We start from the raw sequence: 51,812 nt of genomic DNA, 5'->3' as shown, positions 1-51,812 counted from the left end.
CCGCATTCCCTTGTTGTGTTCTACAGGGCGCCACCATATTTACCGCCGCGGCCCAACTGCGCATGTGCCACGCGTCATCACTCCTCCACGGCCAACACTCACCAGGCCCGCCCCTTCCCGTGCGTAACCCGCGTTGTGTCCGGAACGCCGACCTCGACACCACACGTGCGATACACACCCGGTCCGACTGGAAGAGGACGCCAGCTCCGCTGCAGAGTCCCGGAAGACAGGGCCTCCCATATTATACACACCTGTACCTGCGGCGATGGGACACCCAAAGTCAGCACTCCCCCTGAAGGCTGCTTTTTCCTGCTGCTGCCTACCCCCACAGCCCTCTGTGGGGTTGCACCTCCAGGACTCCGAACAACACCGAGGAAGGGGAGCTCCCACCTCCTGAATCGGTCTGCCGGGTCCGGGCACAGTCTTCTATCTTCACCTTTCTTCTTAAGGTATGTCTGCAGGGTCCCCTGTCAGGGACAGGAAACCAACTGATGCGGGAGAGAGGTGCCGCCCTTTTATCTCTGTAGGTTTCCTGTCCCTGAAGGGCAGATCCCCTCTCTCGTTAGTGCCGTCATGGCGACTGAATAAATATACAGTATATATCTATTCTTAAGATTATGAACCACTGTGCTAGACCGCAGGTGAGCCTGTACTTTGCATTCAATTAAACCAGTTTTCTCTCAGGGTGTAATAAGGTAACGGTGGCCGGTTCAGGCTGGCACGGCAACAGGTAAATTCCCATAGAGAAAATAGCAGAAACAGTTCACTTGGGTGCCGAGCTGTCCAGGACAGTGGATATAGCCTACTGGCAAAATGTTTAATGTCTTTTCTTTGTGAGTTTATCAAAATCGTGTAGGAATATCTTTGTTCCTAAGTAAAATAGTTACTGTTACACCCGGTCCATTTCCTATACCTCCAAGGGGTCTCCATCGGGACTCCCGCTCTGTGCCGCCTCTACGCTGTCTGGAGGCAGCCTCTGCCCCTCCTTCCTCTCCTGCTTCCTGTCGTGTGGCCAGCAGGTTCCCAGGCAGGGTTCTTAGGTCGCACGCGCGCTCACTCCCGGTCTCTTAAAGAGACAGTGTGAATTTTCCAAACGTTGCCTCTAACCAATAGCATGTTGTTGGATACTATTTCTAGTCCCTCCACCATAGGGAGGGCGCCGGAGCAACAAGTATCCACTGTTGCTAACTTCCGGTTCCTGTTTACATGCGCTTCTGTTTCTGAAGAATCTGCCTAGTACTCCGCTTACACTGTCTGTCTCCACAGAGCCTCTGCTACCTGTTACCCGGTTATTCTGGACTGCATCCGCACTATCTACGCTGGACCCGTCTAGTCCCGCCAGTTTGCCTGCCACTCTTCTGGACTATGCCAGTACTCCCGGTACCAGCTTCTACTCGAACACCCAGTATCTTCCGGTCAGCTCTGCAGCATCCGCTAACCCTGCTGGTCCATCTGTTCCGCTGGGACAGCCGCCACGAGTAGGGTTGAGCGACTTTCATTTTTTTAAGATCGAGTCGGGTTTTGTGAAACCCGACTTTGTCCAGAGTCGAGTCGAGTGCAGTCGGCCGATTATCGCTAAAAGTCGGGGATCGACCGAAACACGAAACCCAATGCAAGTCAATGGGGAAGCATAGTCGGCAGTGAGTGGAGGCCAGGAAAACACCTACAGTGCCCATTTTAATGCCAAAAACATCCATTCTTGTTTCTGAAGCTTGTCAATCTTAATTAACTTTATAATAATAGTTGGGCATAGGAAATTGGGGGTCATTTGGCAAAAGTTGTGGGGGGTAGAGCTGGTTCAAGGCTTTAGTGGGCCCAGGAAACGTGGACTACGTCACGGTGGTGGAGCAGGGAGAGGTAAGTATTTCAACGTTGCAAGTGCTGTGATCCTGAGCAAGCAGGGGGGCACACTTGTTCGCATTGGCACTGGCACAGGGCCCCTCAAAGTACAGCGGTGTGTTTGCACGGCGGGGGCGCCTCCCACCAGCAGCGACACTTTTGCGTACTCTGAGGGGCCCTGTGCCAGTGACGTCGCCAACGAGTATGCCCCCCCACCTGATGAAGGAACCTGCACTTTCATCTGCACCTTCCTCTTTGTCCCTGTGTAAGTTGGTATAACATGCGGGAAGGGGAACCTTACTTTCAGCAGGGTCAGATTCTGGCTGTGTAGAGTGCAAGGGGAATGTAGTGGTCTAGGTCAATGTACCAGCAGACTCATCTAGCAGTGGCTGGGCAATGGGCAGGATGAGGAGGAAACAGATATAGGGCCAAAGAATAAAGTAGGCTAAATGCAGTTCAAAATTGGTAACAGGACAGGACTAAACAGGCGGCATTGCTTTGTTCAGTGGAGTAGCAAACCCAGGAGCAGCAGACACTGTTTTAAGGGCCCAACCACACTAGTAGGCCAAATGCAGTTTAATATCTGATACTATAGGCCCAAAGCCAGAAGGTTGAAGCTCAGCTTTATTCAGTGGAGGGCAAACACCAGGGAGGGGCAGACACCGTTAGTAGGCCGTAACCAAAGTTGAAGGCCAAATGCAGTTTAATATCTGATACTATAGGCCGAAAGCCAGAAGGTTGAAGCTCAGCTTTATTCAGTTGAGGAAAAACACCAGGGAGGGGCAGACACCGTTAGTAGGCCCTAACCACCAATTTTTAAAAACACAGCACTTAATGAGAGCCAGAAGGATGAAGCTCAGCTTTATTCAGTTGAGGACAAACACCAGGCAGGGGCAGACACCGTTAGTAGGCCGTAACCAAAGTTGAAGGCCAAATGCAGTTTAATATCTGATACTATAGGCCGAAAGCCAGAAGGTTGAAGCTCAGCTTTATTCAGTTGAGGAAAAACACCAGGGAGGGGCAGACACCGTTAGTAGGCCCTAACCACCAATTTTTAAAAACACAGCACTTAATGAGAGCCAGAAGGATGAAGCTCAGCTTTATTCAGTTGAGGAAAAACACCAGGGAGGGGCAGACACCGTTAGTAGGCCCTAACCACCAATTTTTAAAAACACAGCACTTAATGAGAGCCAGAAGGATGAAGCTCAGCTTTATTCAGTTGAGGACAAACACCAGGCAGGGGCAGACACCGTTAGTAGGCCGTAACCAAAGTTGAAGGCCAAATGCAGTTTAATATCTGATACTATAGGCCGAAAGCCAGAAGGTTGAAGCTCAGCTTTATTCAGTTGAGGAAAAACACCAGGGAGGGGCAGACACCGTTAGTAGGCCCTAACCACCAATTTTTAAAAACACAGCACTTAATGAGAGCCAGAAGGATGAAGCTCAGCTTTATTCAGTTGAGGACAAACACCAGGCAGGGGCAGACACCGTTAGTAGGCCGTAACCAAAGTTGAAGGCCAAATGCAGTTTAATATCTGATACTATAGGCCGAAAGCCAGAAGGTTGAAGCTCAGCTTTATTCAGTTGAGGAAAAACACCAGGGAGGGGCAGACACCGTTAGTAGGCCCTAACCACCAATTTTTAAAAACACAGCACTTAATGAGAGCCAGAAGGTTGAAGCTCAGCTTTATTCAGTTGAGGAAAAACACCAGGGAGGGGCAGACACCGTTAGTAGGCCGTAACCAAAGTTGAAGGCCAAATGCAGTTTAATTTCTGATACTATAGGCCGAAAGCCAGAAGGTGGAAGCTCCGATTTAGACAGTGGAGGACAATTTGAATTAGGGACTGCAGACAGACTTAGTAGGCTGTCCCCTGTGGACCATGCATCCAACACATTAACCCATTGCGCCGTAATGGACACGTAATCTTCCGTGGCCATGCCTACAGGTCCATGCGTCTGTTGTCAGGTGCACCTTTGTACTCACAGATTGCCAGAGTGCATGGACAATGCGGTCTTCTACATGCTGGTGGAGGGTTGGGATGGCTTTTCTCGCAAAAGAAGTGTCGACTGGTTAGCTTGTAGCGTGGTACAGCGTAGTCCATCATGGCCTTATTAATAGTAAATAAAATATATAACTAGGCTCTATGAACTTTTAAATAGGTTCCAGGGGTACACGGGCAGCATTGGTGTGGTCAGTGGAGGAGTATTGCAAGTAGGGGCCGCAGACAGGCTCACAAAGGCCTAAAATAACAAACAGTAGGCAGTCATGGCAGTTTGAAATCGGTTACATGGATACACAGGCAGGCACTCCAGGCAGCATTGTGGTCAGTGGAGGAGTATTGCAAGTAGGGGCCGCAGACAGGCTCACAAAGGCCTAAAATAACAAACAGTAGGCAGTCATGGCAGTTTTACATCGGTTACATGGATACACAGGCAGGTACTCCAGGCAGCATTGTGGTCAGTGGAGGAGTATTGCAAGTAGGGGCCGCAGACAGGCTCACAAAGGCCTAACATAACAAACAGTAGGCAGTCATGGCAGTTTTACATCGGTTACATGGATACACAGGCAGGTACTCCAGGCAGCATTGTGGTCAGTGGAGGAGTATTGCAAGTAGGGGCCGCAGACAGGCTCAAAAAGGCCTAACATAACAAACAGTAGGCAGTCATGGCAGTTTGAAATCGGTTACATGGATACACAGGCAGGCACTCCAGGCAGCATTGTGGTCAGTGGAGGAGTATTGCAAGTAGGGGCCGCAGACAGGCTCACAAAGGCCTAACATAACAAACAGTAGGCAGTCATGGCAGTTTTACATCGGTTACATGGATACACAGGCAGGCACTCCAGGCAGCATTGTGGTCAGTGGAGGAGTATTGCAAGTAGGGGCCGCAGACAGGCTCACAAAGGCCTAACATAACAAACAGTAGGCAGTCATGGCAGTTTTACATCGGTTACATGGATACACAGGCAGGCACTCCAGGCAGCATTGTGGTCAGTGGAGGAGTATTGCAAGTAGGGGCCGCAGACAGGCTCACAAAGGCCTAACATAACAAACAGTAGGCAGTCATGGCAGTTTGAAATCGGTTACATGGATACACAGGCAGGCACTCCAGGCAGCATTGTGGTCAGTGGAGGAGTATTGCAAGTAGGGGCCGCAGACAGGCTCACAAAGGCCTAACATAACAAACAGTAGGCAGTCATGGCAGTTTGAAATCGGTTACATGGATACACAGGCAGGCACTCCAGGCAGCATTGTGGTCAGTGGAGGAGTATTGCAAAAAGGGGCCGCAGACAGGCTCACAAAGGCCTAACATAACAAACAGTAGGCAGTCATGGCAGTTTGAAATCGGTTACATGGATACACAGGCAGGCACTCCAGGCAGCATTGTGGTCAGTGGAGGAGTATTGCAAGTAGGGGCCGCAGACAGGCTCACAAAGGCCTAACATAACAAACAGTAGGCAGTCATGGCAGTTTTACATCGGTTACATGGATACACAGGCAGGCACTCCAGGCAGCATTGTGGTCAGTGGAGGAGTATTGCAAGTAGGGGCCGCAGACAGGCTCACAAAGGCCTAACATAACAAACAGTAGGCAGTCATGGCAGTTTTACATCGGTTACATGGATACACAGGCAGGCACTCCAGGCAGCATTGTGGTCAGTGGAGGAGTATTGCAAGTAGGGGCCGCAGACAGGCTCACAAAGGCCTAACATAACAAACAGTAGGCAGTCATGGCAGTTTGAAATCGGTTACATGGATACACAGGCAGGCACTCCAGGCAGCATTGTGGTCAGTGGAGGAGTATTGCAAGTAGGGGCCGCAGACAGGCTCACAAAGGCCTAACATAATAAACAGTAGGCAGTCATGGCAGTTTGAAATCGGTTACATGGATACACAGGCAGGCACTCCAGGCAGCATTGTGGTCAGTGGAGGAGTATTGCAAGTAGGGGCCGCAGACAGGCTCACAAAGGCCTAACATAACAAACAGTAGGCAGTCATGGCAGTTTGAAATCGGTTACATGGATACACAGGCAGGCACCCCAGGCAGCATTGTGGTCAGTGGAGGAGTATTGCAAGTAGGGGCCGCAGACAGGCTCACAAAGGCCTAACATAACAAACAGTAGGCAGTCATGGCAGTTTTATATCGGTTACATGGATACACAGGCAGGCACTCCAGGCAGCATTGTGGTCAGTGGAGTATTGCAAGTAGGGGCCGCAGACAGGCTCACAAAGGCCTAACATAACAAACAGTAGGCAGTCATGGCAGTTTTACATCGGTTACATGGATACACAGGCAGGCACTCCAGGCAGCATTGTGGTCAGTGGAGGAGTATTGCAAGTAGGGGCCGCAGACAGGCTCACAAAGGCCTAACATAACAAACAGTAGGCAGTCATGGCAGTTTGAAATCGGTTACATGGATACACAGGCAGGCACTCCAGGCAGTATTGTGGTCAGTGGAGGAGTATTGCAAGTAGGGGCCGCAGACAGGCTCACAAAGGCCTAACATAACAAACAGTAGGCAGTCATGGCAGTTTTATATCGGTTACATGGATACACAGGCAGGCAGCATTGTGGTCAGTGGAGGAGTAATGCAAGTAGGGACGGCAGACAGGCTATCAAAGGCCTAACATAACAAACAGTAGGCTCATGGCAGTTTTATATCGGTTACATGGATGCACAGGCAGGCACTCCAGGCAGCATTGTGGTCAGTGGAGGAGTATTGCAAGGAGTGTCTGACACAGTTAGTACTCCAAAAAAATAAATAGATGTGAATGTCTCGCAAAACAACTATAAGCAAAAAAAGGGTGGCATGCTTAGGTACAGGGGTGGGCTCATCTGCAGAGTTTATGACAAAGTAATTTGGCATTAAATTAGTATTTACTGGTGTCAATATAGGACACTGACCCAGACTACTTTAACTAGCATCATAGATGCAAACAAATTGGTATTGTTTGTCATTGCTAGGCATTGAATGATGTCAGTGCATAGACTAAACATTGGTGGAGCTGTGCGAGATAATTTTGCACGTGGTACAGCACAGTTTTAGCTGGGGGGGGGAACCGCCCCAGGGCCCCTCATGTTACAACGGTGTGTCTGACGTTGGGTGCGCACCACCACCGCCAGAGACACTACATTGTACTATGAGGGACCCAGTGGCAATGCCGTCGACCAAAAGCGGGCACACCCGCCTCTTCAGACAATCAGCACTGTAACGGGTGCTTGCGCCAAGTGTCGAGAGTGAGACAACGGCCCCGTGGGGGGAGTTTTCCCATTGGGGGAGGTGTAAACATGTCGTATGCTGGACAAACAGCTGCTGCAAATTAACAGATTGGAACACTCAGTAAGACCAGTCCACAAGCAAGACCTTTTTATAGGAAAGCTAAGTGTCAGCCGGGAAAGGTGGGGTAAAATAATTTGAAATCCAGGAGTGGTTCATTTTAATGAAGGTGAGATCATCCACATTTTGGGTAGCCAGACGAGTCCTTTTTTCGGTTAATATTGAACCAGCAGCACTGAATACTCTTTCTGATAGCACACTAACTGCTGGGCAAGCAAGCTCCTGCAACGCATATTCTGCCAATTCAGGCCAGGTGTCTAATTTTGATGCCCAGTAATCAAATGGGAATGACGGTTGAGGGAGAACATCGATAAGGGAAGAAAAATAGTTAGTAACCATACTGGACAAATGTTGTCTCCTGTCACTTTGAATAGATGCTGCAGTACCTGTCTTGTCTGCGGTCATTGCGAAATCACTCCACAACCTGGTCAGAAAACCCCTCTGTCCAACGCCACTTCTGATCTGTGCACCCCTAACACCTCTGCCATGTAGCCCCCTGCAGCTTGTGTGAGAACCATCACCGGCGCTGTGTGCTGGGAATGCCTGAATCAAACGGTCTACAAGAGTAGCTTGTTTGGTTGCTAAGATTTGTTCGAGGTTCTCATGTGGCATAATATTTTGCAATTTGCCTTTATAGCGAGGGTCAAGGATGCAGGCCAACCAGTAATCGTCATCGCTCATCATTTTAGTAATGCGTGGGTCCTTTTTGAGGATACGTAAGGCATAATCTGCCATGTGGGCCAAAGTTCCTGTTGGCAAATCTGCGGTTGTGCTGGTTTGAGGGGCAGTTACAGGCAAATCTACGTCACTTGTCTCCCTTAAAAAAACAGAACCCGGCCTTGCAACGCCTCTAATTTCTGTTGGTCCAGGAGAAGCTTCCTCATTAAAAAAGTACTCATCCCCATCATCCTCCTCGTCCTCCTCGTCCTCTTCGCCCGCTACCGCGTCCTCTACACGGCCCTGACCAGACAATGGCTGACTGTCATCAAGGCTTTCCTCTTCCTCGGCTGCAGACGCCTGCTCCTTTATGTGCGTCAAACTTTGCATCAGCAGACGCATTAGGGGGATGCTCATTCTTATTATGGCGTTGTCTGCACTAACCAGCCGTGTGCATTCCTCAAAACACTGAAGGACTTGACACAGGTCTTGTAGCTTCGACCACTGCACACCTGACAACTCCATGTCTGCCATCCAACTGCCTGCCCGTGTATGTGTATCCTCCCACAAAAACATAACAGCACGCCTCTGTTCGCACAGTCTCTGAAGCATGTGCAGTGTGGAGTTCCACCTTGTTGAAATGTCGATGATTAGGCGATGCTGGGGAAGGTTCAAAGACCGCTGATAGTTCTGCATACGGCTGGAGTGTACAGGCGAATGGCGGATATGCGAGCAAAGTCTGCGCACTTTGAGGAGCAGGTCGGGGAACCCAGGATAACTTTTCAGGAAGCACTGCACCACCAGGTTTAAGGTATGAGCCAGGCAAGGAATGTGTTTCAGTTGGGAAAGGGCTATGGCAGCCATGAAATTCCTTCCGTTATCACTCACAACCTTGCCTGCCTCAAGATGTACAGTGCCCAGCCATGACTGAGTTTCATTCTGCAAGAACTCGGACAAAACTTCCGCGGTGTGTCTGTTGTCGCCCAAACACTTCATTGCCAATACAGCCTGCTGACGCTTGCCACTAGCTGTCCCATAATGGCACACCTGGTGTGCAACAGTGGCAGCTGCGGATGGAGTGGATGTGCGACTGGGGTGTGTGGACGAGCTCTCGCTTCTGCATGAGGAGGAGGAAGAGGAGGAGGGGGGGCGAACGCCTACAGCCAACTCTTTCCTTGACCGTGGACTAGGCAAAACTGTCCCAATATTGCTGTCCCCTGTGGACCCTGCATCCACCACATTCACCCAGTGTGCCGTGATGGACACGTAACGTCCCTGGCCATGCCTACTGGTCCATGCATCTGTTGTCAGGTGCACCTTTGTAGTCACAGACTGCCTGAGTGCATGGACGATGCGGTCTTTAACATGCTGTTGGAGGGCTGGAATGGCTTTTCTAGAAAAGAAGTGCCGACTGGGTAGCTCGTAGCGTGGTACAGCGTAGTCCATCAGCGCTTTGAAAGCTTCGCTTTCAACTAACCGGTAGGGCATCATCTCTAATGAGATTAGTCTAGCAATGTGGGCGTTCAAACCCTGTGTACGCGGATGCGAGGATGAGTACTTCCTTTTCCTAACAAGAGTCTCATGTAGGGTGAGCTGGACTGGAGAGCTGGAGATCGTGGAACTAGCGGTGGTGCCGGTGGACCTGGGTGACTGAGAGAGGGTTGGAGATGGTATTCTTGCCGGTGCCCTACATGCAGTGTTTCCTACTACTAACCTGGTGATTCCCTGACTGCTTTGGCCTGGCGACGAAAGCTGCACAGATACTGCAGGTGGTGTGGGAAATGGTCGGCTTACAGGGAGGGAAGGGATGTAGCGTTGCTGACTAGCTTCATTGGCCGAGGGTGCTGCAACCTTTAGGGACGTTTGGTAGTTAGTCCAGGCTTGCAAATGCATGGTGGATAAATGTCTATGCATGCAACTTGTATTTAGACTTTTAAGATTCTGACCTCTGCTTAAGGTAGTTGAACATTTTTGACAGATGACTTTGCGCTGATCATTTGGATGTTGTTTAAAAAAATGCCAGACTGCACTCTTTCTACTATCGGATACCTTTTCAGGCATTGCAGACTGAGCTTCTTTAACCGGATGGCCACGCTGTCCTCCAACTGGTTTTGGTTTTGCCACGCGTTTTTGGCCAGATACGGGCCCGGTAGATGGAACCTGTTGTGATGTTGATGCCTGCTGCGGCTCTTCCTCCTCATCTTCAGAACTACTGCCGCCTGCACCCTGTTCCCCCAATGGCTGCCAATCGGGGTCCACAACTGGGTCATCTATGACCTCCTCTTCTATGTCGTGTGCGATTTCGTCTGTGTCACCGTGTAAGCCGGTGGTATAGCGTCCGTGACGGGGCACCATAGTCTCCGCTGGGTTTGATTCTGCCTCAGTACACTGCGAGGGCAATGTTCTGGTCTGAGTCAAAGGAACAGCATAGTAATCTGGCTGTGGCTGTGCATCTGTGCACTCCATGTCCGATTCAACTTCTAATGGACATGGCCTGTTAACTGTTTCACTGTCTAACCCAGGAACGGTATGTGTAAAGAGCTCCATGGAGTAACCCGTTGTGTCTCCTGACGCATCCTTCTCTCTTGTTCTGGGTGAAGAAGACAAGGAAGCGACTTGTCCCTGATCGGGAGCATCCGCTGACGATGCACTGCTCTGACATTTGGCACTTTCCGAGGAGGAGGCGAAAGAGCTAGAGGCAGAGTCAGCAATGAAAGCCAATACTTGTTCCTGCTGCTCCGGCTTCAAAAGTGGTTTTCCTACTCCCAGAAAAGAGAGCGTTCGAGGCCTTGTGTAGCCAGACAAGGAACCTGGCTCAACAACTCGAGACTTAGGTGTTGTACTGCTTTTACCACGACCACCTGATGCTCCACCACCACTACCATCATTACCAGCTGACAATGACCGCCCACGGCCACGACCTCTTCCACTAGACTTCCTCATTGCTTGCAAAACGTAACCAAAGTAACACTATTTGTTACTGTAAAACAACTTATAAGGTTAACTCAAACTTATGTAGGATTTATATATACCTTTATAGGTGCCTGACACTGAAAGGAAAATCAGGCCCAATGTTACACACTAGGTTTTCTGTGGCCCAATAATTTGAGACAGATGGCACACACAGGCCCAGCACTCAAGCAGAAATGCCAATCTTAATCTCCCACTATTTCTATTTTTTTTTTGGGAGAATTTACCCCCCCCCCCCAAAAAAAAAAAAAGGACAAGTATTACACAGTGTTTTCGGTGCCACACAATGAGAGAGAGATGCCACACACAGCAATGGCACGGAGTCAGACTTGACAATATTTATCTCCCACTAATTTTTTTTGGGGAAAAGGGAGAATTTAGAAAAAAAAAAAAAAAAAGGACAAGTATTACACAGTGTTTTCAGTGCCACACAATGAGAGAGAGATGCCACACACAGCAATGGCACGGAGTCAGACTTGACAATATTTATCTCCCTCTAATTTTTTTTTTGGAAAAGGGAGAATTTAGAAAAAAAAAAAAAAAAGGACAAGTATTACACAGTGTTTTCAGTGCCACACAATGAGAGAGAGATGCCACACACAGCAATGGCACGGAGTCAGACTTGACAATATTTATCTCCCACTAATTTTTTTTTTGGAAAAGGGAGAATTTAGAAAAAAAAAAAAGGACAAGTATTACACAGTGTTTTCGGTGCCACACAATAAGAGAGAGATGCCACACACAGCAATGGCACGGAGGCAGACTTGACAATATTTATCTCCCACTAATTTTTTTTTTGGAAAAGGGAGAATTTAGAAAAAAAAAAAAAAAAAGGACAAGTATTACACAGTGTTTTCGGTGCCACACAATGAGAGAGAGATGCCACACACAGCAATGGCACGGAGTCAGACTTGACAATATTTATCTCCCACTAATTTTTTTTTTGGAAAAGGGAGAATTTAGAAAAAAAAAAAAAAAAAGGACAAGTATTACACAGTGTTTTCGGTGCCACACAATGAGAGAGAGATGCCACACACAGCAATGGCACGGAGTCAGACTTGACAATATTTATCTCCCACTAATTTTTTTTTGGGAAAAGGGAGAATTTAGAAAAAAAAAAAAAAAAAGGACAAGTATTACACAGTGTTTTCGGTGCCACACAATGAGAGAGAGATGCCACACACAGCAATGGCACAGAGGCAGACTTGCCAATATTTATCTCCCACTAATTTTTTTGGGGGAAAAGGGAGAATTTAGAAAAAAAAAAAAAAAAAACAAGTATTACACAGTGTTTTCAGTGGCACACAATGAGAGAGAGATGCCACACACAGCAATGGCACGGAGGCAGACTTGCCAATATTTATCTCCCAATAATTTTTTTTTTTTTAAAAGGGAGAATGTACCCCCCCCCCAAAAAATGGCCAAGTATTACACAGTGTTTTCGGTGCCACACAATGAGAGAGAGATGCCACACACAGCAATGGCACAGAGGCAGACTTGCCAATATTTATCTCCCACTAATTTTTTTTGGGGAAAAGGGAGAATTTAGAAAAAAAAAAAAAAGGACAAGTATTACACAGTGTTTTCAGTGGCACACAATGAGAGAGAGATGCCACACACAGCAATGGCACGGAGGCAGACTTGCCAATATTTATCTCCCAATAATTTTTTTTTTGGAAAAGGGAGAATTTAGAAAAAAAAAAAAAAAAAGGACAAGTATTACACAGTGTTTTCAGTGCCACACAATGAGAGAGAGATGCCACACACAGCAATGGCACGGAGGCAGACTTGACAATATTTATCTCCCACTAATTTTTTTTTTGGAAAAGGGAGAATTTAGAAAAAATAAAAAAAAGGACAAGTATTACACAGTGTTTTCGGTGCCACACAATGAGAGAGAGATGCCACACACAGCAATGGCACAGAGTCAGACTTGACAATATTTATCTCCCACTAATTTTTTTTTTGGAAAAGGGAGAATTTAGAAAAAAAAAAAAAAAAGGACAAGTATTACAGTGTTTTCAGTGCCACACAATGAGAGAGAGATGCCACACACAGCAATGGCACGGAGGCAGACTTGACAATATTTATCTCCCACTAATTTTTTTTTTGGAAAAGGGAGAATTTAGAAAAAATAAAAAAAAAGGACAAGTATTACACAGTGTTTTCGGTGCCACACAATGAGAGAGAGATGCCACACACAGCAATGGCACGGAGTCAGACTTCACAATATTTATCTCCCACTAATTTTTTTTTTGGAAAAGGGAGAATTTAGAAAAAAAAAAAAAAAAAAGGACAAGTATTACACAGTGTTTTCGGTGCCACACAATGAGAGAGAGATGCCACACACAGCAATGGCACGGAGTCAGACTTGACAATATTTATCTCCCACTAATTTTTTTTTTGGAAAAGGGAGAATTTAGAAAAAAAAAAAAAAAAGGACAAGTATTACACAGTGTTTTCAGTGCCACACAATGAGAGAGAGATGCCACACACAGCAATGGCACGGAGTCGGACTTGACAATATTTATCTCCCACTAATTTTTTTTTTGGAAAAGGGAGAATTTAGAAAAAAAAAAAAAAAAAGGACAAGTATTACACAGTGTTTTCAGTGCCACACAATGAGAGAGAGATGCCACACACAGCAATGGCACGGAGGCAGACTTGACAATATTTATCTCCCACTAATTTTTTGGGGGGAAAAGGGAGAATTTAGAAAAAATTTAAAAAAAGGACAAGTATTACACAGTGTTTTCGGTGCCACACAATGAGAGAGAGATGCCACACACAGCAATGGCACGGAGTCAGACTTGACAATATTTATCTCCCACTAATTTTTTTTTGGGAAAAGGGAGAATTTAGAAAAAAAAAAAAAAAGGACAAGTATTACACAGTGTTTTCAGTGCCACACAATGAGAGAGAGATGCCACACACAGCAATGGCACGGAGTCAGACTTGACAATATTTATCTCCCACTAATTTTTTTTTTGGAAAAGGGAGAATTTAGAAAAAAAAAAAAAAAAGGACAAGTATTACACAGTGTTTTCGGTGCCACACAATGAGAGAGAGATGCCACACACAGCAATGGCACGGAGGCAGACTTGCCAATATTTATCTCCCACTAATTTTTTTTTTGGAAAAGGGAGAATTTAGAAAAAAAAAAAAAAAAGGACAAGTATTAGGCCGGAGACACACTGGTGCGAGAGACGGCCGAGTCTCGCTGGTTAAAAGCAAGCTGTGGCACCTGCACTCCGGAGCGGAGCGTGCGGCTCCATAGCAATACATGGAGCTGCACGCTCAGCTCCGGAATGCAGGTGCCACAGCTTGCTTTTAACCAGCGAGACTCGGCCGTCTCTCGCACCAGTGTGTCTCCGGCCTTACACAGTGTTTTCGGTGCCACACAATGAGAGAGAGATGCCACACACAGCAATGGCACGGAGGCAGACTTGCCAATATTTATCTCCCTGCAGTTATCTCAGAAAAGTATGGCAGGCAGCTGTAAAAGGACTGCTGCACACAAAAGTGTGGACAAACACACAAGATAGCTGTGCAGAAAGGAAGGAAAAACAGGATTTGTGCTTTGAAAAAAGCAGTTGGTTTACACAGCGGCGTACACACAAAGCAACGCAGCTATCAGGGAGCCTTCTAGGGCAGCCCAATGAGCTACAGCGCTGAGAAAAAAAAAATGTAGCTTCCACTGTCCCTGCAAACAAAAGGTGGTGTTGGACAGTGGAAATCGCTACAGCACAAGCGGTTTGTGGCTTTATGTACCCTGCCTATCACTATCCCTGCTTCCGAAGAAGCTGCAGCAACCTCTCCCTACGCTCACATCAGCAGCAGTAAGATGGCGGTCAGCGGGAACGCCCCTTTATAGCCCCTGTGACGCCGCAGAAAGCAAGCCAATCACTGCAATGCCCTTCTCTAAGATGGTGGGGACTGAGATCTATGTCATCACGCTGCCCACACTCTGCGTCCACCTTCATTGGCTGAGAAATGGCGCTTTTAGCGTCATTGAAACGCGACTTTGGTGCGAAAGTCGCGTACCGCATGGCAGACCCCACACAGGGATCGGCTCGGTTTCATGAGATGCCGACTTTGCCAAAAGTCGGCGACTTATGAAAATGAACGATCCGTTTCGCTCAACCCTAGCCACGAGTACGGGGTCTAACTGAAGGTAGCACCCGTGTCCTCCAGGCATTCCATTCTGTCCCTATTCGAGGGGACTTACTACGGGTGTCTGGGGCTCACGCAGTAACGCCTCTTTCGGAGCCCCCCGGACCGTGGTCTAGTGGTTCCACATTTAACCTCAATAAATATGAATGTGAACTTCTACATCTGTGCCTCTGTTTCCGTTCGTTACAGTTACTGACAGTGGACTATGTGGAAATTAGTTCTTTTCTTGTCTGTGACTCTGGGTGCATGATTTACAGGTCACTGAGGGATCAGTGATGTGCCATAAGCCCATACAGATGAATAACTAATCAGAGCACCACATAAGGATCCCCACACGGGGCTGCCCCAAAGCACGAGAATCTCATTAACTGAAAACTGCAAATAAGGATTATTTAACAACCACAAGTCAGATTTCATCAACCCAGATTTCAATTTAATAAGTATAACAGTGCCAACCTGATAGTGTTTGTAGTTTACTGAGCACAATCCTTCTGACAGGTTCACTTTAAGAATAAGAAAATTAAGATTTTGGAGTGGCCTAGTCAAATTCCTGACATTAATCTGATTGACATATTGTGGCATAACCTTATAAAGGCGGATCATTCTCGGAAACCCTTCAATGAGGCTGAATTACAACAATTCTGCAAAGTGGACTGGGTCAAAATTCCAGAGCATTGTAAAAGACTGATTGCCAGTTATCGCAAACACTTGATTGCAGTTTTTGCTGCTAAGGGTGGCCCAAACAATTAATAGGCTAAGCGGCAATCACTTTTTCACACAGGGCCCTGTAGGTTTGGATTTCTTTTTCCCTAAATAATAAAGACCTTCATTTAAAAACTGCATTTTGTGTTTACTTGTGTTATCTTTTGTGTTAACTTGTGTTAATATTTCAAATTGTTTGGTGACCTGAAACATTTAACTGTGACAATCATACAAAAGAATAGGAAATCAGGAGGGGGCAAATACTTTTTCACACAACTGTATGTAACAATGTAACTCCACTTAGAATTTTGCTATTTTTCTGACAATTATATGGTAAAGTGGAATAAAAAGTTAGGGATGTTGGGAGAAGGAGAGAAAAACTAAATAAAAAATGCAAACATTGGTTCAGGTGGGAAGGGGTTGAAAATGATATAAAGCTGAAAATACACACCAAATCAAAAACTGAGGATTAGGCATGTTGGATGCTTCCCTCATTAAATAAATGACAAGTATGACCACCAGCCCTGTCAATTCTATTTAGTTAAATGCTCAAATAAAATTCCCTAATCTAATCTTAAGTACTTATTTGCATCAGCTTTTCTGATTACAACCTGGCAAGGATGAAGGGCATTCCAAATCTCCATGGTAACAGCAAGATTATTGCAAATGGTAATCTGGTAATCCTGGCATGCAAAAAACACAACAAGACTGCTAAACAGCATGCATATCATGTTTCCAGAAACAGGGGGGGCATAATACTGTGTGGAGGAGCTGGGGGGGAAATACTGTGTGGGGGGCATAATACTGTGTGGCGGAGCTGGGGGGAAATACTGTGCGGGGGCATAATACTGTGTGGAGGAGCAGGGGGGAAATACTGTGCGGGGCATAATACTGTGCAGGGGGCAATAATACTGTGTGGAGGAGCTGGGGGGAACTACTGTGCGGGGGCGCATAATACTGTGTGGAGGAGCCGGGGGGAAAATACTGTGCGGGGCCTGGGGCATAATACTGTGTGGAGGAGCTGGGGGGGGGGAAATACTGTGCGGGGCCCGGGGCATAATGCTGGGGGGGGGAAATACTGTGCGGGGCCCGGGGCATAATAGTGTGAGAAGGAGCTGGGGGGGGGGGGAAATACTGTGCGGGGCCCAGAGCATAATGCTGTGTGAAGGAGCTGGGGGGGAAATAGTGTGCGGGGCCCGGGGCATAATACTGTGTGGAGGAGCTGGGGGGGCGTAATACTGTGTGGAGGAGCTGGGGTCCCATAATACTGTGTGGAGGAGCTGGGGTCCCATAATACTGTGTGGAGGGATGGGGGGCATAATACTGTGTGGAGAAGCACGGGGCCCACAATACTGTATGCAAGAGCAGGGGGCCCATGATGTGCTGTATGGAGGAGCATTACATGGGGCCCATAATACTATATGGAGGACTATGAGGTGCCCATAATACTGTATGGAGGAGCATTATTTGGGGCCAATAATACTGTATGGAGGAGCATTATATGGGGCCAATAATACTGTATGAAGGAGCATTACATGGGGCCAATAATACTGTATGGAAGAGCATTATATGGGGCAATAATACTGTTGGTGTACTATGGTGGACTATGTGGTTCGCCATAATACTGTATGGAGGACTATGAGGTGCCCATAATACTGTATGGAGGAGCATTATATGGGGCCATTAATACTGTATGGAGGAGCATTATATGGGGCCAATAATAATGTATGGCGGACTATGTGGTTGGCCATAATACTGTATGGAGGACTATGAGGTGCCCGTAATACTGTATGGAGCACTATGTGTTAACCATAATACTGTATGGCGGACTATGAGGTGCCCATAATACTGTATGGAGGACTATGTGGTTGACCATAATACTGTATGGAGGACTATGAGGTGCCTGTAATACTGTATGGAGCACTATGTGTTGACCATAATACTGTATGGTGCACTGTGTGGTGCCTATATTTTGTACTATATCTGTTTTTTTATCTGTGCATCAGGAATCGTGGCATGTGTTAAAGGGGCCCATGAAAACCTGGAGCCGACCCTGGCGACAACGCACATCAAGATGAAGGCCGGCTGCAGCTGTGACAAGGCGCTCTGCTCTGTGACAGGCCATGTGTTGAAGTAACATAGCAGTTTTGTTAAATGACTCCTGCAGCCTTTGATAGGCCGACGGCCTTTCAATGTTACTGTTATGTGACGTCAGCACGCGGCCTGTCACAGAGCAGAGCTCCCTGTCACAGCTGCAGTCGGCAGCCATTGTAACGACCACGCCAAATATGAAGCCAAAAGAGGATGCTGGGGAGCGCAAGAAGGTGAGAAGAATCCCCCCCTCTGTAGTTGGGCAAGGTAGTGGCCATAGGGACGGACATAGGGACCCAGGGAGGGTACATTAAATAAAGGGGCCCACTATGAGGACATTACTACTGGAAGGGGCCCAGGATAGGGACCTTATTAAGGTGGACATTGGGGTCCAAGATGGAGACATTAAATAAAGGGGCCAAGGATCTGGCACCTTATTAAATAAAGAGGTGATATAATTACTGTATTGAGGTCAGGATGAGGAACATACATTATTGGTTTATGGTGGCAAATGGGGACATAATTGCTGAAGGGGCCAATCGGGACATTATTACTGCTGTAATTTACATTTGATCTTACGGTCTTCCATGGAAAGAACAAAAGGGGGTCCTGCTACTGTGCAGGGTAGCACTATGTCTTGGTTTTCTTCATCTGACATAGTATAGAAGTAGAGGAAAATAGTGGGGAATGTGCTCTGGAAGCGATCAGCTATAGCTAACTGTTATTTTCTGCAGAGACGAGTCTTTGCTGGAAGAAGTAATGGTGGTCTGCACTGAATGAAGAAAAAAGACCTCAACTACAGATGTCACCGGTGAGTCAGTGTGTTGCTTGTACACTTACACTATATACAGAGCTCCTTTGTATAATGTCACTGGTGATCACTGTATTACCTGTACACTGACACTATATACAGAGGTACTGTGTACATTGTCACTGGTGGTAATAACAGTGTTGTATTGTGGTTTGTATTCATAATCAATATTGTAGTATTCAGGCACTATGTGTTGGTAATTTGTGGTCTAGTCACGGCGTGGCAGTATTTCTCCTTGTATGTGGTATCATTTGGTCCCTATATGCTGGTAATATTTATTTTTATTTATTTTTACTCATATAGCGCTATTAATTTCACAGCGCTTTACAGACATTATTGCCACTGTCCCCGATGGGTCTCACAATCTAGATTCCCTATCAGTATGTCTTTGTAGATGTGGGAGGAAACCAGAGTACTCAGAGGAAACTCACACAAACATGTGGAGAACATACAAACTCATTGCAGATGTTGTCCTTGGTGGGATTTCAACCCAGGAATACAGCGCTGCAAGGCTGCAGTGCTAACCTCTGAACCGTGCTGCCCTAATATGTCATATTATTCGGTCACTATGTGGTGGTAATATGTGATCTGTTCATGGTGTGGCGGTATTTGTCCCTTGTATGTAGTATTATTCGGTCACTATGTGGTCTGGTCATGGTGTGGTGGTATTTCTTCCTGTATGTGGTATTATTGGTCTTGAAAGAAAAGAATGTCCAGCTTCACCGAATCCGTAAAAAAGAGTTTTCTTTATTCACATACTATTGAGCATAGAGGATACAGACTTCAGCACAAGCCATATGGGTAAGAATCTCAACGCGTTTCTGGAGACTAAGCTCCCTTAATCATGACCATGATTATTGGTCTTGGTATAGTGGATTGTGTTCTGTATGGCGGTCATTTGTTCTCTCTGATATTAATTAGGAGAAGATTCTTTATTTCCATTAGAGTTTTAATGCTTTGTACACAGCGGCGGAGATGCACTTACAGGGGGTTTCCTGTGGAAAAAAGTAATCACCTCTCCACAGGATAAGTGATAACGTATTGATTGGTGGGGTCTGACTGCTTGGACCCATTCAGCAAAATGTGGAACTTTTTATCCCCATTAGACTAGAGTGGCATGTCCGACTAGATCCCTGATCCATTCATTCACTCTGTGGCCGCACTTGTTTTTTTCTGGAAGCCCCAAAGAGAATGAATGGAGCTGCGGTCAGAAATCCCACCTGCCGCTGCATTTTAAAATAGTGATAAAAGTGTCCTGGCAGGGATAAAACTTCCCCATTCTTCTGATAGGTGCAGTTTCTAATGGTCGGATCTAAGCGATCACCTATCCTGTGGAGCCCATGGATCAGTAATAACTTGTTTTAACCAAGAACCCCATTAATGTAAACTACCGTAATTATACATCCCAGTTATTGGGGCGCACAGTAGATGTGCAGCAGCCGCCGGTGTTTTACAGCTGATGCTCCACTATAATGACAGATGTTTGCATATAGCTGTAGGGTGGGCCCCTAGAGTCCATTCCTCTGGTGGGCCCCAGACACCCCAGTCCGACGCTGGTCCTATGTGTCCGTTTTTACCATCAGTGTGTATTTACCATCAGTGTGTATTTACCATCAGTGTGTCCTATGTGTCCGTTGTTACCATCAGTGTGTCCTATGTGTCCGTTGTTACCATCAGTGTGTCCTATGTGTTCGTTGTTACCATCAGTGTGTCCTATGTGTCCGTTGTTACCATCAGTGTGTCCTATGTGTCCGTTGTTACCATCAGTGTGTCCTATGTGTCCGTTGTTACCATCAGTGTGTCCTATGTGTCCGTTGTTACCATCAGTGTGTCCTACATGTCCGTTGTTACCATCAGTGTGTCCTACATGTCCGTTGTTACCATCAGTGTGTCCTATGTGTCCGTTGTTACCATCAGTGTGTCCTATGTGTCCGTTGTTACCATCAGTGTGTCCTACGTGTCCGTTGTTACCATCAGTGTGTCCTACATGTCCGTTGTTACCATCAGTGTGTCCTATGTGTCCGTTGTTACCATCAGTGTGTCTTATGTGTCCGTTGTTACCATCAGTGTGTCCTACGTGTCCGTTTTTACCATCAGTGTGTCCTACGTGTCCGTTGTTACCATCAGTGTGTCCTACGTGTCCGTTGTTACCATCAGTGTGTCCTACGTGTCCGTTTTTACCATCAGTGTGTCCTACGTGTCCGTTGTTACCATCAGTGTGTCCTATGTGTCCGTTGTTCCCATCAGTGTGTCCTATGTGTCCGTTTTTACCATCAGTGTGTCCTACGTGTCCGTTGTTACCATCAGTGTGTCCTATGTGTCCGTTGTTCCCATCAGTGTGTCCTATGTGTCCGTTTTTACCATCAGTGTGTCCTATGTGTCCGTTGTTACCATCAGTGTGTCCTACGTGTCCGTTGTTACCATCAGTGTGTCCTACGTGTCCGTTGTTACCATCAGTGTGTCCTACGTGTCCGTTGTTACCATCAGTGTGTCCTGTGTGTCCGTTTTTACCATCAGTGTGTCCTACGTGTCCGTTGTTACCATCAGTGTGTCCTACGTGTCCGTTGTTACCATCAGTGTGTCCTATGTGTCCGTTTTTACCATCAGTGTGTCCTATGTGTCCGTTGTTACCATCAGTGTGTCCTACGTGTCCGTTTTTACCATCAGTGTGTCCTACGTGTCCGTTGTTACCATCAGTGTGTCCTACGTGTCCGTTTTTACCATCAGTGTGTCCTATGTGTCCGTTTTTACCATCAGTGTGTCCTATGTGTCCGTTTTTACCATCAGTGTGTCCTACGTGTCCGTTGTTACCATCAGTGTGTCCTACGTGTCCGTTTTTACCATCAGTGTGTCCTACGTGTCCGTTGTTACCATCAGTGTGTCCTACGTGTCCGTTGTTACCATCAGTGTGTCCTACGTGTCCGTTGTTACCATCAGTGTGTCCTACGTGTCCGTTTTTACCATCAGTGTGTCCTACGTGTCCGTTGTTACCATCAGTGTGTCCTACGTGTCCGTTTTTACCATCAGTGTGTCCTACGTGTCCGTTGTTACCATCAGTGTGTCCTACGTGTCCGTTGTTACCATCAGTGTGTCCTATGTGTCCGTTGTTCCCATCAGCGTGTCCTATGTGTCCGTTGTTACCATCAGTGTGTCCTATGTGTCCGTTGTTACCATCAGTGTGTCCTACGTGTCCGTTGTTACCATCAGTGTGTCCTATGTGTCCGTTGTTCCCATCAGTGTGTCCTATGTGTCCGTTTTTACCATCAGTGTGTCCTATGTGTCCGTTGTTACCATCAGTGTGTCCTACGTGTCCGTTGTTACCATCAGTGTGTCCTACGTGTCCGTTGTTACCATCAGTGTGTCCTACGTGTCCGTTGTTACCATCAGTGTGTCCTGTGTGTCCGTTTTTACCATCAGTGTGTCCTACGTGTCCGTTGTTACCATCAGTGTGTCCTACGTGTCCGTTGTTACCATCAGTGTGTCCTATGTGTCCGTTTTTACCATCAGTGTGTCCTATGTGTCCGTTGTTACCATCAGTGTGTCCTACGTGTCCGTTTTTACCATCAGTGTGTCCTACGTGTCCGTTGTTACCATCAGTGTGTCCTACGTGTCCGTTTTTACCATCAGTGTGTCCTATGTGTCCGTTTTTACCATCAGTGTGTCCTATGTGTCCGTTTTTACCATCAGTGTGTCCTACGTGTCCGTTGTTACCATCAGTGTGTCCTACGTGTCCGTTTTTACCATCAGTGTGTCCTACGTGTCCGTTGTTACCATCAGTGTGTCCTACGTGTCCGTTGTTACCATCAGTGTGTCCTACGTGTCCGTTGTTACCATCAGTGTGTCCTACGTGTCCGTTGTTACCATCAGTGTGTCCTATGTGTCCGTTTTTACCATCAGTGTGTCCTACGTGTCCGTTGTTACCATCAGTGTGTCCTGTGTGTCCGTTGTTACCATCAGTGTGTCCTACGTGTCCGTTGTTACCATCAGTGTGTCCTATGTGTCCGTTGTTACCATCAGTGTGTCCTACGTGTCCGTTGTTACCATCAGTGTGTCCTATGTGTCCGTTTTTACCATCAGTGTGTCCTACGTGTCCGTTGTTACCATCAGTGTGTCCTGTGTGTCCGTTGTTACCATCAGTGTGTCCTACGTGTCCGTTGTTACCATCAGTGTGTCCTACGTGTCCGTTGTTACCATCAGTGTGTCCTATGTGTCCGTTTTTACCATCAGTGTGTCCTATGTGTCCGTTTTTACCATCAGTGTGTCCTATGTGTCCGTTTTTACCATCAGTGTGTCCTACGTGTCCGTTGTTACCATCAGTGTGTCCTACGTGTCCGTTTTTACCATCAGTGTGTCCAGGGCCGTTTCTTCAACAGGGCGGGCAGGGCGGCCACACGGGGCGCCGTGGGGCCGGGGGGCGCAGGAGAGGCCTCGGGCCCCGGTGGTCCCCTGCCCGCTGCTGCTGCTGTTTAAGGGCTGTCAGGGGCGCGGATGCCGCGCTCAGTGCTGAGCGCGGGCGCGCCCTGCCCGAACTCAGCTGCAAATCTGACAGCTGAGCGGTCAGATCATCGCCTCGCGTCGCCGCGCCCCCCCCCCCGCACCGCACATAATGGTTGCGGCCACCTCGGCGCCGCCACTCACCCATACCTCCCAACCGTCCCGATTTCAGCGGGACAGTCCCGCTTTGGCACCGGGGTCCCGCTGTCCCGCTTCGGGCATTTAAAATCCCGAATTTGCGGCCGCCGGTGAAGCCCCGCCCACTTCCGGGACGTAGAGAGAGCCTGTTTTTTTTTTTTTTTATATAAAAGCTGCCTCCTGACCGCCCGCGCAACACCCCCCCCCCTCCCGCCCCCTGTGCGGCGCTGCCACGCTGAAGGAGAGAGCCTGCAGCAATCAAGAAGAAAGGTCAGCGATTCACTACCTCTGGCTGTGTGTGCACGGAGCTCCGGCTTCTGCTCTTAGCTGCTATCCCGGCAGAGAAGGAGAGACGGGGGAGGTGCCGGGATAGTGCAGAGCTGTGAGCAGGAGACTGAAGACTTCAGCAGAGAGCTGCACATGGACATCAGCCGCCCCTGCATCACAGAGGAGATTGTGTGTGTGTGATGTGTGTGATGGCTGCGTGTGTGTGTGTGTGATGGCTGGGTGTGTGTGTGTGATGGCTGTGTGTGTGTGATGGCTGCGTGTGTGTGTGTGTGATGGCTGCGTGTGTGTGATGGCTGCGTGTGTGTGTGTGATGGCTGTGTGTGTGTGATGGCTGCGTGTGTGTGTGTGTGATGGCTGCGTGTGTGTGTGTGTGATGGCTGCGTGTGTGTGTGTGATGGCTGCGTGTGTGTGTGATGGCTGCGTGTGTGTGTGTGATGGCTGCGTGTGTGTGTGTGATGGCTGCGTGTGTGTGTGATGGCTGCATGTGTGATGGCTGCGCGTGTGTGTGTGTGTGTGATGGCTGCGTGTGTGTGTGTGATGGCTGTGTGTGTGATGGCTGCGTGTGTGTGTGATGGCTGCGTGTGTGTGTGTGATGGCTGCGTGTGTGTGATGGCTGCGTGTGTGTGATGGCTGCGTGTGTGTGATGGCTGCGTGTGTGTGATGGCTGCGTGTGTGTGTGATGGCTGTGTGTGTGTGATGGCTGCGTGTGTGTGATGGCTGCGTGTGTGTGATGGCTGTGTGTGTGTGATGGCTGTGTGTGTGTGATGGCTGTGTGTGTGTGATGGCTGTGTGTGTGTGATGGCTGTGTGTGTGTGATGGCTGCGTGTGTGTGATGGCTGCGTGTGTGTGTGATGGCTGCGTGTGTGTGTGTGTGTGATGGCTGCGTGTGTGATGTCTGCGTGTGTGTGTGATGGCTGCATGTGTGTGATGGCTGCGTGTGTGTGTGTGTGTGATGGCTGCGTGTGTGTGTGTGATGGCTGCGTGTGTGTGTGTGTGATGGCTGCGTGTGTGTGTGTGTGATGGCTGCGTGTGTGTGTGATGGCTGCGTGTGTGATGCATTTGTGTCAAAGCTGCATGTGTTTGTGAGCTGCGTGCGTGTGAGCTGCGTGCCTGTGTGTGAGCTGCGTGCCTGTATGTCATTATACAGTATGGAGCATCATGTGTGGTCATTATACAATATGGAGCATCATGTGCGGTCATTATACAGTATGGAGCATCATGTGCGGTCATTATACAGTATGGAGCATTATGTGTGGCCATTATACAGTATGGAGCATCATGTGCGGTCATTATACAGTATGGAGCATCATGTGCGGTCATTATACAATATGGAGCATCATGTGCGGTCATTGTACAGTATGGAGCATCATGTGCGGTCATTATACAGTATGGAGCATCATGTGCGGTCATTATACAGTATGGAGCATCATGTGTGGCCATTATACAGTATGGAGCATCATGTGCGGCCATTATACAGTATGGAGCATCATGTGTGGCCATTATACAGTATGGAGCATCATGTGCGGCCATTATACAGTATGGAGCATCATGTGCGGTCATTATACAGTCTGGAGCATCATGTGCGGTCATTATACAGTCTGGAGCATCATGTGCGGTCATTATACAGTCTGGAGCATCATGTGCGGTCATTATACAGTCTGGAGCATCATGTGCGGTCATTATACAGTCTGGAGCATCATGTGCGGTCATTATACAGTCTGGAGCATCATGTGCGGTCATTATACAGTATGGAGCATCATTTGCGGTCATACAGTATGGAGCATCATGTGCGGTCATTATACAGTATGGAGCATCATGTGCGGTCATTATACAGTATGGAGCATCATGTGGGGTCATTATACAGTATGGAGCATCATGTGCGGTCATTATACAGTCTGGAGCATCATGTGCGGTCATTATACAGTATGGAGCATCATTTGCGGTCATACAGTATGGAGCATCATGTGTGTTCATTATACAGTATGGAGCATCATGTGCGGCCATTATACAGTATGGAGCATCATGTGGGGTCATTATACAGTATGGAGCATCATGTGCGGTCATTATACAGTATGGAGCATCATGTGCGGTCATACAGTATGGAGCATCATGTGTGTTCATTATACAGTATGGAGCATCATGTGTGGCCATTATACAGTATGGAGCGTCATGTGTGTTCATTATACAGTATGGAGCATCATGTGTGGCCATTATACAGTATGGGGCACTGTGTGGCCATATTTTTTTGTTTATAATTATTGTATATGAAACAGTGTGATCGGCAGTGCTAAATGGGTGTGGTTGGGATGTGGATATGGGTGTGACTAATTATGAATGGGTGTGGTCAGAGGCGTGGCCTAAAATTTGCCGCGGCGCGCAAAGCGCGCCGCAAACTTTGTCCCTCTTTCCCATCTTCAAAAGTTGGGAGGTATGACTCACCTCCGCTCCGCGCTGGATGAACAGCGAGAATGAACAGCCAGGATGAGGCAGCTCGGCCACTCCCACACTGATAGCAGGGGCGCCGCGCTCTCGGCTGAGCACGGGCGCTCCCTGAGACAGTGATCAAAGAGCTAAGCACACACACTATCACTGTCAGACTAGGCTGCCTGGCTGTTGCCAATTTCAATGCTGGACAGGACAGGCTGCAGTCTAGTCTGACAGTGGTAGCAGTATAGCAAAAATGCCCACCCCCTGCCTATGGATTAGTCCTTCCCTTCCCAGCAGCCCCATTTAGCAGTCTGAGCGCGCTCAGACTCAGAGGGCAGAGGGCACTGACACACTGAACAGGTGAGGGGGTCTGAGGGATGGGATGGGTTGGGCTAGCCTTTTTTTTTGGATGGGGACCCCCACACCTGCCCCCCCCCCAACCACCCTTGGGGCATGCTGATTTGGCATGCCCCACAGCATGAAACCCGGGAGGGGGCCCAGCTGACTTACCTCATCTTTGGCAGTCTGGTGGCATCCTCACCCAGGCGAGAAGTGTTGGAAAGAGTTATGGCAGTAACTGTATACCTGGCAACCAATAATTTAGCTTTTCGAGGATCGTCAAATACATTGTTTACACCAAATAATGGACATTTCCTTGGGCTTATAGAGCTTCTTGGAAAATTTGAACCAGTAATGAGAGATCATTTAAAACGAATTACTTCCCAGGAAATCCATACACATTACTGTGGAAATTTAATTCAAAATGAAATTATCTGCTTGATGGCCTCTCAGGTGAAGAAATGTATTCTAGAAAAAGCCAAAAGATCTAAGTATTTTTCAATAATGTTGGACTGCACACAAGATGCAGGTCACACTGAACAGTTGTCATACACCTTAAGATTTGTTGATATAGATGATGATCACGTAGCAATAAAGGAACATTTTATTGGCTATCGTCCTGCTACTGATACATCTGGGGAAAGTCTCGCCAATCTCCTTTTAGAAGAGATTAGTAAATGTGACCTGGAATTAGAAAATGAACTGGCAGAAAAGCTGAATTATTCGGAAGCTATTAATGCTTTTGCAGCGGCTAAATCTAGAAGAGTCAGTTTCTCATAAATCTGCAACCTACAATTTTTAGGATCTGTTTCCAAAATAATTAATAGATATTATTTACCTACAACTTTGTTCTCACCGTTAATAATTAGCATACTTGTCCCTTTTCCCCAAGTTCTATATAAGTTAAAGGCAAATTATAATTTATTAAAAAAAGGGAAGATACAAGCCTGCTCTCTATTTATTACTCAAGCCCACAAAAATAATGTTTATTATTTTCGGTGCCGGGGGGGGGGGGGGGGGGGGGGAGAAATTTCCTACTCTCGCCCTGTGTCATTTTTGGGCTAGAAACTGCCCTGAGTGTGTCCTACGTGTCCGTTGTTACCATCAGTGTGTCCTATGTGTCCGTTTTTACCATCAGTGTGTCCTATGTGTCCGTTTTTACCATCAGTGTGTTCCCATCCCTGTACCATATTTTATTATTGTTATAATTACTGTAGAAACAAAAAAACAACATGCTGGGAACAGGAACGTGCTGCTGGAAACCACCGTCAGCCCGGGAGCTCCGACATTTGTTTACACCGACAGCTCGGGACGCACGTGGGCAGCACGTCACCTCTGTCACCGCACGCTCGCAAACGGTTAAAGGGGCAGTGGGCGGGGCAAGGAGAGAGAGGAGCCAATCTGCGGGCAGCAGGAAGTGACCAATGAGACGGAACATTACAAGTGGAACTAGGAAGTGGGAGGATTGCCGGCGGTGGCTGCTGCATGTCCGGGGAGAGGTGCTGAGCCATGAGCAAGGACCTGCCCGAGTCCCGGGGGAAGCAGCCGCATTCGGTGACTGGTGTGCATGATGCGGCTGTGCAGTGCGGTTATGTGTCTGGACGGTAGCGCACATCTACACACAATACCATCTGGGGCATAAGTTGTGCAGAGGCAGAGTGTTCCGGGACTGCTAGAGAGGAGGCTCCCCGCAGGAGACGTCCAGAGGTCTTCTGATGGCAGCATCTCCTGCTACCAGTAGGGGGCTCCACCGCTTGGCGACATGTGCCCCATCACACAGTATCAGATCAGCAGAGAAACGTATGACTGCAGTTTGACATGCACTACCTGTAGGGGGCACGACTGGTGGGTGACATGTGCCCTGTACCCTTTGTGAGCCTTTGTCATGAGATGGGCGGAGAGGTCTTATGATTGCAGCCTGACATGTAGGGGGCACCAGGGATGGTACCTGTGATCATCAGATGGGCAGAGAGGTCTTATGATTGCAGCCTCACATGTAGGGGCACCAGGGTGGGTACCTGTGTCCTGTCACCCTGTGATCATCAGATGGGCAGAGAGGTCTTATGATTGCAGCCTCACATGTAGGGGGCACCAGGGAGGGTACCTGTGTCCTGTCACCCTGTGATCATCAGATGGGCAGAGAGGTCTTATGATTGCAGCCTCACATGTAGGGGGCACCAGGGAGAGTACCTGTGTCCTGTCACCCTGTGATCATCAGATGGGCAGAGAGGTCTTATGATTGCAGCCTCACATGTAGGGGGCACCAGGGAGGGTACCTGTGATCATCAGATGGGCAGAGAGGTCTTATGATTGCAGCCTCACATGTAGGGGCACCAGGGAGAGTACCTGTGTTCTGTCACCCTGTGATCATCAGATGGGCAGAGAGGTCTTATGATTGCAGCCTCACATGTAGGGGCACCAGGGAGAGTACCTGTGTTCTGTCACCCTGTGATCATCAGATGGGCAGAGAGGTCTTATGATTGCAGCCTCACATGTAGGGGGCACCAGGGAGGGTACCTGTGTCCTGTCACCCTGTGATCATCAGATGGGCAGAGAGGTCTTATGATTGCAACCTCACATGTAGGGGGCACCAGGGAGGGTACCTGTGTCCTGTCACCCTGTGATCATCAGATGGGCGGAGAGGTGTTATGACTGCTTCCATGTAGGGGGCACCGCTGTGGTTAGATGTGTCCCGGTGAGCCACGGTTCAAATGTGCAGAAAGGTCCTACGATTGAAGCTTTGCAGTTACTATCTATAGGTGTATGGAATAATAATGTCTGCCCATGCCATGCCCAGTGTGGCCAACTTCTTGCTAGACTTCTGTCAGCTAGTGCCTATACCTGTGTGTTCAGCCAGTGATTCTGCCCGATCCTCCTGCACCTAGTAGCAGTAAGACTCGTTGCCCATCTGGTCCATGCCTAGCGCTGCCGCTCCTCGTCTTGTGATGAATCTTTTATTCCTGTATTTTTATTTGGTTTGTTTTTTTGTTTTTTTTCTGGTGAATTAGGAAAACTTTCATTTTGAGTTCATTTTTGTAAATGTGAAGTTTGGTTATTTTTGCTTTTTCCGTATTGGAAAGTTTTTTGTTGTTGTAGAAGTGACCACTGGAAGTGCTGCCGTATCCGATCAGTTTCTGAGCTGCTACTTCAGCCTAGCATGGCTGCAAATCCTGTTGTCACTTTTACCAAAATGTAGCACTACAGCAAAGCTAAAAACTTTCTCCATAAGTAAAAGTATAACTGGCAACCCTTGGTAGGTGCTTTAAGGTTTTTTTCTTCCAAATAGCCATTTTAAAAAGGTGAGAAATTTTAAAGGGAACCTGTCAGCAGGATTGTGCTGAGTAACCTACAGACACTTGTCAGGTCGGCGCTGTTGGGCTATGTGCACATGTTGCAGATTTTGCTGCGGGCCCGCAGCAGCTTTCCATGCGTTTACAGTACAATGTAAACCTATGGAAAAGGCAATCCGCAGTGCCCATGCTGCGGAAAACATGCGGAAACACTGCGGGTTACATTCCGCAGCATGTCAATTCTTTGTGCGGATTCCACTGCGGTTTACACCTGCTCCACAATAGGAATCCGCAGGTGTAAAACCGCAGGTGGAATCCGCATAAAAACCGCGGTAAATCCGCAGCCCTAAAAAATACGTGTACACATATCCTTATACCGATTAAAGCTACCTTGGTTGATGAAATCCGTCTTGTGGTTGTTGCGTCATCTGTATTTTCAGTTTTGTGTTAATGATATGCTTGTGCCCCAGGGCGGCCTGTGGGGGTCTTTATTTGGTGCTCTGATTAGGTATTCATAATGCAGACTGCTGACAGGTCACTGATCCCTCACTGCCCCGCCCCCTAGTTTACATAATGAATAATAAATATTTAGATATAGTTGTCCTCAAAAGTTTACATACCCCAGCAGAATTTTTGCATTCTTGGCCTTTTTTCAGAGAATATGAATGATAACTCCAAAACTTTTTCTCCTCTCATGGATAGTGGTTGGGTGAAGCCATTTATTGTCAAACTACTGTGTTTTCTCTATTTAAATCATAATGACAACCCAAAACATCCAAATGACCCTGATCAAAAGTTTACATACCCCATTTCTTAATACCATGTATTGCCCCCTCTAACATCAATGACGGCTTGAAGTCTTTTACAGCAGTTGTGGATGAGGTTCTTTATTTTCTCAGATAGTAAAGCTGCCCACTCTTCTAGGCAAAAAGCCTCCAGTTACTGTAAATTCCTGGGCTGTCTAGCATGAACTGCGAACTTGAGATCTCCCCAGAGTGGCTCAATGATATTGAGGTCAGGAGACTGAGATGGCCACTCCAGAATCTTCACTTTTTCTGCTGTAGCCAATGACAGGTCGACTTGGCCTTGTGTTTTGGATCATTGTTATGTTGGAACATCCAAGTAGGTCCCAAGCACAGCTTACGGGCTGATGAGTGCAAATTTGCCTCCAGTACTTGCTGATAACGTGCTGCATTCATCTTTCCTTCAGCTTTGACCAAATTTTCTGTGCCTTTGTAGCTCACACATCCCCAAAACATTAGCGATCCACCTCCGTATTTTACAGTAGGAATGGTGTTCCTTTCATCATTGGCCTTGTTGACCTCTCTCCAAATGTAACGTTTTTGGTTGTGGCCAAAAAGTTCAATTTTGGTCTCATCACTCCAAATTACCTTGTTCCAGAAGTTTTGAGGCTTGTCTCTGTGCTGTTTTGCGTATTGTAGGCGAGATACTTTGTGGCATTTGCGCAGTTAATGGCTTTCTTCTAGCGACTCGACCATGCAGCCCATTTTTCTTCCAGTGCCTCCTTACTGTGCATCTTGAAACAACCGCTAGTTTTCAGAGAGTCCTGTATTTCAGCTGATGTTTGTGGGTTTTTCTTTAAATCACGAACAATTTTCCTCACAGTTGTGGACGACATTTTTGTTGGTCTACCTGACCATGGATTTGTTTTTACCGATCCCCTGATTTTTTCCATTTGTTAATCAGTTTAAACGCTGCTGACTGGCATTTTCAATTCTTTGGATATCTTTTTGTATCCCTTTCCTGTTTTATACAGTTCAACTACCTTTTCCTGTAGCTCCGTTGACAATTCTTTTGCTTTTCCCATGACTCACAATCCAGAAATGTCAGTGGCTGGATGGAAGATGCATGAGTCTGTCTGGATCCCAGAAACTCACTCAGCTTTTATGCACACACACTGATTACAAGCAAACAGGTCACAGGTGAGGATGTTACCTGTAGTAGCCATTCAAACCCATTTGTGTCGACTTCTGTGCATATTATCAGGCCAAAATCACCAGGGTATGTGAACTTTTGATCATGGTCATTTGGATGTTTTGAGTTTCGTTATGATTTAAACACAGAAAACACAGAAGTTTGACAATAAATGGCTTCACCCAACCACTAACCATGAGTGGAGAAAAGGTTTGGGTTTTATCGTTCATATTCTCTGAAAAAAGGCAAAAATTCTGCCAGGGTACGTAAACTTTTGAGCACAACTGTTATGTATGCAGGCTTGCAGTGGCTCTGGCACCTGCGCTGCAGCATCATCACATCTATGGGTATGTAATTAATTTGTTTGTTATCCATAAATTGAGCTGATATCTGCTACTGCACAAGCCGTGGCTGGTGCTACTATTTTCAAACTTCTTTTGTGTTTGTTTTTTTTGGGTTTTAATTAAATGCATTTATGGATAACATGAAAGAAAAGGATTACATACACATTGTATATGCGATCATGCGCTGGCAACACCGCCAATGCCTGCCTGCAGAAGGAGTGTGTTTCCCACCCTCCCCAAGAGCTTGAGCATATCATTGACTCAAAGCTGCAAATAAAGATTAAACAATCACAAGACTGATTTCATCACTCAAGATATCATTAATCAGTATAACGACGGTGACCTGACACTGTAGGTTACTCTGCACAGTCCTGCTGACGGGTTTATACCCAAAGATTAAAGGGAACCCGTCAGTAGCATGGGTAACTGCTAATTTGTGTGCCTCTGACTGCTGGGACTCCCTAGGATCCCAAAAACATGGCTCTGCAGTGCGCCTTCAAGAAGGCAGGTCCATTACTCCATTCATTGCCTATGGGACTACAGCGGATAGCTGAGTACAGTGCTCTGTTATGTCCAGCTATGCCACAGACAATGAATAGAGTAGTATATGCAATCTTGATGGTGCACCGCTGAGCCATGTTTTCAAGTTCGGTGGGAGTCCCAGCAGTCATACTCTCTCCAATCTCTTGGTACAAGCCCTTTAAGTTCTGTGTGTCAGAATTTCGCTTCTTTCTCCTCCTGGGCTGATCTCTCACTATCATTTCATGGGTAAGTTCTGTGTTCAGTAGTGATGAGCGAATATACTCGTTACTCGAGATTTCCCGAGCGTGCTCAGATGTCCTCCGAGTATTTTTTTAGTGCTCAGAGATTTCGTTTTTCTTGCCGCAGCTGAATGATTTACATCTGTTAGCCAGCATAAGTACATGTGGGGGTTGCCTTGTTGCTAGGGAATCCCCACATGTACTTATGCTGGCTAACAGATGTAAATAATTCAGCTGCGGCAAGAAAAACGAAATCTCGGAGGTCATCCGAGCGTGCTCGAGAAATCTCGAGTAACGAGTATATTCGCTCATCACTAATGTTCAGTTCTCGCATTACTAAGACAGGAGATGGCAGTTGGTGCTGGTAAAGTTCTATGGAGGGAAGAGGAGCTCGAGGCAGACAGACGTTCAGCTGCAAGTTCTCCTGAAACTTAGTTCTCCATAGATGGCAGTTTGTGCTCATAAAGTTCTATCCAATGGGGAATAATCTGTATTAATTGAAGGCAGATCGATCTTATCAATGAGCTTTCTCTAATAAGGTGTATTGCAAAGTTTCTTCTCGCATGAACTATTGACTTATGGGGGGCAAAAAGGTAATTTAATCGAGCCTACGTTAGATGTGATAAAACAAGTTACTTAATGAAGGACCACTGCATTGCCTCGCTTGCTCCCCTAACACACACACCCTGGACCTTTCTGCAGGCTGTCGTTCACTGAATGGCGATCTGCTCTTCTAGTTTGAGTCCAGTGAGCCCTGGATCATATGACTGCAGTACCACATGCTAGACTTGGTGAATTCACAACAAGGTGCAGAATGTCCTGAGTCTCTAACAATTGTGGGTGCCTTGGATGCTAGTCGGCAGAATGCGATGTCCCCCTCCGACACCCCATCTCCTTTCCATGCACCACTCCACATTAATCAAGAGCTTGGATATATGAGATGACCTTTGTTCTCTAATGGTTTGTGTCTTCCAGGCTGCGGACCACGTGATGGAACCAAGCTCTTCAGGAGTGTTTTGTAGCAGGATTCTGAATATGGTGAACTCTGAGGATGTCAATGCCATCATCCTGGCTCAGAGGCACATGTACGTTTCTCCTGAGATTGTCATTCGGAAATAAGAAACTGCTATTTACTCCTAGAGCATTATCTGCTCTGTGTTTGCACGCTTCTAAGCAGTCTGTATGGAATTGGGGTTGGTCACTTGTTTCCAATGTCAGTGAGGATTTATAGAATGAAGTATGTCACCATGATACGATAAGTCGCGTCCCTCCAGAAGGCGTGCACTCGGCAGCTGTGTGGCATAATCGGCCTTACTACATAGAGGGCATAGCTATAGGGGATGCCGAGGTCTCCTGCTCCTGTCCTACTTCTTTGTATCAGTCTTTGTGCTAATCTACTTGGAATTAACTTTAAAGGGGTTTTCCCAATGACAAATTACATTTTAATCAATAGATCTTGGAATAATAAGTTCAACAATTGGATGTGTTTAATGTTCCTGTGCTGAGATAATCTTATGAATGGGCCGCTGCTATGTACAGGCAATAGAGTATACAGACGGGACATCATGGGATGGCCACTTCTGCTTTCTGCGAGCTTAAAATCAGGCAGGGAAATAGTTTTTTCTTTACAATAAGGGTATGTTTCCACGGTCAGGAAACGCTGCGGGTTGGACGTTGCATACATCCGCAGCGTCCAGATGTTACAGCATAGTAGAGACGTTGCACGTGCTGCATATGGAGACTCCCAGTACTATGAACTCAATATAGTGTAGGGCTGTACTCCAGATCTAATTAAAAAGGAAAGCGGAAAGGCACTTGCTGAAGTTGGACTATGTAAATATTTATTATGTATAAACAAAGTGCTTTCACATTGCGTTTAGGGACACACTTAGTGGCCCCGTCGGTGCATACGTCTGAGCCCCCCACCCTGCATAACTGTATTTGGACGTATGCACCGACGGGGCCGTAGACTGTAATGGTGCCGGCAGAGCGAATGAGTGCTCTGATGTGCATCATTTTGGGGAGTGTACGCCTACTGGAGGAAGACACGTGGACATGGTAAACCCCTCCGAACATGATGAATGTTTGCTTTGCCTGCACCATTAGTCTATGGTCCTGTAAGTGCATATGTCCGAATCCTGGTTGCAGGGGGTTCAGACATGTTCCACTGAGCGTGTCCCTAAACACAATGTGAAAGCACCCTTAAAAATTTGCTGTCAGGCCAAAAAGGGCACTGATTCAAATCGTGTGACCAGCATGATGACCAATATAGCCACCTAATTTTAACCCCTTAGTGACACCAATACGTCTTTTTACTGACCTGCGATGTAAGAAAATAGCATGCATCACCGGTGACAATCCTGTAGCTGTCAGCTGTACTATATAGCTGACAACTTGCTGCATCAGCCATATTCAGTGTTGTACCGACTATAGCGGTTTAAAGGGAACCTGTTAGCAGGATTGTGCACAGTAACCTACACACAGTGTCAGGTCAGTGCCGTTATACTGATTAATGATGCCTGGTGATGAAATCCGTCTTGTGGTTGTTGTATAATCTTTATTTTCAGTTTTGCGTTAATGATCTGCTCGTGCCCCGGGACGGCCTGTGGGGGAAAGGGGGGGTCTTCATGTGGTTCTCTGATTAGGTATTCATCTGTATGGCTTATGTCAGGTCACTGATCTCTCACTGACCTGCCCCCTAGTTTGCAGAATGAATATCTGTACATGCTGAATGGAAAAAACCCTTCTGCAGGCAGGTGCCAGCTGTGGCCCTTGCGCTGCAGCTTAATGGCATGTTTAGTGTCCAGTTAATAAGTATTCTTGATGTTATTGAGCAAGCGTAAAAGAAAAATTCAATTTGAAAATGGTGCCTAAGCAGTAGTAGCTATCGGTGTGTGTATAGAGGTCCGATAGCTACTACTGCGCAGGTGCCGGCAACACCATCTTGGAGAAGAAGAAAATGTCCTCCTCTAAGATGGCAAGAAGAAAATGTCCTCCTCTAAGATGGCGCCGTCTGTGCGGTAGCAGCTCTTGGAGATCAAGATCAGTGACCTGTCAGCAGGCTGCGTTATGAATACCTAATCAGAGCACCACATGAAGACCCCCCACAGGCCGCCCCGGAGCACGAGCATATCATTAACACAAAACTGAAAATAAAGATTACACAACAACCACAAGACGGATTTCATCACCAGGTATCATTGTAATCAGTATAACAGCGCCAACCTGACACTGTCTGTAGGTTACTGTGCGCAATCCAGCTGACAGGTTCCCTTTAACCCTGTAAATGCTGCTGTCAATAATGACTACAGCATCTATTTGGTTGAGTGTGGGGGCTCTGTTGTGAATTCTGCTCTTGGGCTCCCTCCGGTGGTTGTAAGTGGTAGCGCTGCTGTCTGAATCGCAGCATTTATCAGGTGTGTTCACTTTGTGCAATTTTGACTGGGCTATTTAGTCTTGCTTCACCCTTTAGTCAGTGCCAGTTGTCCATTGTTCCTGGAGGATTCACATCCCGGCCTGGTCTCTTCTGCTTTGCAGTTCATTTCTTCAAAGATAAGTTCTGGCCTTGATTTTGCTGTCCACATGCTGTGGTCTTATTGTTCAGTTCTTTTCTATGTTTTGTCTTGTCCAGCTTGGTCTGTATAAGGATTTTTTTTAGCCAAGCTGGTATCTCTGGCGATGCAGATATACCCTCCATATCTTTAGTTAGCTGTGGAGATTTTTGTATTTTCTGTGGTGGATATTTTCTAGTGTTTTAATACTGACCGCATAGTACTCTGTCCTATCCTTTCTATTTAGCTAGAAGTGGCCTCCTTTGCTAAATTCTCATTTCAGTCTGTGTATGTTTTTTCCCTCTCCTCTCAGTCAATATTTGTGGGGGGCTGCCTATCCTTTGGGGATTTTCTCTGAGGCAAGATAGTTTTCCCTTTTCTATCTCTAGGGGTAATTAGTCCTCCGGCTGTGTCGAGATGTCTAGGGAGCGGTAGGTACATTCCACGGCTACTTCTAGTTGCGGTTTTAGGTTCAGGGTCTGCAGTCAGTACAGGTACCACCTTCTCCAGAGTACGTCTCATGCTGCTCCTAGGCCACCAGATCATAACAGTACAACTGGCCAACAATGAGTTAACCGCATCTCAGAAGAAGGGAAGGAAAGTGCTGAGCTTTTTTTTTTTTTTTTTTTTTTCTCTTCCCTCTTTACCTCTGGGTGGCTCAGGAGTTCGGCGCTGGCATGGATGTTCAGGGATTGGCTTCTCGTGTGGATCAACTTGCTGCTAGAGTACAGGGTATTTCTGATTATAACGTTCAGACTCCAGTTTTAGAGCCTAGAATTCCAACTCCTGATTTTGTTTTTTGGGGATAGGTCCAAATTTCTGAGCTTTAAAAATAACTGTAAACTATTTTTTGCTCTGAAACCCCGTTCCTCTGGTGATCCCATCCAGCAGGTTAAAATTATTATATCTCTGCTGCGTGGTGACCCCCAGGATTGGGCATTTGCCCTGGAACCTGGGAATCCGGCGTTGTTTAATGTAGACACCTTTTTTCAGGCGCTTGGGTTATTGTATGTCGAACCTAATTCAGTGGATCATGCTGAGAAGACCTTGTTGGCCCTGTCTCAGGGTCAAGAAACGGCAGAATCATATTGCCAGAAGTTTAGAAAATGGTCTGTACTGACTAAATGGAATGAGGATGCCTTGGCGGCAATCTTCAGAAAGGGTCTTTCTGAATCCGTTAAAGATGTTATGGTGGGGTTCCCCACGCCTGCTGGTCTGAGTGATTCTATGTCTCTGGCCATTCAGATTGATCGGCGCTTGCGCGAGCGCAGAGTTGTGCACACTATGGCATTGTCTTCCGAGCGGAGTTCTGAGCCTAGGCAGTGTGATAGGATTGTGTCTAGAGCTGAACGACAAGGATTCAGACGTCAGAATAGGTTGTGTTTTTACTGCGGCGATTCTGCTCATGTTATTTCTGATTGCCCTAAGCGTACCAAGAGAATCGCTGGTTCTATTACCATCAGTACTGTACAACCTAAATTTCTGTTATCTGTGTCCTTGATCTGCTCATTATCGTCATTTTCTGTCATGGCATTTGTGGATTCAGGCGCCGCTCTAAACTTAATGGACTTAGAATTTGCCAGACGTTGTGGTTTCCCCTTGCAGCCTTTGCAGAGCCCTATTCCTTTGAGGGGCATTGATACTACACCGTTGGCTAAAAATAAACCTCAGTTTTGGACACAGCTGACCATGTGCATGGCGCCAGCCCATCAGGAAGATTGTCGTTTTCTGGTGTTGCATAATTTGCATGATGCTATTGTGCTGGGTTTCCCATGGTTACAGGTGCGTAATCCGGTATTAGATTGGAAATCTATGTCTGTGACTAGTTGGGGTTGTCAGGGGGTTCATGGTGACGTTCCTTTGATGTCAATTGTCTCCTCCCCCTCTTTTGAAATTCCTGAGTTTTTGTCAGATTTCCAGGATGTATTCAATGAGCCCAAGTCCAGTTCCCTTCCACCGCATAGGGACTGTGATTGTGCTATTGACTTGATTCCAGGCTGTAAGGTAAGTTCCCTAAGGGCCGACTTTTCAACCTGTCTGTGCCAGAACATACCGCCATGCGGAGCTATGTTAAGGAGTCCTTGGAGAAGGGGCATATTCGGCCATCTTCTTCACCATTGGGAGCAGGTTTTTTTTTTTTTTTTTTGTTTTTTTTTGTTGTTGCCAAAAAAGATGGCTCCTTGAGACCCTGTATTGATTATCGCCTCTTGAATAAGATCACGGTCAAATTCCAATACCCTTTGCCTTTGCTTTCTGATCTGTTTGCTAGGATTAATGGGGCTAGTTGGTTTACTAAGATTGACCTTCGAGGGGCATATAATCTTGTTCGTATTAAGCAGGGTGACGAATGGAAAAATGCGTTTAATACGCCCGAAGGCCATTTTGAATACCTTGTGATGCCATTCGGACTCTCTAATGCTCCATCTGTGTTTCAGTCCTTCATGCATGATATATTTCGGAATTATCTTGATAAATTCATGATTGTATATTTGGATGATATTTTGATTTTTTTTTTCAGATGATTGGGAGTCTCATGTGAAACAGGTCAGGATGGTATTTCAGATCCTTCGTGATAATGCCCTGTTTGTGAAGGGGTCTAAATGCCTCTTTGGAGTACAGAAGATTTCTTTTTTGGGCCTCATTTTTTCTCCCTCATCTATAGAAATGGATCCGGTTAAGGTTCAGGCCATTCATGATTGGATCCAGCCCACATCCGTGAAGAGCCTTCAGAAAATTTTGGGCTTTGCTAATTTTTATCGCCGTTTCATTGCCAACTTCTCCAGTGTGGTTAAACCCCTGACCGATTTGACGAAGAAAGGCACGGATGTGATGAATTGGTCCTCTGCGGCTGTTTCTGCCTTTCAGGAGCTTAAACGCCGATTTACTTCTGCCCCTGTGTTGCGTCAGCCGGATGTTTCTCTTCCTTTTCAGGTTGAGGTTGACGCTTCTGAGATTGGGGCAGGGGCCGTTTTGTCTCAGAGGAATTCTGATGGTTCCTTGATGAAACCATGTGCCTTCTTTTCTCGAAAGTTTTCGCCTGCGGAACACAATTATGATGTCGGCAATCGTGAGTTGTTGGCTATGAAGTGGGCATTTGAGGAGTGGCGACATTGGCTTGAGGGGGCCAAGCACCGTATTGTGGTCTTGACCGATCATAAGAATCTGATGTACCTCGAGTCTGCCAAACGGCTGAATCCTAGACAGGCCCGATGGTCCCTGTTTTTCTCCCGTTTTGATTTTGTGGTCTCGTATCTTCCGGGTTCTAAGAATGTTAAGGCTGATGCCCTCTCTAGGAGCTTTTTGCCTGATTCTCCTGGGGTCCTTGAGCCGGTCGGTATTCTGAAGGAAGGGGTGATTCTTTCTGCCATCTCCCCTGATTTACGACGGGTTCTTCAGAAATTTCAGGCTGATAAACCTGACCGCTGTCCAGTGGGGAAATTGTTTGTTCCTGACAGATGGACTAGTAAAGTCATTTCGGAGGTTCATTGTTCTGTGTTGGCCGGTCATCCTGTGATTTTTGGTACCAGAGATTTGGTTGGTAGGTCCTTTTGGTGGCCTTCTTTGTCACGGGATGTGCGTTCTTTTGTGCAGTCCTGTGGGACTTGTGCGCGGGCCAAGCCTTGCTGTTCCTGCGCTAGTGGGTTGCTTTTGCCTTTTCCGGTCCCTGAGAGGCCTTGGACGCATATTTCTATGGATTTTATTTCAGATCTTCCGGTTTCCCAGAGGATGTCAGTTATCTGGGTGGTTTGTGACCGGTTTTCTAAGATGGTTCATTTGGTACCTTTGCCTAAGTTGCCTTCCTCTTCTGATTTGGTTCCGTTGTTTTTTCAGCATGTGGTTCGTTTGCATGGCATTCCAGAGAACATTGTGTCCGATAGAGGTTCCCAGTTTGTTTCTAGGTTTTGGCGGGCCTTTTGTGCTAGGCTGGGCATTGATTTGTCTTTTTCTTCCGCATTTCATCCTCAGACAAATGGCCAAACCGAGCGAACTAATCAGACTTTGGAAACTTATTTGAGATGCTTTGTGTCTGCTGATCAGGATGATTGGGTGGCTTTCTTGCCATTGGCCGAGTTTGCCCTTAATAATCGGGCTAGTTCTGCTACCTTGGTTTCACCCTTCTTTTGTAACTCTGGTTTTCATCCTCGTTTTTCTTCAGGGCAGGTTGAGCCTTCTGATTGTCCTGGGGTGGACTCTGTGGTTGACAGGTTGCAGCAAATTTGGGCTCATGTTGTTGACAATTTGGTGTTGTCTCAGGAGGGGGCTCAGCGTTTTGCTAACCGTCGTCGGTGTGTTGGTTCCCGGCTTCGGGTTGGGGATTTGGTCTGGTTGTCTTCCTGTCATGTCCCTATGAAGGTTTCTTCCCCTAAGTTTAAGCCTCGGTTTATTGGCCCTTATAGGATTTCTGAGATTATCAATCCAGTGTTTTTTCGTTTGGCCCTTCCAGCCTCTTTTTCCATCCATAATGTTTTTCATAGATCTTTGTTGCGGAAATATGTGGTGCCCGTTGTTCCCTCTGTTGATCCTCCTGCCCCGGTGTTGATTGATGGGGAGTTGGAGTATGTGGTTGAGAAGATTTTGGATTCTCGTTTTTCGAGGCGGAGGCTTCAGTATCTTGTCAAATGGAAGGGTTATAGCCAGGAGGATAATTCTTGGGTTGTTGCCTCCGATGTTCATGCTGATAGTTTGGTTCGTGCCTTTCATTTGGCTCGTCTGGATCGGCCTCGGGGCTCTGGTGAGGGTTCGGTGACCCCTCCTCAAGGGGGAGTTCTGTTGTGAATTCTGCTCTTGGGCTCCCTACGGGGGTTGTAAGTGGTAGCGCTGCTGTCTCTGAATCGCAGCATTTATCAGGTGTTCACTTTGTGCAAATTTGACTGGACTATTTAGTCTTGCTTCACCCTTTAGTCAGTGCCAGTTGTCCATTGTTCCTGGAGGATTCACATCCCGGCCTGGTCTCTTCTGCTTTGCAGTTCATTTCTTCAAAGATAAGTTCTGGCCTTGATTTTGCTGTCCACATGCTGTGGTCTTATTGTTCAGTTCTTTTCTATGTTCTGTCTTGTCCAGCTTGGTCTGTATAAGGATTTTTTTTAGCCAAGCTGGTATCTCTGGCGATGCAGATATACCCTCCATATCTTTAGTTAGCTGTGGAGATTTTTGTATTTTCTGTGGTGGATATTTTCTAGTGTTTTAATACTGACCGCATAGTACTCTGTCCTATCCTTTCTATTTAGCTAGAAGTGGCCTCCTTTGCTACATTCTGATTTCAGTCCGTGTATGTTTTTTTTCCCTCTCCTCTCACAGTCAATATTTGTGGGGGGCTGCCTATCCTTTGGGGATTTTCTCTGAGGCAAGATAGTTTTCCCTTTTCTATCTCTAGGGGTAATTAGTCCTCCGTCTGTGTCGAGATGTCTAGGGAGCACTAGGTACATTCCACGGCTACTTCTAGTTGCGGTGTTAGGTTCAGGGTCTGCGGTCAGTACAGAGGTACCACCTTCTCCAGAGTACGTCTCATGCTGCTCCTAGGCCACCAGATCATAACAGGGCTCCCTCTTTAACCCCATCAGCATCCTGAGATCTTGATCGTTTGTGCTCGATGTTCCCGTGGCAACTCATAGCCAAATAGTCTGCCATAAGGTAGTGTATAGTGTGATTTCCCCAGCCCCAAAGCGTGTTTCACCAAAGTTTTGTCAGGGGGAATCACAATATACACTTCCCTATTTGGGTGCATCACCTGATGTAAGTATTATGCCTGCCCTGTGGTCCTCTGCTCGTTAAGTACATGCCATCCTATTTGTATAAACTTAAGAGTTCTGGCTGACCCTCAGATCATATGACCTAGGTACACAAACAATGTATAGTTGGGAACCCCCCCCTCCCTTTGTGGATACTCCGCATTTATTCAAATCTTTATTTACAGTACTTTGTATTGTGTTAATATTTTCAATAGCTTGTGTAAATTTTGAGACTTTTCAGCACTTTTGTTTCTTTCTGCTGGTATTGAGAGTTTCAATTTTCATCAGTAATTTAATGGTTTCATGCTGCAGTAAGTCGCTGCATGGATATGCACAGTTGCCTTATGTTACTCCTTATAAAGCTATATGATCTCATTTTCAAGTGTGGAATTGGGGGCCCTCTAAATGGATTGCTGACATGTGAAAATACTGTACACAGTAGGATTATAATTGTGCTTTGTTTTTTTTATCTTCAGGCTTGATCGTTTTGAGAAGACCAATGAAATGCTGTCAAATTTTAACAGTCTATCCAATGCACGGCTGCAACAGATGAGCGATCGCTTCTTACATCACACAAGGACACTGGTGGAGATGAAGAAGGATCTGGACATGATATTTAGAAGAATAAGGTGCTGGCTCGCCCTTTGTCCACAATATTGGCGGGAACTGATAATAAACATGTAAAATGTTCTGACATATTGAACCTTCTGCTCTCCGGTTAGGCTAGCCACTCTGCATTTACCTGCAGACATTTGTGGGTGTCTGGTAACATCCAACTTTCTCTGACATTTTCATCACTTTTTTTTTTTTTTTTTCTGCAGGATGTTGAAAGGGAAGTTGGCAAAACAGTATCCAGAGTCTTTCAGCAGTAAGTTCTTGAATGCATTGTCACAGATGAATTATTTCCCTAATTTGCCCCTCCAATGTGAATGTCACCGGATCATCTGGTCTGTCCGAAAGCTATGCACGTTATACCGTATTGTACACAAATCCTGCTCTAATTAAAAGGAACCATGCATGATACTCGCTTGGGCTCATACTCCCTGCCTTTGGCCATTCAGGTTGCAGTGGCATCTCTGGATATCAGGCTGGAGTGTTACACTGGTGGGGCACCTTTTTTTTTTTTTTTTTTTTTTTGCTTTATAGTAAAGTAAAATTTCAGGCTCTCCTCTGTCAGCCACTAAATCTGCCACAAAATGGGCAGGTATTTAATAAAATTCTCAATAATTACTAGCAACTATACCACCTAACAGATTGTGTACATGGTAGGTTAACAGTTAACTTTTTTTTTTTTTATTTGCTTAGCTACTAAGACTTTTGTGCCACATGGGGCTAGTGTGTACACTCACACATTCTTTATCATACACTATCTGTAGTCTCAGCAGTTCCTGTATGCTAAGAGACTCCCTGTGATTGCCAGCACCATTCTGATTCCTTTAGGGTACTGTCACACTCTGCAACTTTCCAACGATCACGACCAGCGATACGACCTGGCCGTGATCGTTGGAAAGTCTTTGTGTGGTCGCTGGAGAGCTGTCACACAGACAGCTCTCCAGCGACCAATGATGCCGAAGGCCCCGGGTAACCAGGGTAAACATCGGGTTACTAAGCGCAGGGCCGCGCTTAGTAACCCGATGTTTACCCTGGTTACCATCGTAAAAGTAAAAAAACAAACAAACCGTACATACTCACATTCCGGTATCTGTCAGGTCCCTTGCAGTCTGCTTCCCGCTCTGACTGAGTGCCACCGTAAAGTGAAAGCAGATCACAGCGGTGACGTCACCGCTGTGCTCTGCTCTTACATTCCGGCCGGCAGTCAGTCAGAGCGGGAAGCAGACTGCAAGGGACCTGACGGACACCGGAATGTGAGTATGTACGTTTTTGTTTTTTTTTTTACTTTTACGATGGTAACCAGGGTAAACATCGTGTTACTAAGCGCGGCCCTGCGCTTAGTAACCCGATGTTTACCCTGGTTACAAGCGAACGCATCGTTGGATTGGTGTCACACACACCGATCCAACGATGACAGCGGGAGATCCAGTGACAAAAGAAAGTTCCAAACGATCTGCTACGACGTACGATTCTCAGCAGGGTCCCTGATCGCTGCTGCGTGTCAGACAAAGCGATATCGTATGGATATCGCTGGAACGTCACGGATCGTACCGTCGTAGCGACAAAAGTGCCACTGTGTGACAGTACCCTTAGTCATAAGGGAAAACATATGGGTAATTTTATATTTTTGCCCTCATGGATGCAGCAACACTTAAATGGTTAACAGCAGCTTCAGCGACATTCTACTTTATAGATGTGGCTGGAGACTAGTCCGGCTCTGCTCCTGACCGGCCTCTCCAGTGCTGGTGTACATTGGCAGATCTCTCCCTGCACTGGGAAGAGCCGGCTGGGTGTGACACCGGATTAGTTTTGTCTCTTTCTTTGGTGTAAGACAAACTTTAGAAATCTATCTAAATGCATTTCTGAGAAATCTCCCTGGCTGTAATTTTGTCCAGGCACGGATGCATGCTGCCTGCAGTTTGGGGGAGGTTAAAGTTTCAGTTCCCTTTGTTCTTATACGGCAGTAGGTTTCTTTTGTCATCTGCCTATAAATAAGATTTGACTCTTTTAATAACTTTAAATTGTATATCATGCTCCTGTCTCTTCATAAAAAATTGATTTGCTACTTTTCACTTTTTCTTTGTTTTTGATAAGATGAATAAACCACTTTTGTATAATTTGATTACAGATGTATATGAATCTCCAATTTTAGAAGATGATGATGACTTTGACCCAACCCCAAAGAGTGCGGCCACCACTATTGCTACTTCGGAGCAGAGCACAGAGTCCTGTGATACCAGTCCCTCTATCATTTCCCCGACCATGAGTCAGGACTTTGAGGACCTATCCCAGGCTCCTTCTGAAACACCATCTGCTAATGGCCAGCTTCTAACAGATGACGAGGTGGCTCATGAGGACTAGTACACTGTTGTAGGAGAACTCGCTTGAGAAGGTTTTGCTATAAATGGGATTTCAGCAATTTTGAAATGAACACACTGGTCCCAGAGGATATGTTGGGAGGATGTCTGAACTCCTGTGCCACAGCTTGTGGAGGCATTGGTCAAGGCTGAGACCATGTTCTTCCATCTGCTGGTGAAGGTTGTGTTCTAAGCTGCACTTCATATATTTCCTCTGTCTATATGTAAATGACTTCACAGTACTTCAAAATGAAGATTAAAACAAGAAATGCCACTTTACAAACAGTGCTGTATTCTCCTTGTCGCCAATTTAGCTTTTCTAAACTACAGATACTGTTTTATGGCCAGAACGGCAATATAATGCTTTGTCTTCTCCTTTGTAAATTAATGTTTGTATTATGTGCTGTTTGGGGGGCTTGGGGATGTAACCCACCACTACCATCATTGTATAGCACCTTACAACATCCTTTCTTTCTGTCTTACTTTCTTTTAATATAGAGGTACCATTACTTGGATCTAATATTCCTTCCAGTGAGTACTTTGTTTTGCTCCTCATAATCCTATATTTTTTTTTGTCCTTTTTCAATTGACATGTCATTAATGTACATGACTTTTCTTCAATATGTTACAAGTATATTTAAAATCAGCTGTTTAGCCTTACCTCTTACCCTTGGACAGGGAATACATTTCTGTTGGAAAGGGCAGAAAAACATTACCTTCAGTTGGCCTGCACTCTCACCTAGGTATCATTTGGTTCCTGGGTAAATTCAGAGTTTGTAAAAGGGATGTCCAAACTGATGTCTTTGCGGTTGCTAGCATGATCAAGAATACAACCTGATGTATGAATGGACTTTTTCTGATTGCTTAGATTTATTTTTTTTTCTAATAGCATATCATAATCTTAAGAGGCTTTTGTAGCTTGATTAAAGAGAACTTAGTGGCAAGCCATGGGTATGAAAAATGAAAATAATATACTCATCCTTAGAATCTGCTCCTTGCAACAGCATTGCCATTCCACTGATGTCCATCAGCCGGAAATAAATGATGCATGGACCACCAGTCTTGTGATCCTGCACCAAATCAGTGGCTGCATTTGTCAGTCACAACGACACTGCTAGTGGTCTGGCTCATAATGTTGGGAGGGAGCTACAGCATTGGAACTAAAAGCAAATTCTTAGAATAGGGGAAATATGTATTCAATACAGAGCAAAAGTTTGTACACACCTCATTTAAAGACTTTTCTTGACTACGAAAATTGTACATTCACACTGAAGGCATCAAAACTGAGTTAACATGGAATTGTATACTTAACAAAAACGTGTGAAACAACTGAAATTATGTCTTATATTCTAGGTTCTTCAAAATAGCCACCTTTTGCATTGATGACTGCTTTGCACACTCTTGGCATTCTTTTGATGAGCTTCAAGAGGTAGTCACTGGAAATGGTTTTCACTTCACAGGTGTGCCCTGTCAGGTTTAATAAGTGGGATTTCTTGCATTATAAATGGGGTGGGGCCATCAGCTGTGTTGTGCAGAAGTCTGGTGGATACACAGCTGATAGTCCTACTGAATAGACTGTTAGCTGCTTTTTTAATTGCCATAATACAAATTCTAAGTGAAGAAAAATGAGTGGCTATCATTATGTTAAAAAATGAAGGTCAGTCAGTCCAAAAAATTGGGAAAACGTTGAAAGTGTCCCCAAGTGCAGTGGCAAAAACCATCAAGCACTACAAAGAAACTGTCTCACATGAGGACCGCCCCAGGAAAGGAAGACCAAGAGTCACCTCTGCTTCTGAGGATAAGTTTATCCGAGTCACCAGCCTCAGAAATTGCAGGTTAACAGCAGCTCAGATTAGAGACCAGGTCAATGCCACACAGACTTCTAGCAGCAGACACATCTCTACAACAACTGTTAAGAGGAGACTTTGTGCAGCAGGCCTTCATGGTAAAATAGCTGCTAGGAAACCACTGCTAAGGACAGGCAACAAGCAGAAGAGACTTGTTTGGGCTAAAGAACACAAGGAATGGACATGAGACGAGTGGAAATCTGTGCTTTGGTCTGATGAGTCCAAATTTGAGATCTTTGATTCCAACCACCGTGTCTTTGTGCGATGCAGAAAAGGTGAACAGATGGACTCTACATGCCTGGTTCCCACCGTGAAGCATGGAGGAGGAGGTGTGATGGTGTGGGGGTGCTTTGCTGGAGACACTGTTGGGGATTTATTCAAAATTGAAGGCATACTGAACCAGCATGGCTACCACAGCATCTTGCAGCGGCATGCTATTCCATCCGGTTTGCGTTTAGTTGGACCATCATTTATTTTTCAACAGGACAATGACCCAAAACACACCTCCAGGCTGTGTAAGAGCTACAGTTAGGTCCATATATATTTGGACAGAGACAACATTTTTCTAATTTTGGTTATAGACATTACCACAATGAATTGTAAACAAAACGATTCAGATGCAGTTGAAGTTCAGACTTTCAGCTTTCATTTGAGGGTATCCACATTAAAATTGGATGAAGGGTTTAGGAGTTTCAGCTCCTTAACATATGCCACCCTGTTTTTAAAGGGACCAAAAGTAATTGGACAATTGACTCCAAGGTTATTTCATGGACAGATGTGGGCAATCCCTTCGTTATGTCATTCTCAATTAAGCAGATAAAAGGCCTGGAGTTGATTTGAGGTGTGGTACTTGCATTTGGAAGGTTTTGCTGTGAAGTAAACATGCAGTCAAAGGAGCTCTCCATGCAGGTGAAACAAACCATCCATAAGCTGCGAAAACAGAAAAAACCCATCCGAGAAATTGCTACAATATTAGGAGTGGCAAAATCTACAGTTTGGTCCATCCTGAGAAAGAAGAAAGCACGGGTGAACTCATCAATGCAAAAAGACCTGGGCGCCCACGGAAGACAACAGTGGTGGATGATCGCAGAATAATCTCTATGGTGAAGAGAAACCCCTTCACAACAGCCAACCAAGTGACCAACACTCTCCAGGAGGTAGGCGTATCAATATCCAAATCTACCATAAAGAGAAGACTGCATGAAAGTAAATACAGAGGGTTCACTGCACGGTGCAAGCCACTCATAAGCATCAAGAATAAAAAGGCTAGACTGGACTTTGCTAAAAAACATCTAAAAAAGCCAGCACAGTTCTGGAAGAACATTCTTTGGACAGATGAAACCAAGCTCAACCCCTACCAGAATGATGGAAAGCGAAAAGTATGGCGAAGGCGTGGTACAGCTCATGATCCAAAGCATACCACATAATCTGTAAAACACGGCGGAGGCAGTGTGATGGCTTGGGCATGCATGGCTGCCAGTGGCACTGGGTCACTAGTGTTTATTGATGATGTGACACAGGACAGAAGCAGCCGAATTAATTCTGAGGTATTCAGAGCCATACTGTGTGCTCAGATCCAGCCAAATGCAGCCAAACTGATTGGTCGTCGTTTCATACTACAGATGGACAATGACCCAAAACATAAAGCCAAAGTAACCCAGAAGTTTATTAAAGCAAAGAAGTGGAATATTCTTGAATGGCCAAGTCACTCACCTGATCTCAACCCAATTGAGCATGCATTTCACTTGTTAAAGACTAAACTTCAGACAGAAAGGCCACAAACAAACAGCAACTGAAAACCACCGCAGTGAAGACCTGAGAGACCATCAAAAAGGAGGAAACACAGCATCTGGTGATGTCCACGAGTTCAAGACTTCAGGCAGTCATTGCCAACAAAGGGTTTTCAACCAAGTACTAGAAATGAACATTTTATTTAAAATTATTGAATCTGTCCAATTACTTTTGGTCCCTTTAAAAACAGGGTGGCACATGTTAAGGAGCTGAAACTCCTAAACCCTTCATCCAATTTTAATGTGGATACCCTCAAATGAAGTCTGAACTTCAACTGCATCTGAATTGTTCTGTTTAAAATTAATTGTGGTAATGTCTATAACTAAAATTAGAAAAATGTTGTATCTGTCCAAATATATATGGATCTAACTGTATTTGACCAAGAAGGAGAGTAATGGGGTGCTGTGCCTGATGACCTGGCCTTCACAGTCACCAGACCTGAACCCAATCGAGATGGTTTGGGGTGAGCTGGACTGCAGAGTGAAGGCAAAAGGGCCAACAAGTGCTAAGCATCTCTGGGAACTCCTTCAGGATTGTAGTAAGACCATTCCCGGTGACTACCTCTTGAAACTCATCAAGAGAATGCCAAGAGTGTGCAAAGCAGTCATCAAAGCAAAAGGTGGTTACTTTGATGAACCTAGAATATAAAACATAATTTCAGTTGTTTCACACCTTTTTGTTAAGTATATAATTCCACATGTGTTAATTCATAGTTTTGATCCCTTCAGTGTGAATGTACGATTTTCATAGTCATGAAAATACAGAAAAATCTTTAAATGAGGTGTCCAAACTTTTGGTCTGTACTGTATATGTATGTGTGTGTGTGTGTATATATATATATATATATATATATATATATATATATATATATATATATATATTAATTATAAATAATCTGGAAAAGGACATCTTTGACCTGGGCAGGATATAAAAGGAAAAGAATAAATCCTTGTGTAATTGACTTCAGATAACTGTATGAACTGTGATGCTCAGACGGGCTGTGGGTCTCCTGACTAGAACTTCACAGCCTCTTTGACATGTCACACTCGGGGCAGGAGTCCATTCCCACCCCTGCATACTGGGACATTTATAAGTGGGTGCTTGTATTTTTCCTTGCAGTGATCTTTAGATAATTATATTGCTTCCTTGACAATTGTTCCCCTTATACTGTGACACATCAATGCTCCTCTGTAATATTCTTTAAGCCATTTAGGTCTGTAACAGAAGAATTAGCACAGATTGTATACATAGTCAATGCAGAGCTAAAAAACTATTTATCTGATCGTACAAAAAAAAACAAAGAAAACTTACCATAAGTGTTTCTGTTTTTGAACATAATTTTGAGTAGACCAAACACTCGTTATGGAGGTCCCTCTACCCGATGTGAGAAATGGCATTATTCTAGAAAGCTCCTATGTATGGAGACTGGAGACCATGGCTATTAGCTAGGAAGTGTTACAGTAAGTAAAAATATATTGGCACCTCCTATTTGGTATGTCTGGCCTAGATGCACGGAGATAGTGGATTTTAGTCTTAGGTGGTCTCATTACAGTTACAGAAAATGGCCACTTTCAAGCGTAATGCACATTGCTGAGTGTAGATGGCCTCTCCGCCAACTCATCACCCTTTTTATTGTCTTTTAATTGTGTGCCCCTTGCCTCACGTGGCACCTCCCTGCTTTGACTTGGCACCAATGCCTCCTGGTCCATTTCTGGAGGCACGCTGCAATGATGTGGAAAGAAAATCACTAATAGAACCAAGAGTACTACAAGTAAAAAAAACTATTGAAGTCACAATAAGACACATAGTATGAGAGCATTGGACAATAAACAGGGAAATGACAATAGTAGGCCAAAGCAACGATGGGACCACGGTAGTAAAACAGGCAAAAAAGGAAGTGGGCCTTAGGCAAAGTAAGCAGTTGTACACCTGTCAATCAGCTCAAAAGTGCATGTGCATAGTGCTATGGAGTATATCAATGTAAAGTTACAAAGTCAATCCAAAAGTGAGGATACACTGAAAGCACAGGAAATCCATAAAGGCTAGCAGCCATAAGTAAGGAAAACATGCAGAACCCAAAATCATTAGCATAAAGTGCATAAAAGCCCGAGAGATTACCTGAAGCACCGTGGAGCCACCCACCCCAACGTGCGTTTCGGTGTAGTGTCTTCTGGGAGGGCATGGCATCAGGGGAAATGGTGGGCTTTAAATATATGAGGAAGCCAATCCGGGCGGCTACGTGTGGAGGATGTGACGCTGCTCCACAACAGCGCATGCGGTGTATGTCGTCAGAGCAAATGGTGGGCTTTAAATATGTTTAAATGTTATGTTATTTGTTTGATCACATTCAGTTTTATTAGGCATTGCCCCCTCTAATCCCCTTCAATTGCTTTCACATCACTATTATTTAGCAACAAAAAATGTCCAAAATGATATAAAGGGCACTTCTACATACAATATCATCTAACTTCCATTTTATACTGTCTATGGAAATATGAAGAGATCCCAAATAAAGATACAAATTAGCTTTTATTTAATAGTACATAAAAACAATTAAAAAAGCAAGAATACTATCAAAGGACACCGAAAAAATGAACGCACCAATAATATACGGATCTTAATAATTCATGGAATATTCTACACTAGCAATCATAATGCAGAAAAAAAGTATTGCTATACCCATATGATGCAGTTTGTAAATTCTTACAGTTATGAAGATACTAGATGGAGGCCCGATTTGAACGCATCGGGTATTCTAGAATATGTATGTAGTTTATTTATAAACGCTGATTGGTCGAGGCAGGCCGGGCGCGACCAATCAGCGATGCGGGATTTTGGTTACAGATAAACAGATACTTAGACAATTATACACATATATATATATATATATATATATATATATATATATATATACACTCACCGGCCACTTTATTAGGTACACCATGCTAGTAACGGGTTGGACCCCCTTTTGCCTTCAGAACTGCCTCAATTCTTCGTGGCATAGATTCAACAAGGTGCTGGAAGCATTCCTCAGAGATTTTGGTCCATATTGACATGATGGCATCACACAGTTGCCGCAGATTTGTCGGCTGCACATCCCAACGATGCTCCATACAAGGCAGGATGGATCCATGCTTTCATGTTGTTTACGCCAAAATTCTGACCCTACCATCCGAATGTCGCAGCAGAAATCGAGACTCATCAGACCAAGCAACGTTTTTCCAATCTTCTACTGTCCAATTTCGATTTCAAATTGTAGCCTCAGTTTCCTGTTCTTAGCTGAAAGGAGTGGTACCCGGTGTGGTCTTCTGCTGCTGTAGCCCATCTG

General features: G+C 45.8%; 1 protein-coding gene across 2 annotated transcripts; it reads left to right on the top strand.

The window, feature by feature from the left end:
* The first annotated feature begins 27,650 nt into the window (after nucleotides 1-27,650).
* On the top strand, nucleotides 27,651-45,366 carry KXD1 (KxDL motif containing 1). 2 transcript variants are annotated; one of them, XM_077271923.1, is made up of 5 exons: nucleotides 27,651-27,821; nucleotides 33,573-33,682; nucleotides 42,354-42,506; nucleotides 42,699-42,745; nucleotides 44,618-45,366. In XM_077271923.1, the coding sequence occupies exons 1-5, from the start codon at nucleotides 27,777-27,779 to the stop codon at nucleotides 44,848-44,850; spliced, it is 588 nt and encodes a 195-aa protein (XP_077128038.1). In that variant the 5' UTR covers nucleotides 27,651-27,776; the 3' UTR covers nucleotides 44,851-45,366. The 2 variants fall into 2 exon arrangements, with proteins under 2 accessions (XP_077128038.1, XP_077128039.1); XM_077271924.1 differs by having other exon boundaries at nucleotides 27,706-27,828.
* Nucleotides 45,367-51,812: the final 6,446 nt, after the last annotated feature.

The sequence above is a fragment of the Ranitomeya variabilis genome, chromosome 1 (assembly GCF_051348905.1).
Source record: "Ranitomeya variabilis isolate aRanVar5 chromosome 1, aRanVar5.hap1, whole genome shotgun sequence".
In the NCBI taxonomy this organism is placed as follows: domain Eukaryota; kingdom Metazoa; phylum Chordata; class Amphibia; order Anura; family Dendrobatidae; genus Ranitomeya; species Ranitomeya variabilis.
The sequence above is the reverse complement of the archived record's forward strand: the minus strand, read 5'-3'. Positions and strand labels throughout refer to the sequence as shown.

Coding starts and splice junctions, on each gene's coding strand:
- KXD1 (XM_077271923.1), top strand. CDS start 27,777: ATGAGCAAGGACCTGCCCGAGTCCCGGGGGAAGCAGCCGCATTCG. Junction 33,683..42,353: donor ATCCTGGCTCAGAGGCACAT/GTACGTTTCTCC, acceptor TTTTATCTTCAG/GCTTGATCGTTTTGAGAAGA. Junction 42,507..42,698: donor ATGATATTTAGAAGAATAAG/GTGCTGGCTCGC, acceptor TTTTTTCTGCAG/GATGTTGAAAGGGAAGTTGG.